Source organism: Choloepus didactylus, chromosome 9 (genome assembly GCF_015220235.1).
Source record: "Choloepus didactylus isolate mChoDid1 chromosome 9, mChoDid1.pri, whole genome shotgun sequence".
Taxonomy (NCBI): domain Eukaryota; kingdom Metazoa; phylum Chordata; class Mammalia; order Pilosa; family Megalonychidae; genus Choloepus; species Choloepus didactylus.
This window is the reverse complement of record NC_051315.1, coordinates 73,572,544-73,644,632: the sequence shown is the minus strand read 5'-3', so window position 1 is coordinate 73,644,632 and position 72,089 is coordinate 73,572,544. Positions and strand designations below refer to the sequence as shown.

Sequence of the window (72,089 nt, the reverse complement as noted above, 5' to 3'; positions counted from 1 at the left end):
AAGATGGCAGACTGGTGAGCTGTATATTTTAGTTACTCCTCCAGGAAAGTAGGTAGAAAGCCAGGAACTGCGTGGACTGGACACCACAGAGCAATCTGTCTTTGGGCATACTTCATACAACACTCATGAAAATGTCGAACTGCTGAGATCAGCGAAATCTGTAAGTTTTTGCGGCCAGGGGACCCGCGCCCCTCCCTGCCAAGCTCAGTCCCGTGGGAGGAGGGGCTGTCAGCTCCGGGAAGGAGAAGGGAGAACTGCAGTGGCAGCCCTTATCGGAAACTCATTCTACTGATCCAAACTCCAACCATAGATAGACTGAGACCAGACACCAGAGAATCTGAGAGCAGCCAGCCCAGCAGAGAGGAGACAGGCATAGAAAAAAAAAACAACAACACGAAAAACTCCAAAATAAAAGCAGAGGATTTTTGGAGTTCTGGTGAACACAGAAAGGGGAAGGGCGGAGCTCAGGCCTTGAGGCGCATATGCAAATCCTGAAGAAAAGCTGATCTCTCTGCCCTGTGGACCTTTCCTTAATGGCCCTGGTTGCTTTGTCTCTTAGCATTTCAATAACCCATTAGATCTCTGAGGAGGGCCCCTTTTTTTTTTTTAATCCTTTTTTCTTTTTCTAAAACAATTACTCTAAGAAGCCCAATACAGAAAGCTTCAAAGACTTTCAATTTGGGCACGTCAAGTCAAGAGCAGAACTAAGAGAGCTCTGAGACAAAAGGCAATAATCCAGTGGCTGAGAAAATTCACTAAACACCACAACTTCCCAAGAAAAGGGGGGTGTCCACTCACAGCCATCATCCTGGTGGACAGGAAACACTCCTGCCCATCGCCAGCCCCATAGCCCAGAGCTGTCCTAGACAACCCAGTGTGATGGAAGTGCTTCAAATAACAGGCACACACCACAAAACTGGGCGTGGACATTAGCCTTCCCTGCAACTTCAGCTGATTGTCCCAGAGTTGGGAAGGTAGAGCAGTGTGAATTAACAAAGCCCCATTCAGCCATCATTTCAGCAGACTGGGAGCCTCCCTACACAGCCCAGCAGCCCAGAACTGCCCTGGAGGGATGGCACTCACCTGTGACATAGCACAGTCATCCCTCAACAGAGGACCCGGGGTGCACAGCCTGGAAGAGGGGCCCACTTGCAAGTCTCAGGAGCCATACGCCAATACCAAGGACTTGTGGGTCAGTGGCAGAGACAAACTGTGGCAGGACTGAACTGAAGGATTAGACTATTGCAGCAGCTTTAAAACTCTAGGATCACCAGGGAGATTTGATTGTTAGGGCCACCCCCCCTCCCCGACTGCCCAGAAACACACCCCACATACAGGGCAGGCAACACCAACTACACACGCAAGCTTGGTACACCAATTGGACCCCACAAGACTCACTCCCCCACTCACCAAAAAGGCTAAGCAGGGGAGAACTGGCTTGTGGAGGACAGGTGGCTCGTGGATGCCACCTGCTGGTTAGTTAGAGAAAGTGTACGCCACGAAGCTGTAGATCTGATAAATTAGAGATAAGGACTTCAATAGGTCTACAAACCCTAAAAGAACCCTATCAAGTTCAGCAAATGCCACGAGGCCAAAAACAACAGAAAATTATAAAGCATATGAAAAAACCAGATGATATGGATAACCCAAGCCCAAGCACCCAAATCAAAATACCAGAAGAGACACAGCACCTAGAGCAGCTACTCAAAGAACTAAAGATGAACAATGAGACCATAGTACGGGATATAAAGGAAATCAAGAAGACTCTAGAAGAGCATAAAGAAGACATTGCAAGACTAAATAAAAAAATGGATGATCTTATGGAAATTAAAGAAACTGTTGACCAAATTAAAAAGATTCTGGACACTCATAGTACAAGACTACAGGAAGTTGAACAACGAATCAGTGACCTGGAAGAGGACAGAATGGAAAATGAAAGCATAAAAGAAATAATGGGGGAAAAAATTGAAAAAATCGAAATGGACTTCAGGGATATCATAGATAATATGAAACGTCCAAATATAAGACTCATTGGTGTCCCAGAAGGGGAAGAAAAGGGTAAAGGTCTAGGAAGAGTATTCAAAGAAATTGTTGGGGAAAACTTCCCAAATCTTCTAAACAACATAAATACACAAATCATAAATGCTCAGCGAACTCCAAATAGAATAAATCCAAATAAACCCACTCCGAGACATATACTGATCACACTGTCAAACACAGAAGAGAAGGAGCAAGTTCTGAAAGCAACAAGACAAAAGCAATTCACCACATACAAAGGAAACAGCATAAGACTAAGTAGTGACTACTCAGCAGCCACCATGGAGGCAAGAAGGCAGTGGCACGATATATTTAAAATTCTCAGTGAGAAAAATTTCCAGCCAAGAATACTTTATCCAGCAAAGCTCTCCTTCAAATTTGAGGGAGAGCTTAAATTTTTCACAGACAAACAAATGCTGAGAGAATTTGCTAACAAGAGACCTGCCCTACTGGAGATACTCAAGGGAGCCCTACAGACAGAGAAACAAAGACAGGACAGAGAGACTTGGAGAAAGGTTCAGTACTAAAGAGATTCGGTATGGGTACAATCAAGGATATTAATAGAGAGAGGGAAAAATATGGCAAACATAAACCAAAGGATAAGATGGCCGATTCAAGAAATGCCTTCACGGTTATAATGTTGAATGTAAATGGATTAAACTCCCCAATTAAAAGATATAGATTCGCAGAATGGATCAAAAAAAATGAACCATCAATATGTTGCATACAAGAGACTCATCTTAGACACAGGGACACAAAGAAACTGAAATTGAAAGGATGGAAAAAAATATTTCATGCAAGCTACAGCCAAAAGAAAGCAGGTGTAGCAATATTAATCTCAGATAAAATAGACTTCAAATGCAGGGATCTTTTGAGAGACAAAGAAGGCCACTACGTACTAATAAAAGGGGCAATTCAGCAAGAAGAAATAACAATCGTAAATGTCTATGCACCCAATCAAGGTGCCACAAAACACATGAGAGAAACACTGGCAAAACTAAAGGAAGCAATTGATGTTTCCACAATAATTGTGGGGGACTTCAACACATCACTCTCTCCTATAGATAGATCAACCAGACAGAAGACCAATAAGGAAATTGAAAACCTAAACAATCTGATAAATGAATTAGATTTAACAGACATATACAGGACATTACATCCCAAATCACCAGGATACACATACTTTTCTAGTGCTTACGGAACTTTCTCCAGAATAGATCATATGCTGGGACATAAAACAAGCCTCAATAAATTTAAAAAGATTGAAATTATTCAAAGCACATTCTCTGACCACAATGGAATACAATTAGAAGTCAATAACCATCAGAGACTTAGAAAATTCACAAATACCTGGAGGTTAAACAACACACTCCTAAACAATCAGTGGGTTAAAGAAGAAATAGCAAGAGAAATTGCTAAATATATAGAGACGAATGAAAATGAGAACACAACATACCAAAACCTATGGGATGCAGCAAAAGCAGTGCTGAGGGGGAAATTTATAGCACTAAACGCATATATTAAAAAGGAAGAAAGAGCCAAAATCAAAGAACTAATGGATCAACTGAAGAAGCTAGAAAATTAACAGCAAACCAATCCTAAACCAAGTAGAAGAAAAGAAATAACAAGGATTAAAGCAGAAATAAATGACATAGAGAAAAAAAAAACAATAGAGAGGATAAATATCACCAAAAGTTGGTTCTTTGAGAAGATCAACAAGATTGACAAGCCCCTAGCTAGACTGACAAAATCAAAAAGAGAGAAGACCCATAGAAACAAAATAATGAATGAAAAAGGTGACATAACTGCAGATCCTGAGGAAATTAAAAAAATTATAAGAGGATATTATGAACAACTGTATGGCAACAAACTGGACAATGTAGAAGAAATGGACAATTTCCTGGAAACATATGAACAACCTAGACTGACCAGAGAAGAAATAGAAGACCTCAACCAACCCATCACAAGCAAAGAGATCCAATCAGTCATCAAAAATCTTCCCACAAATAAATGCCCAGGGCCAGATGGCTTCACAGGGGAATTCTACCAAACTTTCCAGAAAGAACTGATACCAATCTTACTCAAACTCTTTCAAAACATTGAAGAAAATGGAACACTACCTAACTCATTTTATGAAGCTAACATCAATCTAATACCAAAACCAGGCAAAGATGTTACAAAAAAGGAAAAACTACCGGCCAATCTCCCTAATGAATATAGATGCAAAAATCCTCAACAAAATACTTGCAAATCGAATCCAAAGACACATTGAAAAAATCATACACCATGACCAAGTGGGGTTCATTCCAGGCATGCAAGGATGGTTCAACATAAGAAAAACAATCAATGTATTACAACACATTAAAAACTCGAAAGGGAAAAATCAATTGATCATCTCAATAGATGCTGAAAAAGCATTTGACAAAATCCAACATCCCTTTTTGATAAAAACACTTCAAAAGGTAGGAATTGAAGGAAACTTCCTCAACATGATAAAGAGCATATATGAAAAACCCACAGCCAGCATAGTACTCAATGGTGAGAGACTGAAAGCCTTCCCTCTAAGATCAGGAACAAGACAAGGATGCCCGCTGTCACCACTGTTATTCAACATTGTGCTGGAAGTGCTAGCCAGGGCAATCCGGCAAGACAAAGAAATAAAAGGCATCCAAATTGGAAAAGAAGAAGTAAAACTGTCATTGTTTGCAGATGATATGATCTTATATCTAGAAAACCCTGAGAAATCAACGATACACCTACTAGAGCTAATAAACAAATTTAGCAAAGTAGCGGGATACAAGATTAATGCACATAAGTCAGTAATGTTTCTATATGCTAGAAATGAACAAACTGAAGAGACACTCAAGAAAAAGATACCATTTTCAATAGCAACTAAAAAAATCAAGTACCTAGGAATCAACTTAACCAAAGATGTAAAAGACCTATACAAAGAAAACTACATAACTCTACTAAAAGAAATAGAAGGGGACCTTAAAAGATGGAAAAATATTCCATGTTCATGGATAGGAAGGCTAAATGTCATTAAGATGTCAATTCTACCCAAACTCATCTACAGATTCAATGCAATCCCAATCAAAATTCCAACAACCTAATTTGCAGACTTGGAAAAGCTAGTTATCAAATTTATTTGGAAAGGGAAGATGCCTCGAATTGCTAAAGACACTCTAAAAAAGAAAAACGAAGTGGGAGGACTTACACTCCCTGACTTTGAAGCTTATTATAAAGCCACAGTTGCCAAAACAGCATGGTACTGGCACAAAGATAGACATATAGATGAAGGGAATCGAATTGAGAATTCAGAGATAGACCCTCAGATCTATGGCCGACTGATCTTTGATAAGGCCCCCAAAGTCACTGAACTGAGCCATAATGGTCTTTTCAACAAATGGGGCTGGGAGAGTTGGATATCCATATCCAAAAGAATGAAAGAGGACCCCTACCTCACCCCCTACACAAAAATTAACTCAAAATGGACCAAAGATCTCAATATAAAAGAAAGTACCATAAAACTCCTAGAAGATAATGTAGGAAAACATCTTCAAGACCTTGTATTAGGCGGCCACTTCCTAGACTTTACACCCAAAGCACAAGCAACAAAAGAGAAAATAGATAAATGGGAACTCCTCAAGCTTACAAGTTTCTGCACCTCAAAGGAATTTCTCAAAAAGGTAAAGAGGCAGCCAACTCAATGGGAAAAAAATTTTTGGAAACCATGTATCTGACAAAAGACTGATATCTTGCATATATAAAGAAATCCTACAACTCAATGATAATAGTACAGACAGCCCAATTATAAAATGGGCAAAAGATATGAAAAGACAGTTCTCTGAACAGGAAATACAAATGGCCAAGAAACACATGAAAAAATGTTCAGCTTTACTAGCTATTAGAGAGATGCAAATTAAGACCACAATGAGATACCATCTAACACCGGTTAGAATGGCTGCCATTAAACAAACAGGAAACTGCAAATGCTGGAGGGGATGTGGAGAAATTGGAACTCTTATTCATTGTTGCTGGGACTGTATAATGGTTCAGCCACTCTGGAAGTCAGTCTGGCAGTTCCTTAGAAAACTAGATATAGAGCTACCATTAGATCCAGCGATTGCACTTCTCGGTATATACCCGGAAGATCGGAAAGCAGTGACACGAACAGATATCTGCACGCCAATGTTCACAGCAGCATTATTCACAATTGCCAAGAGATGGAAACAACCCAAATGTCCTTCAACCGATGAGTGGATAAATAAAATGTGGTATATACACACGATGGAATACTACGCAGCAGTAAGAAGGAACGATCTCGTGAAACATATGACAACATGGATGAACCTTGAAGACATAATGCTGAGCGAAATAAGCCAGGCACAAAAAGAGAAATATTATATGCTACCACTAATGTGAACTTTGAAAAATGTAAAACAAATGGTTTATAATGTAGAATGTAGGGGAACTAGCAGTAGAGAGCAATTAAGGAAGGGGGAACAATAATCCAAGAAGAACAGATAAGCTATTTAACGTTCTGGGGATGCCCAGGAATGACTATGGTCTGTTAATTTCTGATGGATATAGTAGGAACAAGTTCACAGAAATGTTGCTATATTATGTAACTTCCTTGGTGTAAAGTAGGAACATGTTGGAAGTTAAGCAGTTATCTTAGGTTAGTTGTCTTTTTCTTACTCCCTTGTTATGGTCTCTTTGAAATGTTCTTTTATTGTATGTTTGTTTTCTTTTTAACTTTTTTTTTCATACAGTTGATTTAAAAAAGAAGGGAAAGTTAAAAAAAAAAAAAAGAAAAGAAAGAAAAACAAGGAAAAAAAAAAAAAGATGTAGTGCCCCCTTGAGGAGCCTGTGGAGAATGCAGGGGTATTCGCCTACCCCACCTCCATGGTTGCTAACATGACCACAGACATAGGGGACTGGTGGTTTGATGGGTTGAGCCCTCTACCATAAGTTTTACCCTTGGGAAGATGGTTGCTGCAAAGGAGAGGCTAGGCCTCCCTATATTTGTGCCTAAGAGTCTCCTCCTGAATGCCTCTTTGTTGCTCAGATGTGGCCCTCTCTCTCTGGCTAAGCCAACTTGAAAGGTGAAATCACTGCCCTCCCCCCTACGTGGGATCAGACACCCAGGGGAGCGAATCTCCCTGGCAACGTGGAATATGACTCCCGGGGAGGAATGTAGACCCGGCATTGTGGGACGGAGAACATCTTCTTGACCAAAAGGGGGATGTGAAAGGAAATGAAATAAGCTTCAGTGGCAGAGAGATTCCAAAACGAGCCGAGAGGTCACTCTGGTGGGCACTCTTACGCACACTTTAGACAACCCTTTTTAGGTTCTAAAGAATTGGGGTAGCTGGTGGTGGATACCTGAAACTATCAAACTACAACCCAGAACCCATGAATCTCGAAGACAGTTGTATAAAAATGTAGCTTATGAGGGGTGACAATGGGATTGGGAAAGCCATAAGGACCACACTCCACTTTGTCTAGTTCATGGATGGATGTGTAGAAAAATAGGGGAAGGAAACAAACAGACAAAGGTACCCAGTGTTCTTTTTTACTTCAATTGCTCTTTTTCACTCTAATTATTATTCTTGTTATTTTTGTGTGTGTGCTAATGAAGGTGTCAGGGATTGATTTAGGTGATGAATGTACAACTATGTAATGGTACTGTAAACAATCGAAAGTACGATTTGTTTTGTATGACTGCATGGTATGTGAATATATCTCAATAAAATGATGATAAAAAAATAAAAAATATATATATAAATGGTATAAATACTACAATTAAAGGCAAAATATTGTCAAATAGGATAAAAAACAAAAGTGAGGTCCAATCTTATGCTGCTTATAAGAAGTACATTTTAAATATAAAGACAAATAGGTTAAGCATAAAGATGGGGAAAGATATAGCATCATAACACAAATCAAAGAAAGCTGGAGTAACTAGATTAATGTGAGACAAAGTAGATACCAGAGCAAAGAAGGCCACTTATCAATGATAAAAGGGTCAGCTCATAAATAGGACATAACAATCATATATGTCTATGCACCTAATAAGAGAGCATTTAATACATGAAGCAAAAACAAATAGAACTACAAGGAAAAATAGGCAAGAGTAATGTGGGATTCCAATATCCATCTCCCAATAATTGATAGAATAAGCAGACAGAAAAATCAGTAAGGAAAAAGATTTCAACAGGATTATCAACCAATTTCACCTAATTGACAGTTACAGAAAACTCCACCCAACAACAGCAGAATACACTTTCTTTTCAAGTACTTGAGAACAATTTCTGAGATAGACTATATTCTGGACCATGAAACAAATTTCAATTAATTTAAAAGGATTCAAGTAGTACAAAGTATGCACTCTGATCAAAATAGAATTAAATTAAAAATCAATAATAGAAAGACCTCTGGAAGATCTCCAAAATTTGGGGAACTAAATAATATACTTCTATATAACCCATATGTCAAAGAAGAAATGAAAAATAAATTAGAAAGTATTTTGACCTGCATGAAAATGAAAACATAGCATCTCATATTTTAGGAGAAAATTTGTGGAACTAAATATCTGTATTAGAAATGAACAAAGGTCTCAAATCAATTATTTCAGTTTCCAACTTAAATAACTAGATATAAAAGGGCAAATGAAATTCAAAGTTGAAGAAAATAATAAAAACCAGAATTAAAACAATAAAATGAAAAACAGAAAATGACAGAGAAAATTAATGAAATCAAAAATGGTTCTTTGAGAAGATCAGTGATACTGATAACCTATAGGCCAGATTAAGCAGGAAAAATAAGACAGAGGCCACAAATTACTAATATAAATAATAAGACCAGTGAAATCACTATATTTCACAGATATTAAAAGAATAATAAGGACCATAATATACAACTTTATGCCAATTAATTTAAAAATTTAGATGAAATGAACAAATTCCTTGAAAGGTACAAACTACCAAAATTTATTCAAGGAAAATCTGAATACCCTTTTGACTATTTGTAAAAATTGGATTTGTGATGAATGGATAAATAAAGCGTGGTATATACATCGCTGTAATGTTCTTCAACTGTAAAAAGTAATGAAGTCCTGATACATGCAACAACATGGATGAACCTTGAAGATACCATGTTTAGTGAAATAAACCAGGCAAAAAAGGTCAAATATTGTTGATCTCATTGATTTGAAACAATTAGAATAAGCAAATTCATAGAGTCAGAATCTAGAATATAGGTTACCAGTGTATAGGGTAAGGATAGGGAATAGGAAGTTAAGGCTCAAAATGTACATGTTTCCGATTTGAAATGACAGAAATATTTTGGTAAGGGATGGTGATAATGGTAGCACAACATGTGAATGCAATTAACAGCACTGAAATATATATCTGAATGTGATTTAAAAAGGGAAATATTAGATTGTATATATGGTAACAGAATGATTTTTTTAATCCAAAAGGAAAATAAAATTGGATTTGTAGTTAAAAACCTTCTCAAAAGGTAAACTCCAGGCCTTTATGACTTCACAGATGAATGCTATCAAATATTTAAGGAAGTAATAATATCAATTCTAGACAAACTCTTCAGAAAATTGAAGAATGGGAATTTCTCCCAACACATTCTATGAGATCAGCATTACTCTGATGTCGAAACTAGAAAAAACAAAGAAAATAAAACCACTGATCAAAATTCCACATGAATCTAAATGCAAAATTTCTAAAAATAGGATAACATGTCATAACCAAGTGGGGTTTATCCTAGAAAGGCAAAGTTGATTTAACATTTGAATATCAATCCATGTAATTCACCATATCAACTGACCAAGAAAAATTGCAACATCTATTCCTGATAGAAACTCTCAGCAGACTAGAAATAAGAGAACTTCCTCAACTTCATAAAGGTTATCCACAAAAAAATAATAATAAACAAAAAAAAACCTACAGCAAATATTGCACTTACTTGTGAAAGACTGAATGTTTTCTCCCCAAAGGTTAAGAACAAGATAAGGATGTCTACTCTCAGCACTTCTATTCAGTGCAATAGACAGGAAAACAAATAAAAGCCATCCATATTCAAAGGAAAAAAGCAAAACTATCTTTATTCACAGACAACATAATCATCTACAAAAAGAAGCTACTAGAATAAATAAAAGACTTTAGCAAATCTGGAGGGTATAAGATCAATATATACAATTCAATTGCATAACTATACACTAGCAATGAACAACTGAAAATTGAAATAAAAACAATCCCGCCTATAATCACATAAAAAATAGGAAATACTTTGGGATTAATCTGACAAAAATAGAAAACTGAAAATCATTGCTAAGAGAAATTAAAGAGAACCATAATAAATGGATAGGTGTACTAATACACCAATATCAGAAGACCAAATATTTGTCAGATGCCAATTCTCCCTACGTTTATCCAAAGTCTGAATGCAAATGAGAATAAAGTCACAGCAGGCTCTTTGGGAAATTTTCGAACTGATTCTAAAATTACATGGAAAGACAAAAGACCAAGAATAGCCAAAACTACTTAGAAAAAAGAATAAGTTTGGAGTATACACACTACCTAATTTCAAGACTTATTTAAAGCCAGAATAACTGAGACAGTGCAGTTTTAGCATAAATATAGACAAATAGATCAGTGGAATGGTCCAGAAATTGAACCTGACATATATAAGCAATTGATTTTCAACAAAGGTGTAAAGCAATTCCATGTAAAAAGGATAATCTTTTCAACAAATAGTGCTGGAAATATTGGGTATCTATAAGAAAAAAAAAGAACTTTGGTTCATACCTCACACAATTTACAAAAATTACCACCAATTATCCATGGACCTAAATGTAAAGCCCAAAATTATAAAATACATACAAGGAAATATAGGAGAAAACATGTGTAACTTGAGTTTGACATAGATTTATTACCTACAATATGAAAAGCACAGTTCATGTAAGAACAAATTGATAAATTCGACTTCATCAAAATGAATAACTCCTGCTCTTTGAAAGACAGTCAAGAAAATGAAAAACCAAGCCACAGACTTGGAGAAAACATTTGCACATCATACATCTGACAAAGAACTTAAGTCTAGAATATAGTTTTTAAAAACTCTCAAAACTCAATTAGAAAACAAACAATCCAATAAAAGTATAGGCAGAAGATTTGAATAGACTCCTCACCAAAAGAAAGATATACTTGGTAAATAAGCCCATAAAAAGATGCTCAACATCATTTGTCACTTGGGAAATGAAAAATAAACCATAATGTGATACTACTACATCCTATTGAGATGGTTACAATTTTAAAATTGTCAATTTTCAAATGACGAGACCAAGGGTCAATGAGGATGTGGGGGAACTAGAACTCTCACACTCTGATGATAGAAATGTATAATGTTACATTACAATTACTTTGGAAAAAGAGTTCAGCAGTTTTTAAAAACTTAAACAAACATCAACAATATGATCCATCCATTTCACTCGTAAGGATTTACCCAAGAGAAAAGAAAACATATCCTCATACAAAGACATGTAAACAAATGTTTATACCCAGTTCATATGTAGGAGCCACTCACATGTCCATCAACAGGTGAATGGATAAACTAACTTGTATATACAAATCCAATGGAATAAAAAGGACTAAATTTTTATATAAACTATAACATGGCTGGGCATCAAAATAATTATGCTGTGTGAAAAAGAAACCAGACAAAAGTGAATATAGACTGTATGATTCCATATAAAAAATTCAAGAAAATGCCAACTAATCTAAAGTGAAATAAAGCAGATCAGTGGTCAGTGATTGTCTTGGAGTGGGAATTTGGGGGAGAGTGAGAAGCAGCAGGAGGGGAGGGGTTATAAAGAGGCATTAGGAGGCTTTGGGGCCTGAGAAGACTTTGGGGCCTAACAGGTATGTTCAATATCTTGAGTGTGATAATGATTTTTGCAGATGTATACATAAATCCAAACAAATCAAATTAAATACTTTAAATATGTACATTTTATCATTGGTGGCTTTATCTCAATATCAGCAAAAATACTTGCTTTTGACCTCTCAATAGAAACAAGGAAAGCCAGAAAACAGTGCAAAAATAACAGCCAACCTAGAATTGTATGTCCAGTGAAAAATATCCATCACAATGTTAAGAGAAATAAAGATATTTTGAGACAGAAGCTAAAAACCCATTACCAGCAGACTTACACTAATATATACTATTAAAATCAAAAGGGAAATGAATTCAGAAATAAGCTGAGACATGAGAAGAAATGAAAAGAAATAAAAATTGTAAATATGTGGGTTAATTTAAATGAGTGGTAAATATAAAACGAAATAACATCTTACTGTTTAGAATATAGAGAGAACAAAGATAAAAAGGACATATGAGTCATGAAGGAGTAAAACTAAGTAAGAGTTCTAGGGGCTTTGCATTACACAGGGAGAAAGAAAAACTATTGATTAATATGTGACTTTGAAAAGTCAAAGATACATATTGGATGGTGACTAGCTTTGGATGTAGAAAAGGAACACAAAGGGATTTCTGAAGTGCTGGCAATATTTGTTTCCTGATCTGCATGAAAGTTATATAGGTGTTTGCTTTGTAATGAATCATTGAACCATACATTTTTGCTTTGCAAATTATTCTGCATATGTGTTACATTTCAAAATATACTTTTTAAAAATCTGGTGAATTTTAATGTCAATTCCAAATCTACAACACTTTTCAAGTCTCTGATCACATCACATCTGCTAACATCTCATTGGCCCAAACAAGTCACATGATGTGATGGTTAGTTTCATATGTCAACTTGGCTAGGTTATAGTGTCCAGCTGAATGGTTAAGCAAGCACTGGCCTTATTGTTACTGTGACAGTATTAAGTAGACAGATTTAAGTCATTAGTCAGTTGATTGTATCTATGGCTGATTGTATCTACAACATCTACAGTCAACAAAGGAGATTGTCTTCAGCAATGAAAGGACTCTCCTCGTCCAATGAGTTGGCGGCCTTAAAGCAAGAACTGATGATTTCTGCAGTCAGAAATAAGTTCTATCTGTTTAAGATAGCCAGCTTCTCCTGGGGAGTTCAATTTCACCTTCATCGAGCCTCCAACTTGCAGCCTGCCATATGGGATATGCCCAAAGCCCTGGGTGGGGAACTACACTTCACCTCTATAGGCAAGGAATCAACAAACTTCTTCCGTAAAGGGCCAGATAGAAAATGTTTTAGGTTTTTCAAGCCACTTACATCTCTTCTGTATGCCATTCTTTGTTTTTTTTTTTTAAACCCTTAAACAAAATGTAAAAACCATTTTTCATTGAAGATTTTACAAAAACAAGGCAGACTGAATTTGGCCCATAGACCATAGTTTGCCAATGACTGTATTAGGTTATGATAATACTACTATAGGGAAGTAAAAAGGTGGGACCAACAATTTAATCTGCCACAATTCACCTTTTCGGACTTAATTATTCATACTCCTACTATAAATAAAATACATTCACCCCTTCTCCCAAAACCCACAAAAGTTCACCCAAACACAGCTCAAGTTCATAGTCCTGATCTACATCAGGTCCAAATATGGCATTCTTGATCTGTACACTTATAAATAAAAAGACAACCTCCACAATGGTGGAAGAAGGGAAACAGGATAGCCACTATAAACACTCCCTTTCAAAACGGAGACGATTGATAAGCAAATAGAAATCACTGATCCCTTGCAATTTTGAAATTATACTGGACAAATGTTGTCAGGTTTTCTCCCCTGGAGTAAAGAAATGTTCCCTGAATAGATTCTGGTTCTACCGTCTGGAAGTAGCTCCAGGGAAGCGGGAAGTGGTTTTGTCATCTGGAAGATCTTTCTTTGCTTCCTTGTCCAAATTTGAAAAGGGAATTGAAGAATATGCCCTTTTAAACAACTAAGCAGTACTCTCAGCCTGCTTCCTACTTATGGAAGTTAGAGGCCCACAGGTCTTTCAAACAGTCTGTCTCTGATTCAAGCCTGTGGCCCTTTTGTCATTACATATTTCTCAAAACTTCATGGATTTCCTATGTATATGATTGTGGTCAGTTCCATGTGCGAAAAGCTCCATCCTCACCCTTTCTTAGACATGCCTCTGATTTAGGTTCTTTGAGATTGAAAATACCCCATGAATACTTTTTTAGGAGACATAATTTATAACTGTAAAAGATTTACTAGGTATCATCTTAATCCTTTCACTCTCAATTTAGTGTTTATTGATTTAGTGTTTAGTTATTACTGAGGCCATTTCTCACTGGACACACCATGGATTTGGTCTTTTTCCTCAGGCTTAGTCAAAATGGCCACATCTTTGATTTGGTCAGAAACAATCTCATTACTCGACACTACAGTAACTTGTATCCATACGTTCTCTCTAAATTCTGCTTGCAAACCAGTGAACTCTTTTCTGAATTCATGTCTTTGTTAGAGTACATTATCAAATATGGTTAATGTCAACCTACTCAACCTTTCAACATTCTGCCTCAAAACTCTCTTGCCCAAAGCTTTAAGATCATTATATACATCTTTCTCTCTTCCAAGATACCGCAGACAATAGTTTCATCAAATATTTTGCCACTAAATAACATGGGTTGCAGTTTTTAAAGCTCCCTATAATAGATTCTACTCCACTTGCAGCCCATTTCTAAAGCCAATGCCACTGAGTTTATTTTTTTTCCAGCAATACCTCACTTCTAAAATTACTTAGCTATTTATCAAAATAATGTGAGCAACAAAAGTTCCTCAAAGTCTCAATGGCTTGAACATTTATTTTTCTCACTAAAAGTCTACAGTTTGACTGGCAGAAAGAGAAGATCTTTCCCTCAGGCTGCACATCTGCTGGGCAGCTGGAACAACTCTCACATGTCTCATTTGGTGGCCAACATTGAAGGGCCAGCACCTTGCTTGGTAGTTGTCAGAAACTCCCAGAGGACAAGTCTAGTCATGGAAGCACATTTAATGTCTGCTAATATCCCATTGGTCAAAGAGAGTCACATGGCCAAATTCAATGTCAAGAGGCAGAGAGATACAGTACTATATACCACCATGAGACCATGAAAATATTGTTGATGTATAATACTGCTCAAAAGAGTGAAGCATAGGTCAATCATTTAATCTACCATAAGGAACCCACTTTATAATATAACAATATAGAATTAATTTTGACCTCTAGTGATGCCACTTTGAAGCTGCTGTCCAGTAATGAATGAGATTTCAAACCATGGGTTGCCTGAATAGAAATAGAAATTTTCATTTATAACAATGAATATTAAATTTTAACAGATATTTAAAGTCAATAAATAAAGATCCTTAAAATGATGTGATAATAGTTAAACTTTATTTATACAGAACAAATCTAATAGGTAAAATGGAAGAGTACTTAATGTCAAAAAATAATAAACCTATATGGAAGACTAATTTATGTGAAAATGCTTTTTAGTTGATTCACTGCTCATTATGAGCTGACAATGTAATGAGCTTTCCAAAACCCTAATGGAGTCAGGCTGCATTTAGAAAGTAGACTATCCAACACAGGGAATCTTGTCACTATTCTTTTAACTAATATTATGAAAGATATTCCTTTTTGAGAGTCACATTTTAGGAGAAACATTGATAAAAGAAACAAAAAATTGCAAACATTTTAGGGGAAGGTGACTGAGAGAATAAAGGATCTTGGAGTAATGCCAAATGATAAACAAAGAAATTTGGAAAGTTCACCTCCAAAAAGTAAAAGGCACAAAAGGGGAGGGAAACATGAAAGATGTCTTGAAATGTTTTAAGGCTATCATTTGGAAGAGGAAATAGATTTATTTTTTGTTGCTATAGATCATGGGTTGGCCAACTTTTCCTATAAAAGACCAGTCAGATAGTAAATATTTTAGACTTTGCAAGTCCTATGGTCTCTGCTGCAACTACTTGACTTTAGCAATGTAGCTAGAAAGCAGCCATAGACAATACATAAACTAATGGGCATGGAAGTATTCAATAAAACTTTATTTATGGACACTGACATTTGAATTTCATATAATTTTCATGTGTCAAATATTCTTTTTATTTTTTCAACAATTTTAGATTGTAAAAGCAATTCTTCACTCACAGACCATATAAAACAAGCAGCAGGCTGAATTTGGCCCACAGACCAAATTTACCAAATGTTGCAATAGATGACAAGCTAAATCTTTGGGTCCTAGTTATAAGAAAGCAAATATCAATTCAAAAATCATTGTTTTAACAATTGAAACATAAAATGTGATGCTATGCAGATGCTATCGATGGCCTGCCCCAAATCCCCTTGGCCTACCTCTGAGTTCAGTGGGCAGTTCCTCTGCAGAATGAGAGCTGTCCATTTTAAATACCTCTTCCTTGCTGCTCTCTACAAAGGCTTTCTCCAACATCACAAGAATAGCTCAGCCTGCCTGTAGGGCAGACTAGGAGTACAGGAATTAAATTCCACATTCAGTAATCTCAATCAATGAGGGGTATGAGACGGAATAACTATCCTAGCTTCCCCATTCATTGGTGGAACAATTCTATGTTCTATCCCCACTGTAACTGAGCCCCAGTTGTCTACAGTAGAACTTATTCATTAATGCAAACTATACTGGCTTTTCCTGTCTTATATCTCACTTTCTCAATTTTCTCTTTTGTATATCCAAGGATCCCCTCCCAAATAAACTACCTGCCCTTAAGTCCTTATTTCAGGTTCTGCTTTCTGAGATCTCAAAGTAAGTCAGATGTGTCATCTTGGAATTAATGAACATCCCTTAGAAACTGCTTTTCAAACTATGGTAAATCAACTGATTTTCCACCTGCTGGACATTTGGCCTGGAGATATTTTTGACTGTCACAACTCGGGGTGGGGGGCGGAGGGGCAACTAGCCTCTGGTGAGTAGAGGAAAGGGCTTCTGTTAAGCATTCTACAATACATGGTGCAGCACCCCACAACAAAGTATCTGGTCCAAATTCCACAGTGCCAAGGTTGAGAAACCCTGAATTAGACAGAAGATTTATCTAAATGGCCTCTAACATCCAATCTTACTCTTAAGATTCTGTGACTTTTTGAAATCACACTGAGGTTCTTAACCTGGATGAGCTTCACGGAGTCATAATACCATGCAAATTATGTGCAAAATTTTTTTGCCTATGTCTGTTTTTGCATTTTTGTGGAAAGCGTGTCCAAGAACTTCTCTAAAGAGTATGTGACCCGTAAAAGGTTGAGAAACAAGCTCTATAATAAATTATTCTTAATAATTTTACCATAGGTCTAAATCTTTAATCATCTTTGTTTCCCTTCCATAGTATTAAGGAATGTTTGACAGTGGTTCTTCCTGAAGCTGTATAATTCTGATAGGTATAAGAAGCATGTAAAGAAGAGACTGAATTTAGATAATTATGCTACATTAAGAGGACAAACTTCCTGGCAATCAATCTGGCATTTTTCTCAAGTACTAAGAAAACTATTTTTTTTAAATCCCTGATTAATAGCGCTCAGCAAATATCACTACATGTTGAGGAAGGAACTGAGAAAATGAAAATTGCATACAGAGAACAGTCCTTTATATACTCTTATCGCATATCTTTTTTGGACACAAAGCCACTGCCAACGAAGTGCCTAAGATAAAGAATTGGAATGAACCTTCCCTTCTGGAAATTTCTTAAACTGGGGCCATATAAATCAAACCAGATTACTTTATCTGCAGCTAAGAATTCTGTAGAGACATATTGAACCTCTAAGAGATGGCAGAACCTGGCCAAGTTCTGTCTTTTAGGTAATAAATTCTACTATTCTGACTTGCTTTCAGAGTTTTCTCTATTTTTATTGTAGGGCAAGATATGTGGATTTGCCTGCAATATGAGAAGGATTTTTGTTTTACAAGTATCCAAAGTTTGCTGCCTTAGATTAAGTATGACTGTTTTTGAGTTCTAGTATTGTGCGTATGTGAAAGAATGAGAAACATAGTAAGAAAAACTAAATCTGTGTGTTATAAAATTTAATGTAAAACACAAGTCATACTAAACCACTCCTAAATAATGTGATATGCAATTTTCTAATGATGGTCACCATTTGTGAGAAATTACTAAGTGTTAGGAATGATAGATTCAGCTCAATATAAATTAGATAGAGACAGAAAGAAGAGAGAGATACATAGGTCAATAGATAGATATATTTAAACCTCACAATGATTATCTGTGGCAGGAACAATTTTTAATTGCCATTTTACAGATTAAGGCTTGGAGGTTTCAGATAATTTACTGAGGACCAAATGACTAAGAAGTACTAGAGCCACGTCTCTCTGACTCTGAAACTTATCCTTATCCCCACCATACCATATCACCTTACACGGTACAAAACTGAAATTAGGAAATGTTGGGGAAAATTGAATCTCTGAACTGGGAATATCTGAGTCACCAAAGAGAATGTAGGAAAGGAGGTAGAGTTCATAATCTGACCTTGAAAAGTTTTAAGCTTCAAAGAATCGTGGGGCATCACAGGTCTCGCTGCTTTGCAGATGATCTGAGAGTTGGAAGTATTCACCAGAAAAGAGGCCAGAGCTTTATGGGAGGCAATAAGAAACAATTTAGCTTTGAATAAGAGAGTAAAGTCCACACTAACTGTCAAGAGTATCTGAGAGCAATAAACCATCCACCACTCAAAGGTTAAGGAAATTGAAATGAGAACCTGGCCTAAAAAAAGAAGTGAAGATCCTAATTTACTACTGGCTCTGACAATAAACTATACAATCAATTTATATTAACTGAATAATTCAGAAATACATGAGTCAAGGGTGAAAATAAGACTTCCTTTGGAGTCCTAGAGCCATACACAGTGACGATGGTAATTGAATGACAGCCCACATTCTACAGTGATATTTACTGTGAAGAGGGTAGGAGCAGCAGGTAAGAAAATGCTTCTGTACCTGTATTAGTAAGGACATTTTCAATTTTAAATCAAAATGCTGAGCACAGTCTAGTTTAGGAATAAAAAACATGCTATATAATGAAAACTCCAAGAAAAAAATCTAGCATCAATTATGGCTAGATCTAGGTGATCAGAGGTTCTAGTTAGAGAACTTTCTCCCCCTCTCAATTCTGCTTGCCACTGTGTAGGCTTCATCCTCGGGGCAGCCTGTCCCTGTTATAGCAAGGTGAACACCAGAATCTGTAGGCTTTGAGGTCCTGAAAGATTATAATCCCAAAGAAAAGGAGATAGTTTCATGATAGACAAAAGTCGAGGTCTGGCCTCTCTTGGACCTGTGACTACCCTGAACCAATCACTGTGACCTGATGGAAGAGGCTGCCCTGCCTCCACTGCATGCTCCCCATTGGCCCAGGTTTTGGGTGGTGATGAAATCAAGCCCACCCAAACCACAGGGACAGAGCATATGTGAGAGGGGTAGTTCCCTAAAGGAAGGGATGCTGGGCGGGGAAAAAATATATATTGCAACTAAGACTGAAACAGTACTTGCAAGCAAGAACAGGTGAAAATGCAGTGCAGCCTGGAACCAGAAGTAAACATCTGGGCATGGCAGGGAGTGGGAAATCACACTTCCAGCTGTTAAGCATTTGTCAAATAGACCTACTACCATGTTTCACTGATTCTACGATGTACACTTTTTACATTTTAGCAACTCAAAAATCAGAATGTTCCTTACAGTAAATGGCATTTTACAATCACTGTTGGCCAGGAGACAGTTTTGATGTAGTTTTCAAAGTCCACATATATGGGAGCTCAGTCATAGTTCTTCCTATTTCATCTCTTCAATTGAGTTAAGTGCAATGTTAATACTATATTTGTAGAGTTTAATTGCTGTTCTAAAAATATCTTCAAAAACATTAAACTCTGATCCAGAATTGAAATGAAATGCTATTATATATGCAGGGAAGGAATCCTAGTGACAGGGCATAAATTTAATATTAATGAAGCACATATTCATTGTCGGAAAAATGATTGCAATTCCATATTTTCTTGCAAAGTAACACCAAGCACTTTGTGACACCTAAGAAAAGATGAAACCCACAAGTAGATGAAGCTTATTATGTTTTTTTACTGAGATATATGAAAAGTATTGCCTTTCACATGCCAAGAATTGCCACTGCAGACATTTATGTCTAAATAGTCCAAAATACCTCTTTCAATAAATATCAAATACAAACCAAAGTCATAATAAATCACTTAAATAAGTGGTAGAAAAAATAATGTACATAAAACAATGTTTCATCTTAAAATCAATAAGAAAAGATTTCAAGAAGTTATGACAGGCATTGTGGTAGGTATCAAAAGTGCAGGGAAATAATTCATGGTTCCTGTCTTTGGAGTGCTTGTTGTCTAGTGGAGTGCTGCAGGAGCCTCCTTCAGGTCTTCCTGCTTCTATTCCTACTCACTCTCCACCCCCACCACCTCTTGCTCTATCCTCAACACAAAGCCAGAGTGATCTTTTCAAGCATAATTTAGATCATGACACCATTGTGCCCCAAACCCTGAAAAGGCCTCCCATTTCACTCAGAGTAACAGCCAAAGTCGCTGCAACGGCCTGCAAGGCCCTAAGTGACCCACCCCTGTTACTTCTCTGATCTCCTCCACAACTGCTCTCCCTTTCACTTACTTCACTCCAACCTCCTGGCCTACTTGCTGTTCCTTGAATATGCCAGTCTGCTCCTGCTTCCACCTTTGCTCTTGCTCTCCCCTCTGCTAAATGTTCTTCTGCAAAAATCACTACTTGGCCAACTCTCTACCCTCCCTTCAGCCTTTGCTCAAATCTCCCCTTCTCAATGAGGTCTCTCTTGATCACCTTACTTACCACTGCAGCTATCTGCTTTCCTCTCCACTCCCATTTTCCCTTGCCCTGATCTAAATTTTCCTTTTTTTACAGCATTTATTTTCTTCTAACATACTATACAATTTACTTAGTTATTATGTCTATTGTTTGTTGTCTGACTCCCCACTTGCTCCCCTCCCATGAATCTAAGCTCCATGAGGGCTTTATCTGTTTTTATCACTGTTGTATTATAGCACCTAAACTGTGTTGGACACGTAAGTAGAAGTTCCAGAAACATTTGTGGAATGAATAAATAGATGAATTTTATCAATCCAAATATGCGTATGATTATAAATTTATGTCTGTAAATCCACTTAAGATGAGCAGAGAGGACATATGCTTAAAAAAATCTGAAATTAAAAAACATGTTATGTCCTGAGACAGAGGCCAAAGGAAATTATCTCTAGTGCTTATAGTAGTAAGACTCCAGAGAAGGCAGAAGGGAGTGAAGATAGTGAAACTAGAATCTCTAGCTTGGAGAAAAAAGGTCACATTTTTTAACCCAGAAAAATTCAATTGACTCTTTTTTTTGTTTCAAGAAAATTGGGAAAGTGAGTAGACTCAGTTTGCCTCTGTGGCCGATACCCCACAAGAGGGTGGAAAGAGTAATGTAGGACAGTTGTAAATACCTAAGACTGCCAGGAATGTGTATACCTCAATACAAGGGAGGAAATGTTGAGGAATAAAGGAGTCAAGTTAGTAGGTAACCCTATAATTTTTGTCCACACCAGTCACTTTTGAAAGTGAAAGGGGCACTATTAAGAATTTTACCAGGTAGCAGGCATTAACCAGGACTCTTCCAAGCAAACCAGAACCCATGACAACACTACAAATAAATCAGTGAACCTGAAGTCTCAGGGCACAACAAGAGAAAGACCGTTGTAATTCTCAAGCAGAGCTAGGTGGCTTGGAACAAATTCCCTGACAAACTGCCTACTGAAAGAGCTATTCAATATTCCACCACCTCTAGAACATTCAGCAGGAAAAGTGAAAGTGCTGAGAATGTTATGTTGATCAACCCAATCACCATGGAATCAGAAGACTGGGAACCACTAGAAGCCTTTGCCATCCATCAAAATCCACTTCCCACTGCTGTCACCAACCATTAGGATCAGCAAATATCCTGCCAGACTGAAAAGATCTTATTACCCAGAAGCATCGATCTTCTCTGCCATCTTGGCAGGGGTAACAACTAAGGGAGAAGGGAGTAAGGCCCCATTATCTACTACAACCAAACCAAGATCAAGTCATAGAGATATAAAATGTTGTCACTGGCAAAGGACCTTAGAGATCATGTAATCCAGGTCCCCAATTTATAAATGAGGTAACACAGCTCAGCAAGATTAAATGAAATATTTTATCTTAGAAGGAGAGAAAAAGATTAAATTTAATTCATTCATTCCTTCATTCAACAAACATTTATTGACTGCTCCCAATGTGCCAGACACTAGGAATAGACACTGGGGGATGAGAATAAATAAGGCATAGTTTTGCCCATAAGGATCTCTATATTTATGGTTTAAATGGGCTAATTATGATGTTTCAAAAACTGGTTGTTTAGTATACCATGAGACTATTATGTTAATGCCACTTGAGAATTTTAGCCAAATGGCAAGAGGAAAAGGATTCTCAATAAGGAGAATGTTGGTAAACACTGCCACTATATGGTAACTTTGCTAAGAGTTCTTGCAGTTTAAAAATTCAATAATATACCTTCTTCCATTTGTCTTCTTTTTCTACACCTTCTTAACTCACATTTATGCATCAGCACATGCAAAGTGATAGGAATCAAACTGAAGCTGACAATTTTCTTGCATATATGCTATAAATATTGAAGTTCCAAATATACATTTCCAGATTTCCTAGAATCTTGAAGAAAACAAATCTAACTTAATCACACTCAGTCTGCAGAACAAATGAGCCTGTAAAACCACACTAATGATTCCTTACTCTTTTATTCACAAAGTGTCATCATATAGAAAGATGATTATATGAAATTAATTTTATAAGAAGTTCCTCTAAACTCATTCATTCTTTATAGAGTTCATTATAACAATCATGGGGAATGCTAAATTTTTGTAAGAAAGGAAGATTTCTGCTTAAATGAAACCAATATCTAGAAGAAATGATTTCAACATACCCAAACAAAACATTACTTAAACCCACAAATATGGGTTACATGTTTTCAGAGAAGACCATTTAGATTATTGAATAGAAAGATTTACCACATCCATAAAGCATCAGAATCAAACATGATGAAGTCTTGATGCTAAGAACCATGTCTACAGTATGATAATTTCCTAGGTTTCCTCTTTTAAGTTCATTTACAAATAGTCCTAAAATGAAATTTTAAACAACTCTTTCATTAGAGTTCCATATTCAAAAAAAATATGATTTCAGTAATCATAAAAATAAATGTCTTTTTTACATATATATTAACAGCTCAAAATATAATAAGTGTCATGAATGAGATTGGGAAAAAATATGAACTTCTCCAATACTGTATTTTAGCATTCAATTACAAATTGACACAGGTTTCCACCTTAAGCTTAATGGTTTGCATTATGAGAATGCTAAATTAAATGAGGATGAATTGAGTAAAAATACATTCAGAAACTCTCACACTGTTCCTGGTTAGGGTGGTTTCTTTGTATTTCAAAGGGATATATTCAAATATAGTCCAATGCTGAAAATATCTGGGTTTCCTCTAGTTCATAAGAATAGCAAAGTTTAAAAAAGAAAAAAGTCATTAAATGAAATATAACTACCAAGTCTATATAGTATGAATAAGCACAAATGAAAATGCCAATAATTTTTGTTGGCAAGTTCAAAAAAGTCCAGGGCTTCACAGACAGCAAATAGGGAGAAAAATTCTAAATCATTAAAGAAAGTAAGTTTTTTGTTTCAGTTAGCTATCATACATTTAAAAGATGACCAGCCTAGATTGACTCTAAATTATGTTTAGCCTGATTTAACACTAGTCTTCATGCAAAACCATGGAACCCTGTCATAAAATCAAGGTTTGCTGCATATTTTGCTCATTCATTCATTGGTGGCTCAATGACTGCAAATGTGGGCTTTTATGTTACACAGTGTGGACAAATGCTAGCCTTGTGATTTTGCAGAAGTTAGTCCAAGTTTGTAAACCCATTTCCTCACTTCATAGAGTTGCTGAGAGATATGAAATACAGTATGTTAACTGTGTATACTTATTATTTATTAACAGATTATTCATACAACTTCATTTGTGGTCAGCAGAATAATGGTCCCCCAAAGAGGTCCATACCCCACTCCTCAGAACCTGTGAGGAGTGAATATGTAACCTTGTATGGCCAAGTATGAATAAGATTGCAGACAGAATTAAGTATGCCAATAAACTTTAGACTATAAAATAGGGATATTACCCTTGATTATCCAGGTGGGCTCAATGGAATCACACACATCCTTAAAAATGGAAGATGGAGGCAGAAACGCAGAGTCAGAGAAAGATGTATTTAGGGAAGAAGGGTTATAGAGATACAAGGCTGCTGCCTCGAAGATGAGGGAGGAGGCCAGGAGCCAAGGTATACAGGCAGCCTCCAGAAGATGGAAAAGGCAAGGAAACAGATTCTGCCTTAGACCATCCAGAAAGGAACACAGCCCTTCTAACACCTTAATGTTCGCCTAGTGAGACCCATGTCTCTGGCTTTTGACTGTAAGATAATAAATGTGTGTTGTTTAAGTCACTAAATTTGTGGTAATTTGTCACAGAGCAATAGAAAACTAATGCCACTATATATATGTCAAGAGCTCTGCTAGGTGCTCAAGTTAATATGAGTAAGATACTCTCAGGATACCTTTCCTCTCCACAGGTCCCATTTTCTGACCCTAGATAACTTATTGATGTTATAACATGGATATTAGCTTTTTAAAACACCTCTCTACTTATAACCTAGACAAATAAGAAAATTTATAAAAACTCAAATCTCTGGTATTTTAGAGATCCATATCTTTTTCTTCTTCTACATAATTAAATATCTTAAAGCAGAAATATCTTAAAGCAGAAAGTTTGGAAAAGATGGCTAGTGGTCTGCCCAAATTTCTGTCTCCTCTTCTTCCCTACCCATGGGATAGCAATGTCTCTAGCAAGGAAACTAAATTTCCTAGCGGCCTTGCTGATATGGGTGCCCAATCTAAAGGTACTGGAGGGCTCTAGGGAAATTGTTTTTAAGATGATTACTCATCTGGCAGACACACTCATTCCCTTCCTCCTTCTTCCTGCCTGGAATGAAGTAGCAATTTTGTGGCCAAGGCAAGAGAAACCAATAAAGATAGAAGCTGAGAATGGAAATCAAGAAAGAAACCAAGGCTAGAACCATGCATTAAGGAGAGAAGAGCACAAAGAACAAAGGAGCCTGGGTCAACGTGGTATTACATACCGTGCTGCTGACCTCTGGAATCCTTTTATATGAGAGAAAAGTAAAGTCTTAACTTGGTAAGCCAACCAAAAGCAATTCCTGATACTTGACCTGATGCTCATTTCTCTAATTTTGTAAGTGAAGTTTCTTTAAAATCTGTCAGTATATAGCACTAAAAAGAGGCCACTACCTCTCTCTAAGGCAACTCGGCAGGTAAACTCACTGCCCACCCCCTACATGGGACATGACTCCCAGGAGTGTAAATCTCCCTGTCAACGTGGGACATGACTCCCCGGGATGAGCCTGGACCCGGCAAAGTGGGATTGAGAACATCTTCTTGACCAGAAGGGGAAAGCGAAATGAAACCAAATTAAGTTTCGGGGGCTGAGAGATTTCAAATGGAGTCAAGAGGCTATTCTGGAGGTTATTCTTATGCATTATATAGATATCCCTTTTTAGTTTTTAGTGTATTGGAATAGCTAGAAGGAAATACCTGAAACTGTTGAACTGCAACCCAGTAGCCTTGATTTTTGAAGACGATTATACAACTATGTAGCTTACATGGTGTGACTGTGTGATTGTGAAAACCTTGTGGTTCCCACTCCCCTTTTTCCAGTTTATGGACAGATGAGTAGAAAAATGGGAACAAAAAGTGAATGAATACTAGGGGAGATGGGGGATGGGATGTTTTGGGTGTTCTTTACTTGTACTTTTATTCTTGTTTTTATTTTATGTTTTTATTTTTTGGAGTAATAAAAATGTTCAAAGTTGATTTTGATGATGAATTCACAACTATATGATGGCACTGTGAACTATTGATTGTACATTGTGCATGTTTGTAGGGTATGCGACTATATCTCAACAAAACTGAATTAAAAATAAAAATAGAATAAAAATAAAAGAGGCCACTAGCTCCTGTGAAGCTCCTGGGAGCTGAACATAAACTGCCCTCTTCTTAACCCAGTTTCCTACATCTCCAGAATGCTTACTTTCAATAAATAAGCAACATTCTATTCACAAACGCAACTATTTTAAAGTGTCCTTCCTATGTTTACAGGTCTAAACAAAGCAGCAAAAATAAAGAATATGTGCTAATTCCTTGGAAGTTGCTATCATGAACTACTAAACAGATTTAATAACATTGTGCTGCTTATAAGAAAGTTTAGAAAGTGTCGAGGGTTTTCTGTTTCTATAGAAATTCTAAGCCCTTGTATACTGTGTAGATGCCCATTTTCTAGGGATCCAGATTTCTTCCAATAATAGTGCTCTAGTGTGAAGGCCCAAATAGCTTCCACCATGCCAATTTAACACTTGCTTTTTAAAAAAAATCATTAGAATCAGTTCAAACTAAGATATTGAAGGATAGCCAGAGGCCAGGAAAATGCATGGGCCTCAAAAATAGATTTAAGGGAATTTAATTATAAAGTAGAATTTTGTAATTTTTTCCCCTAGATTTTTGCCTTGTTAGTCCAATTTCTATTATAAAAAGCAGCAGTCTCTCACCCAATTCCTGCCTTCCAACAGATGCACTATCCAAGATATCCTGTCACTGTTTCTGTTTCTAGGATTATTTTGTAGTTGTCTCCATAAGGCTAAATAATAAGTTTGTTCCTTTTTATTATCTTGACCTATTAACGTTAGGTTACATCTATTGACTGTAATCATTATGAAATGTGAAGATTAAGTTCTTTTTCCCTGCTGCTCCCTCCTCCCCTTCTCCTCTTCCCAGTGTTGGATATTTATATAATTATTTTAGATCTTTGTTGGTTAACCATTAACTGTATTTCTCATCATATTGGCTTTCAACAGGAGCTCTTGAACATACTTTGTAACGTAAGCATATTAACACCCAAACATATTTTGTGTATTTCTCATTAGATTGATTCTGAAGTTGAAAATCAATAAACACAATCATAATGACCATGTAAATATGTTCTAATGTTGTGCTAGAAATATATTACCCTCTCCACAGCTCCCATTACATGACCCTGAACAACTTATCAATTACATGTATAAGTGTGTGTGTGTGTGTGATTGTATAAAATATACAGGTTTCACCTAAAAAACTCAATTCAACAAACATTTATTTAGCACCTACCACATGCAAGTCAGCACCAAGTCTGACAAGTAAAGACACCAACAAGGAATACATATGTTCCTATACAAAAAATAATTTATGATGCAGGCAGAAGGCTACAAGGAGATCTGGAAAGTATCCAGGAAGCTGTGAATTCTGACCCATACACCTTTTAAAGTAACTGGCATTTTAATTATAAGGATGCATTTAGTCATGCAACAAATGTTTAATTGTCTATTATTTATGTATCATATACTTTATAAACACTGGAGAAAATTGGTGAGTCAAAATAAACATGGTGCTATGAAGATTATAAAGAAATGTACATTGTAAGAACATAATAGAGGTAGACATAATTTAGTCGTAGGGAATCAAGATAGACTTGAGGAAGTGATGATTTTGATGAGATTTAAAGGAAGTAAAAATTAAACCATGTAGAGAGAGAAGCAAAAGAGTGGAGGGTGAGGGTAGATACCATACAGAGCAGAGTGAACAACGTGCTCAAAACCCTCGAGAATGACTGTACATTCCTCATTCAACAGCAAGAAAGCCAGGTAGCTGGAACAGAAAACACAAGGGAAAAATTAGGTGTGTGTTTGTGTATACACGTAATCTTATAAACATAACTTCAAATATATATTACTTTAAAAGAATATGTTATCATACAAATAAATTTTTATATTAATTCATATTTAGATACACAAAATAAAATTTTAAGTTAATTTTCCCAGGTCCTCTGGATCGCTAAAATTATAAATCCTTTCTCTACCAAAATAATTGTATAAGCAGCTCTGAGAATCTATAATATCCTCCCTGCTTAAGGTTTAAGTTGCTCCTTTCAAAAGTTTTTCAGACACATTTTTATTGTGGCTGGAAAGACAAATTTGATTTATGGAATGTCTGCACTAGTAAAATTATTCTCTGCTCTGCAGTTCTTACTGCTGGTTTCACCACATCCCTTTGTTTTTCAAACAATTGAGTGCTTTTGTAAATTTTTTGTTTCCATATGGTCCATTGCCTAAAACAGTTTTTTCAACGGTAGTTTGAACTGATTACTGATATCAATTAAGTAATAGAAGAGAATAGAACAAAACCAAAAAATGCCAGAGTTTGTTATACACAGTAAGGGAGAGTATTTTTTCTGAAGCCTTTGTTTTAATTATACACACAAACACACACATATAATGGGTCAATACAGAAAATGAATGTTTCACGTACTGTCATAGTCAAAAAAAAAGTATGAGAAATACTGTTAGAAATGTCTATAATAAGAAAGTCGACAAAATTGCCAAGGGATTGTTTTCTTCAAATTATGTCTGATTGACTCTGAAATATTTTCATCCTTTTAATAATAAAGCAATAACATTAAATAAGATTTAGTAAATAACTATGTAACTTACAAAATCCAGACATAATTCAGCCTTGTTTGGAAAGAATGCCAGAAAGGGTATTATTTCCTTGATTGTACATTCCACAAACATCCAAATCTTGACTAGAACAGTGAGGTAGGGTTTGCCAGATGTACAAATCAATAACTGCACTGATCTATAACAATATTATTTATTGAACAACTACTGCATTAATCAAAGGAAGGGTCTTTTGTGGACAAATGCAAGTGTGCCATAAGCCAAGCAGTATGGTTAACTCAAGTCTTTGCATCTCAAGTTAAAAAATAAAAAGCAAAAATATTGCACCCTAGCTCAATAGGTTAGAAATTGGTGAAAATTAGTAAAGAAGGAAAATGTTTCAGGAGTGTGGAAAACTGATTATAGAGAAATCATCCTAGTGATGAGAAGAAGGAAGAATATACAATCTTTCCAGAGTAATAAAGTTTTTCCTAAAGTTTAAATCAGCAAATATGTAATTTGTCCTATTTCTAGAATTGCTTTTTATTTCATTTCTGTGCTTACAATAATCTAAAATTGGTAGTCTTTCTGTAACAACAGCAGTTATTTAAATATACCAGAATCTAAATCAGAAGACTATAAGAAGAAAAATTACCACTTAAGAAGCTGGGTGAGTGAGTTTTGAAAACTCATAGACATCACGTCAGGAAGGAGAAGGGTAATTTAACTAGAAAGGATGCTGGTTGAAAGGGAGATCAATATGTAATTTTAGCTAGAGTGCTTTCCTATTGTCCCTTGGGCCCCTGCCAAAGGAACTCTGCCTAGATTGGGACAATGGGTCAAACCAGAAACACTGCTTTGCACCCAAAAGAGAAAATGAAGCTGGTATGGACAGTCTGAGATTCCATTAGAGAGTCAGTCATGAATAAGGTGAGATGCAATTTCTGTGGCTGTGAGACAGTTTCACCATCACCAAGTCTCACTGGGCAACTTCACTGATGCATTTACGATGAAACGTCTCATTTTCTGTTATGTTTTCTCTCCTGGACCTTAAAGCAAATTCATTTTAACAGTTCTACACTTCATTGAATGTCATGACTTGGAAGAGATAATAAAATACTGGCCGGTGCTGTCCCCAGAGAGGACACTACCCTTCATTCCAGGAGACTGTACTTATGGGAATTGATGTACCTGCAAAGACCACTGTTTATAAAGAAAAGAATCATCTTGGAGTAAAGCAGGGAAAGAAAATTAAGAACTGTTTTCTAAATGTCGATGCTGACCTGAAAGAGCGAGAGGTAGGACAAGGAAAGTTCTCAAACACAAATAAGAAAGTATGAGGATTGTGGGAAGATGGCAGAGGAGGAAGCTCCAGGAATCAGTCTACCCACCAGAACTATTAAACAGGCAGGAATTGCCTGAATCAACTATTTTGAAATTCTGGAGTCCAGAAAAACACTGTACAGCATCCAGAGAAGAGTTGGAGGAAGAGTCTGGTAAATTGCAGTAAATACAGGCAAATTACTGTCTCTGCATGTTGGTTATTGTTGCACTCTTCCAGCAGGCAGCAGTGAAGTCCAGCCTGTGGCATAACTTAATGGTACCAAAAAGGGACATAAGAATTTACTTCCCCTAATGTAAGTCATGGACTTTAGTTAATAATAATGTATTAATATTGGATCAATTGTAGCAAATGCACTAGACTAGTGCAAGATATTAATAATATGGGAAATGGGGTGGGGCATCTGTGGTAAAGAAAAGGGAAAATGAGATCTCTGTACTTCATATACAGTTTTTCTGTAAAAATAAAGCTGCAATAAAAATAAAGCTTATTAACAACAGCAACCAAAAAAAAAAAAAAAAAAAAAAAAAAAACAATTAATGATAAAGCACTAAAAAAAAAATATCATTTCCCCAAGATCCAGGGTGGGCATGGGGCTATCACTGATCACAGCAATAAAGAAACAGAAATGTTTAAAAGGAGCCAAGCAGAACTACTGGATTTGAAGAATGCAATAGCTGAAGTGAAAATTTCCCAACAGGGTTTCAACAGGAGATTGGAGCTGGCAGAAGAAAGAATCAGTGACAAAACAATTGAAAGACAAATCAATTGAAAGACAAAACAGTTGACATGAGTGAGGCTGCAGAGCAGGAAAACATAATTATTAAAATCAAAAGTAGCCTGAGATCTCTGGGAAACCATCAAATGTATCAATATATGCAAAATGGAGGTCCCAGAAGAAGAGAAAGGGAGGAAGGAAAATTCAAAGAAATAACAACAGAAATCTTCCCAAACTCAGCAAAAGATGTGAATATGCACATCCAAGAAGTCCAGAAAACACCAAACAGGATAAATCTGAAGAAATATATACTCCATCACATATCAATCAAACATATGAATGCAAAGGACTAGGAGAAAGTTCTGAAAGCTGCAAGTGAAAAATAATGTGTTACTATAAGGGATTTCCAATTTCTCATTAGATACCAGGGAAGCAATAATGCACTGAGTTGAAATACTCCAAATGCTGAAAGAAAACAATTGACAACCAAACATTTATAACCAGTGAGATTTTCTCTCAAAAATAAGGGGGAGACTTCATGTGAGACATGACTCCCAGGGGTGTAAATATCCCTGGCAATGTGAGATATGACTCCCAGAGATGAGCCTGAACCCAGCACCATGGGATTGAGAAAGCCATCCTGACAAAAAGGGGAAGAGAAATGAAACAAAATCAAGTTTCAGTGGCTGAGAGATCTCAAATGGAATCAAGACATCACTCAGGAGGTTATCCTTATGCATTATATAGATATCCCTTTTTAGTTTTTAGTGTTCTAGAATAGTCAGAAGGAAATACCTGAAACTGTTGAACTGCAATCCAGTATCCTTGACTCTTGAAGACTATCATTTAACTATATAGCTTATATGGTTTGATTGTGTAATTGTGAAAACCTTGTGGCTCACACTCTCTTTATCCAGTGTTTGGATAAAGGGGAGACAAAAATAAATGAATAATAGATGGGAAAAAGAGTATGAGATGTTTTGGGTGTTCTTTTTTGCTTTTATTTTTATTTTTACTCTTATTCTTATTTTTTGGAGTAATGAAAATGTTCAAAAAATTGTGGTGATGAATGCACAACCATGTGATGATACAGTGAATGAGTGGTTGTACACTTTGGATGATTGTATGGTATATGAATATATCTCAATAAAATTGCATGAAAAAAAATGAGGGGGGATAAGATAGTCACAGATAAACAAATACTGAGGAAATCCATCACCACTAGACCAGCACCACAAGCAACTAAAGAGAGTTCTTCACACTGAAAGGAAAGGACACTAGAGAGGGTTTCAAAGCAGCCAAAAGAAATAAAAACCTACAGCAAATGTAGCCATTTGGATAATTATAAATGCCAGTTGTGCTGGTTTGAATGTATTATGTCCCCCAGAAAAAGCCATATTCTTTGATGTAATCTTGTGGGGCAGACGTTTTAGTGCTGATTAGATTGGAATCCTTTGAGTGTTTCCATGGAGATATGACCCACCCAACTGTAGGTGATAACTCTGATGAGATAATTTCCATGGAAGTATGGCCCACCCATTCAGTGTGGCCCTTGATTACTGGAGTAGTATATAAGCTCAGACAGAAGGAGCAAGCTTGCTACAGCCAAGAGGGACACTCTGAGGAATGCACAGAAGCTGAGAGAGGAGCTGAAGCTTACAGAGACATTTTGGAGATGGCCTTTGACAGCAGACTCTTGCTCTGGAGAAGCTAAGAGAGGACAAATGCCCCAAGAGCAACTGAGAGTGACATTTTGAAGAGAAGCTGCAGCCTAGAGAGGAATGTCTTGGGAAATCAGAACTTGGAGCAGAGGCCAGCCACATGCCTTCCCAGCTAACAGAGGTCTTCCAGATGCCATTGGCCATCCTCCAGTGAAGGTACCCCCTTACCTTGTACACTTTATGGCCTTAAGACTGTAACTGTGTAACCAAATAAACCCCCTTTATAAAAGCCAGTCCATTTTTGGTATTTTGCATTCCGGCAGCATTAGCAAACTAGAACACCAGTACTATTGTATGATACTTTTGGTATGTAAATCCACTTTCTACTTCCTACAGGTGATAAATGCAAATACCTAAAGTGTAATGACATATCTCTGGTTTTTGATGTACCATGAACAAAGATATAATTTGTAACAAGTACTAAAATAGGTGAGGGACAGAGAGGTGTAAGAACAGTGTATGTGTATGCTATTGAAGTCAAGTTGGCATCAAATCAAATATGAGTGTCATGTATTTGAGATATTAAATTTTAACACCATGGTAATCACAAGGAAAATATATTTTAAAATATATTCAGATAGAAATGGAAAAAGATTCAATATTGATACAATAAAAATAATGAAATAAATATGAACATAGGCATTAATAGAAGACTTGAGGGACAAAAAATATATAAATCTGAATAGCAAAATGGCAGAAGAAGGTCCTGCATTGTCAGTAGTTACTTTAAATGTAAATGGATTAAAGTCTCTAGTTAAAAGGCAGAAATTAGCAGAATGATTTTTAAAAAAGGAAAAACAAAAAAGCATAACCACACTGTATGCTGTCTATAAGAGACTCACTCTAAATTCAAAGGCATAAGTAGGTTGAAAGTGAAAAGATAGAAAAAAAAAATGCAAGTAGTAACCAAAAAAAGATGGCTACATTAATAGCAGATAAAATAGACTTTAAATAAAAAACAGTTATGAGACTAAGATGATCATTATATACTGATAAAGGGGTGACTTCAACAAGAAGATGTAACAATTATAAATACATATGCATCTAACAGTAAAGCCCCAAAATATACAAAGCAAATCCTAACAGCTTTTAGTGGAGAAATTGACAGTTCTACATTAATAGTAGGAGACTTTAATACCCCACTTCTAATAATGAATAGAAGTCTAGAAAGATCAATAAGGAAATAGAAGACTTGAATGAACCTCTAAAGCAACTGGACCTAACAGACAGAATGCTTTACCCAACAACAACAGAATACCCCTTTTCTCAAGGGCACATGGATCATTATCGAAGACAGACCATATATTAGGTCACAAAACAAGCGTCAGTAAGTTTAAAAGTATTGAAATCATACAATTTATCTTCTCTGACCACAACGGAATGAAGCTAGAAATCAATAACAGAAGGAGAAATAGAAAATTCACAAATACATGGAAATTGTACAATATACCCTTAAACAACCAATGAGTTTAAGAGGAAATCACAAGAGAAATTAGGAAAGATCTTGAGGTGAATGAAAATGAAAATGCAACATACCAAGACTTATGGGATGCAGCAAAGACAGTGCTGAGAGGAAAATTTATAGCTCTAAATGTTTACACTGAAAAATAAGAAAGATTTCAAGCAAGAGATCTAACCTCAAAACTGGAAAAAAAAAAAAAAAAAACAGAAAAACAAGAGCAAATTAAACCCAAAGCAAGCAGAATTAAGGAAATAACAAAGATAAGAGCAGAGATAAATGATTGGGGAATTAAAAACCAACAGAGAGAACAACAACAAAAAAAAATGATTCTTTGACAAGATCAATAATATCAACAAAAATTTAACTAGACTGACAAAGAAAAACATAAGGAGGACACAAATGACTAAAATCAGAAATGAAGAGAGGGACATTACCACTGACCCCACTGAAATAAAATGGACTGAAAGGGGATACTATGAATAACTGTGTGCCAACAAATTTGATAACCTAGATGAAATGGAAAAATTCCTAGAAACACACACTGAATCAAGAAGAAGTAGAAGATCTCAACAAACCAATAACTAGTAAAGAGATTGAATCAGTAATCAAAAACTTTCCAACAAAGGAAAAACAAGGAGCAGATGGCTTCCCAGGTGAATTCTACCAATCATCATAAGAAGAATTAACATGAATCCTGCTCCAACTCTTCCAAAAAACTAAAGAGGGAACACTCCCTAATTCTTTCTATGAGACCAACATCACCCTCATACTAAAGTCACATAAAGTCACCACAAGAAAAGAAAATTACAGACCAATATCGCTTATGAATATAGATGCAAATATCCTCAACAAAATATTAGCAAATCAAATCCAACAGAACTTTAAAAGAATTATACACTATTACCAAGTGGGATTTATCTCAGTATACAAGGGTGGTTCAACATAAGAAAATCAATTAGTGTAATATACCACATCAACAGAATGAAGGAAAATTGACACATAAAAGGCATTTGGCAAAATCTAGCACCCCTTCTTGATAAAAACGTTTATAAAAGTAGGAATAGAAGGAAGCCTCCTCAACATAAGAAAAGCCATGTATGGAAACCCACATCTAACATCATACTTAATGGTGAAAGACTGAAAGCTTTCCCTCTAAGATCAGGTACAAAACAAGGATGCCAATTGTCATCACTGTTATTCAGCAGGGTACTGGAAGTTCTAGCTCAACATCATTAGCCATTAGGGAAATGCAAATCAAAACCATAATAAGATACCATTTCACACCCACTATGATGGCCACTATTTCTTAAAAATTGGAAAATTACAAGTGTTGGAGCAGATGTTGAGAAATAGGAACACTCATTCATTGCTGGTGGGAATGTAATGGTACAGCCACTATGGAAGACAGTTGGGCAGTTCCTCAGAAAGTTAAGTGTAGAATTTACCATATAACCCATTTTTAAGTATATACCAAAAAGAACTGAAAGCAGGGACTTGAACAGATATTTGCACACCAATGTCCATAGTAGCATTATTCCCAACAGCCAAAAAACTGAAGCATCCCAAGTGTCCATCAACCAACAAACAGACAAACAAAATGTATATACAATGGAATATTATTCAGCCATAAAATGGAATGAAGTTCTGATACAAACGATGATATGGATGAACCCTGAAGACATCCTATTAAGTGAAATAAGACAGACACAAAAGGACAAATATTGTATGATCTCACTGATAGGGAATAATTAGAATAAGCAAATTATAGTCAGAATCTAGAATATAAATTAGCAGGGGATGGGGCAGGGGTAGGAAATTGGAAGTTAACTCCTAAAATGTACATAATTTCTATTTGGGTTGATGGGACAGTTTTGGTAATAAATGGTGGTGATGGTGGCACAACATTGTGAACCTAATTAACAGCACTGAGTTATATATTTGTGGTTAACGGGGAATTTTAGGTTGTATATACAGAATTAGAATAAATTTTTTAAAAAGAATCAATAATTATTACTACCAATTCATTTTTACTTTAAAATATTTTTAAATGTTCATTTTGCCCTCCATTTCTGGGCAATAGCATTCAAACTAATTTTAAATCCCATGGTTCTCTGGAGAGAAAAATATTATTTAAAAATAAGTCTCCCCAGGTTACAGTTTATATTACCTGTGATTGTGTGTATGTGTATGTTTGTGTGTACAGAAGGATCAGGCACTTCGTTAGCTAAGATCTTGGCCACAAAAGTAACGGCACCATTTACTTACGTCTTTAAATCCAAAACTGTTAGCCCTACCACTGCTCTTATTACCATCTTGTTCAAATTTGTTTCCTTGATTTCTTCAAAACTGAGAAAAGTTTTCCAAATCAACATGCTTTGATTGACAGTCAATGATTTTTACTTCTTTCTAGATAAATATTAGGATTGAGAAGATAGTGGCAAGTAGGAAAAGATTTGGGCAAAATGGCCCAAGTTAAATTGAAAATGTTTATCTCCTATCAGACTATCCATTGTGTGAAATTTTCATGAAGTCAGTTATCTCCAGAAGATTCCACAAAGAAAATAGTTATGGGATCCCTTTCTGATTTATTTCTACTTAACATTAAAATCTGTCAAATATCATAACTTGTCTCTGAATGCAAATCCAAAAGAAACTTTCTTAACTAAATAAATGAAACCAGGATGCCAAATTCCTAAATAATAAAAAGAATTAATTTTCCTTAGGTATAGAGGACATTGTTGGTTCTGTTTTCCCTTTTCTAATTTCTATATCTATTCAGGTATCCACCTCTAGCCACCCAGCTTATTAACTTCATGGGAAATTGATCATACTCAATTTGGGGGGTGGAGGAGTCTAATTGGCCTAATGTAATCCAATTCCCTTGCCATGACTGGTTCAAGAGACCAGGCTCAAGTCAATCAGTCCATCACATTCTTTGCATGTTACTGATTAAATGATTGGGCCAGTGCGATGTGAGGGGAAGTCTACCAGAGAAAAATGGAAAGAAAACAATCCCTGTCTTAAGAGAAAGCCAGAAGAGACAGCCCCAGTGGGCAGTTGTGTATGGATGTGAGGCTTATACTGCAACAGCCATCTTGTGACAAGACTGAGATGACACCAACACAAAAAAGACGAAAACGCCAAAAATATCTCAGACAATCACAGATAAGTTCTAGTTGAACCAGATTTGATTATTACCTCACCTGTGGATTTTTTCTGTTTCTTAAGGACCAGTTTGAGTTGGTTTTTCCATTACTTATGACTAAAAATATTCTGAGACATACATTTGATAGGGTTTTCTTTCATAATTAAGGCTACTGTATAACTAATCATGTTTCATTTTTTTGCTTGTGCTGCCAGGAATTTAGAGTCAAATTTCAAGTTCAGTCCCAGAAAGTATATAAGACTCTGTGACTTGCATGTTTATTCTCATTTTACCAAGGTTCAGTTTTCCCACTTATCTTTCCATTTTTTTGAGATATGGTTATTTATATTAACTTGTACCAAGTTTTTCTTTTAAATTTTTACTGTAAAAAACCACAGTTTATTTGCAGAATGAGTTGGAGTATAAATAAATTAATGAAGTAAAATAAAATGAAATAATACAAAAATGAGGGAGTCTTTCTTAGAAGGTCCACAGCACAAAGTAAAGCAACAAAAAGTGAAGAAATGATCAAGGGTATTTTTCAAATTAGAAACCTTTTATAGAACAAAGTAATGTTCTGTTTATTTATCCAGATAAATGAATCTCATTGTTATATTTTTCTGCAATCAACCAGGAGAAATGGGAATTGATTTCATATGATTTTTGATGATCTAAATATAATTCAAATTGCAAAGGAACTGAATTTATAGCCTACTGCAATGTGCTTCATGCTATGCAGCTCATTTTACTTTTTCTGTTTCAGGTCATTTCACTTCACTAATCTAATTAATTTTTACTAAAATATGTCACCCCTGTTGCATTACATTTTATATTAAAATTGTTTGCTTGCCAAAGAATGTTTTTCTCCAGAAATGTTGTTTACAGAATAAATGCATAGTGCATATACACCATTTTGATAGGCATTTGCTTTCTTTTTACAAGTATCCATAGTATGGAAATCATTGCACATTTCACACCTGAAAATACATGTTAAACATTTGATGGAAGTATTACAAACAAAATTTGTTTTTAACTCTGAATTTAATGTAAGAAAATCAATCAACCCTGTTTGGGTTCATCTCTACCTTTTTATGATATAAACCCAAATTGTATTTCCATAGGGCCTAAACCATAAAAAGCAAAACAGACTGTCAACCAGACAAGCAGGAAATGTTTAATTTTATGTTAATGTTATTCTATGGTAATATTAATGTTAATCGTTGAAAGTAAAGGCAGTAACTATGGTTTATTTTTTAAAAATTAATTGAGGAAAAATGTGATGCCTGTTTGGAATAATAATGGCTTACAAATCACAGCCCCATTCAATTGATTTCAGGAATGACAGGAAAGCACATGAAAGAAGCGGAGGGTGAAGGGGAAGACCTCCCTACCTTCTCAGGGTACAAAAGCCCACCGTTAGAGCTCCTTCTTCAATGCATATTGTTTTCATCCCTAAAACACCAATGATAAACTTTGCCTATTTCCTCATTTAGTCCAGGCCAGCCGAGAGCTTTGCAAACAAGGGTCAGTGCTGGCTACTGCAGCCAGTCTATCCAGGTTATCCACCCATGCCCAAGACTTAACAACCAGGTGGACTACGGAGCTTCTGCAAACACCTACTGACTGGTTCTGATACATGGCAGCTCTATTTGTAAAGCTCATTTGTTATGCAGCTGTATATAATCGTTTGCAAATCAGAATCCATGAAAATTTCCTCATAATAATTTGGAAAGCTATGCCAATTTTAAGTACAAATTAATCATAAACACCCTTGAAATCTGCAACCCTTGTCGAAATGTATCAAGAAAAAGTTTTCATTTAATAAACTACCATATATTTGCATGTGAACTTTGTCACTTGGCAACTCGCCTTAGCATAAATTGGCATATATTGGATAGAATTACAAAAGTAGCTCAGAGATTTGTTGCTGCTTATCAATTCATTAAACATGTATTAACCACTTATGCTGTTCTGGACAATTCTGACCTACGTGGGTATCCCCATCCCATTTTCTGTCACCAGGACACTCTTCAGTAGCTTCATATATAAGGAAGGCTTATGGGTTTCATGTGTAATGATGTTGCTGGGAGGGGCTGGAGTCTGGATATGAGTGAATCACAACATACACCCATGTAAAGCCTTCTGTGCAGCCAGAAAAGCAAAGCTCTCATTGAACAGGTTATTTTTAAAGGTGACTTGAAAAAAGCAACTAATGCAAGACTCAAAGAACAGGACAATGTTCAGAGTCTGAGATACATCAGACCTGAAGCCTCAAATCAGGTTTCTTATGGAATTAACAAGAACATAAGAGAAACTACTTCCCATAGCCATTATGCCTCAAGCAGAAGTTTCTCACTCCCAATTCCTCAAGCATCTACAGAACTCTTTGACTTCAGAATAGTTATTCTGAATTTGTGGTTTGAAGATTGTGGATAACTTTTTAATTATTACGGTACCTGTATATAGCACTCATTCAACCGTTATCTTGTTCCTGTTTTACTGTGTTGGATTATTTATAACACATATCCATTATATAATAAAATGCATAAGAAGATTCCAAACTGATAAGAAACTTCAAATTTCAGCAGAGCACAGAGGGTGCTTTAGTGATGGGCTGTGAATTTGTGTTTATGGATATTCCTAAGAACTAGTAATTTCAATTGTTCTCTTTAGTATATATGCTCCTATGGAAGGATACATGCTCCTATGGAAGGATACATGCTGACAAAAATTTATTATGTAAGAACAATCAGACATAACGGTTAATATGAACTACATTCTGTTCTCGCAATTCCTTCCAATCTGGCCCTAAATCCCTAACAATGACTTTAAAAGCTTTCAAGAAAAATACAAGAATATTAACAACCTTTTGAAATGCTGTCCCCAGAATCTATGCCATTGGTTGTTTATTCGCCAGTCCTATGCAACTATAATCACAGACTGCCAAAGAAGACATAACTGGCTTCTGACAGCTCTGGATTAATATTCCAGCACAATATTCTTACTGTGCTACCTATCCACTTCACTGCAGCAACCTCATCTATGAAATGGAGATAATAAAAGTACCTACTTCATAGCACTGATAGAAGCTTTAATGGGATAATGCATGTGCAGCAGCAGTGTCTGGCACAGTGAGTGCTCAGTAAATGCTACTTCCTGCCTCCTTCCCCCCTCTTTCATGCTTGAATTACTGCTGATAAGGGAAAGACTACATGTTAGCAGATACAACCTTATATGTAGATGGAGGCAATAATTTGTAATTTTTGCTATAGTTTCAGTAAGAAAAGTGCCTGGCTAAATTCTGGGCCCTTGGATGCCTGCCACCTTATAACCTTAACCTAATCCATATATCACCTTTGGGCTCTCTGCTTCTGTTTCTTGTGAACATGCTTTTCAGATGAAAATGAAACACTGTTTCCTAAGACTGATACTCATCTTACATTTTTCTAATCATTTTCTAAAGTGAGAGAGAAATGTAGCCTTTTTTCCTACATCCTTAAACTCAAAACTTAGAGTAATGTTGCTATCAAGAACCTCCTATCTTTCTGATGTAAGGAAAATGTTCAGAGATAGATTATGGTGATGAACACATAACTATGTTATCATACTGTGGACTGTTGATTGTATACAATGGATGACTGTATGGTGTGTGAATGTATTTCAATAAAACTGAATTTAATAAAAAAAAAAAAAAAAAGAACCTCCTATCTTAAATGGATGGTAGTGATGATAGCACATTATTGTGAGTTTAATTAAGAGCACTGAATTATATACGTGAATGTGGTTAAAATGGGAAATTTTAGGTTATATGTGTTACTAGAATAAAAATTAAAAGATAAAGCATAGGACTGTATAACATAGTCAACCGTATTGTAGATGTTGGGAAATAGTTAATAGTACAAGAATATTCTTTCATGAATTATAAAAATGTACAAAACTAATACAAGGTATTAACAATAGTGTGGTATATGGGAAAAATATACCTAATATAAACCATGGACTATAGTTAATAGTACAATTTTAATATTCTTTCATCAATTGTAACAAAGTTACCACACTAATGCAAAATGTCAACAATAGGGGAGTATATGGGGGCACTGTATCTTTCTACATGATTTTTCTGTAAACCTACAATTTCTTTAATTAAAATTTTCTTAAAAAAATAATAATGGGACATATTTCACAGACCTGTGAATTGGGTATTTTAAATGAGGTAATCCATGTAAATTGCTTCATACAGTGCCTAAAACTTAGAATCTCTCAATAAATGCTGACTACTCTGTTAAAAAAATTATAAAAAAAGTGCTTTCATCAGTTGTAACAAATGTTCCACACTCATGCAAGGTGTTGCTGGTACAGTGGTATATGGGAATCCTATATTTTATGCATGGTTGTTCTGTAAATCAACAACTTCTCTAATAAAATTTTTTTAAAAAAAGAACCTCCTATCTTGCACACCAATTGGGTTCCATGGTTACCAGGGAAAATAACATTTCACCAGAAACAGCATAATCTTAGCAACAACACTTAGCAACATTTGCTAAGAAAAAAATACACTATCGAAATCTTAGGCTACATTTATGGAAGGACAAGCTATCTCCAACTTAAATTTATTATGTTCCAAAAAGCCATGTGTAAGCCAGTTATTTGGAACACAAAATGCATTTTACTATAAAATTTTAGACATTGGGTTTAGTGCTTCAGATAAGCACACATAAACCTCTGGAAGCTCTGGAAGCCCTAGAATATCTGAAGTATATTATCAAATATACTGATTTACACAATTAGCCTCTATTTATGTAACTCAAGTTTTCATTAGCTTCATCAGCCTGGAAGTCTACATTCATTTAACAAATATGTATTGTGTGTTGCTATATGCCAAGCATTATTCTAGGTACTTTGAGTATAGTGATAAAACAAAGTTCTTAACCTCCTCCTATTTACAGACTACTGGGGCAAAGAGGCGAAATTAGTACACACTTTATAACCTCAGGTATGAAGAGGTGCTATGAAATATTAAAAGCCAGAAAAGGGGGCAGAGAATGATGGGGTACACTTTTAGAGAGGGCCTTTTTGGGGAAGTGGCATTTGAGCAGAGACCTAAATCAAGTAAAGGAGCAAGCAAAGTGAACACCTGCAGGAGAAACTTTCCAATCAGAGGATGCAGCAGTGCAAAGGCCCTCAGGCTGGACTGGGCATAGTAGGGTTGAGGAAATGCAAGAAGAGAGCTCTCAGGAAGAGGCTGAGGATAGGAAATGAGGTCACTAGAGATGACAGTGGAACTGACAAGGATGGGAGTGGACGAGGGGATGAGAAGTGATTAGATGAATGAAGACTGCATCAAAAGGATACGGAGACTGCCTCCTCCAGCACGCATTCCCTCGCAGTCATCCCTCAGTCCTCAAACAAAAACACCACTCCCAAGTCTGTTCCCCAAGTGTGCTAGACATGCCCAAGAGTGTCTTAATCCCATTTTGATTTAAGCTGAGGCCGAACCAGTTACAGTTATTAACAATTTCAATAGGAACACTAATCCTGCCTCCAACTGGGCATGTGAGCAGCACACGTCAGCCTCTCACAAGTGCAAAGGAACAAGGGTCCCTGCTGCCTACGAACATCTTAACTTTGTCTGCATATGAGAATGCAATTGTCTACATCTCTTCTTCCTGGATTTGTGTTCTGGGAGACCTCTGGCCAAATTCCCCTATAAGGTCCTGAAGACTTCTGATATCACCATATAATTAATATTTTTCTTCCTTGCCAGGAAAAAGGTAGAAGTAATAAATTATGGCTGTTAACTATTCTACTCAAGTTAGTCTCACCAAAAGATCCATGCAAAATTTTCAGAAAGAAATATTTACTTTATTGCAAAAACTGCAATATTCAATTATTACAATGTTTGTATGGGAAACCTTTGGCCAATATTTTGCCAGTTTGCTGCTTATTGCTATTACTCCTCCTCTGATGAAGTAATGGAGCTCTAATTTGATGACAGGGCATGAATGCTATCTGTTCAAGGAAAGGTTACTAAAGAACATTCTTTGAAGCAGACACCACCTAGTCGAAGCTGACACACCAAAAGCACTATGTCTGCCTCCCAAAAAGCTAGGTCATCCAGAGTAGCTCAGACATGAAATTTTTAAAGTTTTTACAAGGAGAGATTCATAAGCCTCTTGCCCTTTGGGTCCTGAAATTTCTGCCTTACTTGTTCTTTGTTTGTTTGTTTTCTTTTGTTTTGTTTTTTTAGGTATTAGAAACTAAAGGGCTAATCTAGACAAAGGAGTTAGCCCTGATTTTGGCAAGGGCCAAAAGGAGTCAGTTTATAGAACTTTTGAATGTGGGAACAACATTGCCTCCTAAGAAACTAAGGGTTCTAAATTCAGGCTTCCCCATTGTTGATATGAGATTTCTGTCATATAATTCAATTATTTATAAATCAGGAACTGCCTACATAATGTACAGATTAAGAGAGTTCTTCGTTATGTGTCAGTTTTCAAAAGATATGGACATTTATATAATATTCATGAATTAACACAATTATAGAGATGGAGACTAGATTAGTGGCTGCCTGGGGCTACAGCTGGGAGGAGAGTGTAGCTGTGGCTGAAAAGAGGTAGTGTCAACAGTAGCACTAAGTATCTCATGATGGTGGTGGTGGTGACACAAAGCTCTTCATGGTAAAATTGCATAAAGCTACACATACACACATATGCATGTAAAATTGGTGAAATCTAAATAACCACTGATATTGTATTAATATCAGTTTCTTGGGTTTCATATGGCACTATAATTATGGGGGAGGATGGGAAAAGGGTACAGAGAACCTTCCTGGGCATTTCTTTGTGACTCGAAAGTCGTCACTCCTTGTGACTCTACAGTCGTTGCAAAATAAAAAATTAAGAAAAAGGATATGGACAAACTGAAGTGCCTCCAGAAGGTAATCAGAATAGAAGGAAGTCGAAACACATAGTCTGAAAAAGAAAACAGGAAGAGGGAGAGCTAAAGGCCTTGCAATTGTTGAAGGGCTGTCAGGTAGATGTGAGAATTAATTTATTCTGGGGAGCTCCAAATTACGGAACTAAAAACAGAGTATAGAAGTTCAAGAGAGGCAAATTTCAGCTCAGTGTAAGAGAAGATTTTCTGACAATTAGAGCTTTCTAAAATGAAAATGCAGCCTTGTAACATAATGAACTTCCTATCACTGAATATAGCCGATAAAACCTGGATGACTATTTTTCAAGAATGCTGCAAAAATAATCTCAGAATAGCAAAGGAAGGTAGTCTAAAGTGTGTTTACTCCCCCCCACTCAAATCCCCAGATAACTTCTCCCCTGGATGTAAGCATTAGTATGTACAGGCTCTACCCACCTAACACTTGCAGCCTACAATCTAGTTGTAAAAATATTGTAGTAACCACAATGAAGCAAATGTCATTTTTCTGCATTATCCAGAGAGTTCCAGAAGGTGACACATTCACATTAAAGTGGATAGAAAATATTTAGCAAAATATTTCCCAAAATAGAGCTGTTCACTCAAAACAGGAAACATGATGAAATTTAGAAAAGAAACAACACTGAAGGGCTGCAGTGTATAACTTCTAACATGTACAGATTTGAATCAGGTTTTCAAACTCTTTCTACATGTAGTGAAAAAAATTAATCAAAGTGTGGGACAACTATTTTCTTGTTCAAAATATATTGTGTCCAAGTTTTTTTAAGATTGCTGAAAATTGCAGATTCATGGTGTCAAATGTATAGTGGAATCATAGAATGTTTAAGATAGGATGGATCTTCTGGACTATCTGGTTGAAATGAAGGACAAGTTATTTAACTCCAGCCAGAATTTCCAGACCAGTGCTCTTTCTACTATACCTTGCTCAATCTAAATTAAATACTCCTTAAAGTAGCTATGCTGCAAAGAGCATAGAGAAAGATAAACCATACTTCTGGCAGTAGACAGAACAGCTAGAAATATGAAGTCAGACAAAGAACATGGCCTAGTGCCATGATCAACCATCCCTGAATATTGTCTCTGAGGGAACAAAGATTGAAAAATTGTTCATCTTTTTAGTTCATTTGGGTTTTTATTTTAGTTTAAAAGAAGATATAGAGAAAAAAAATGAGGAAAATTTTCCAGTTCATGCTCTGGTGTGAGAGTTACCCTTGAAGAGGAAAAGCCCACATGTAATTATTTGAGTGAAGAAAGAGCCACCTAATCCAGAAGACAATGCTGCAGTGGGGAATAGACAAATGAGGTGAGCAGTATGCCACTTGGGCTGAGAGACAAGGACAAAACTTAGAGGAGTCACAAGTTCCAAATGAGTTCTGAGTAAGTGAGCCCCTAATCTGAGGGTGAACTAGCAATAACACTAAGCTTTATATCATCAATGAAAACTGTGATTAAAAGTAAAATGAATAGGTATAAGTACTGATTTCTTTAAATCTTCCTTAGAAATATATACTTAGCTTGATATGACATTCATATAAATCATATTCTAATGACTGTTTAGTTCACCCAAATTTCAATCTAATGTCCACACTGTGGGTCACTCGAATGCATCCATCCTTTCATTCATTTATTAAGCAAATATTTACAGCATGCTTATTATATGCCTAATACTTCCCTAGACACTAGATATATATATGAATAAGAAAATGTTTCAACCCTCCAACCACTGTAGGATTCTTTCCTACAATGTTCCAGAAAGCTGGACTTTGCTTAACTAGAGTCATTGACAGAAAATGATAATTTCCCAAGCATCCAATTCCATTTTTGGACAGATATAATTGTTTGAAAATACCTTTTGAGGTAGGTATGAACTGTTTCAAAATATTTAGGGCACAAACAATGTCATATTTCTGAAATCAAGAAAATCAAATTAAAACAAGATAACAAGGATTGGCAGGAAAGTCAACATCAGTCATTCCACTAGCAGACAGATGAAGCACACTCACATGTATGTACACAGAATTTATTTTAAGGTGAAAATCATATATGATCTCTCAACCATGATGCCACATCCCCTCCACCATCTGCCTGGTACAATGGCTCTATGTGAAGTGGGTCCATGTACTTATGATTCTTTTGAGGACTGGCAGCTCGGCTGGCCATGGAAGATTGTCCCTAAGACCCAGATTCTTAGCACCAACTCCTTCATTTGTTCTTAGCAGCCACAACTTCTGAGGTCCTGCCATCTCAGAGCTGAAGAATTTATGGAGGCTCCAGACCCCCAGCTCACCAGAAAATACACAACTGTCTCTTTATCCAGTAGTCCAGGATTCAATGTCTTGAGGTCAATATTGTAAGTCTAAGCACACAGCTTCCATCCTTTCCTCACTTGGGCAATTGACTCCATTTGCTTCCCAGAGTCCTGACTTATTTACTTTTCCTTGAGGGCAAGAGAAACTTGGATTTCAAAGGCAGACTATCCTGGCTACTTATTTGAGAAGGGGAAGAGAAAATACTTTTAATTTTTGTTACAGGTGAACATCGAATTCATGAAACAAGACACAGTTAATATCTCCATAGGCAGTTCTGCCTAATTAAATTTTTAATAACTCATCTGCTACATTTGTAAAGAGATGAAATCTCTCATTCTTTAAATTCTTCCAAACTGTCTTAATCATGCCTATTGCCAAGCCTTTCTGTCAAAGGAGAGAGGCCATGATACTTTAAGGCAGTTCTCAGGTCTATCCAAGTCTTCTGCAGGCCTAATATGCTCAGTGTCTCCAACTGCACCCAACATCACTCCACCATGTTCCACCCTGAAAACCTCTAAGGTAGCCAATAATTTTTTAATAGAATAATGATGTACCAGACTAGTGGCTGATTTTAAAACACTTGATTTTGCATCTCAGGGATCAAATCTAATGATGGATGACTTAAGATTTGGCCTGCATTTAAGCCAAAACTTCTCAGCTTCTTGATTTCTCTTTTCTTATCTCTCCCCTCTTCTCCTCAGCTGATAAAATTGTCTCATTGTTAAGTCTATCCCAGAGGTAGTTTTATCCATCAGGCTTTCATAGCTTAATGTCTCTAGTCATTAAATGACCCAACAAGCTCTCTTCTTTTTATTACTCTTTGTGCATTAATAAATCACCATGATGTGTATAAAGAAAAGGAAAAGTGTTAACAAAACTAAACAAAAGTATATTCAATGGTGAGACAAAGGAGGAGGAGTCAATTTAGTCAGGAAAAGTTGACAAGATAACTAGTTAATAAAAGCTCCAAAGAAGGGGAAAAACTTGAAATTTAGCTTTGTTAGTTATTGAGGAGTATATGAGAGAAGGGCTTTCTAGACAGGGTGAATTTCAATCAGGTACTGGCTCAGGAGGAATATAAGGAACTTGAGCTTCAGGAACTCACTGACTCAAGTGACTCTGTCTATTCCTAGATCATCTGTGGGATTTTGCCTTTTTCCTCTGGCTTAAGCCCTTGTCATTTTTCAAAGGCACAAGTCCTTGACTTACTTTCCAATGCTTCTGTTCCTCAAGCCTTCGGTTTCTGCCTTCCCTTTCAAGCATCCTAGGAGACAAAATCCTGCTTCTAGATCCAGGTCTTAACCCTAGGTCCCTCCCATCTGCTGCCAAAGTCAGTCTTCCCAGACTTCCCTCTAGTGTCTTCTGCTAACCTTCTAAATTCTTTGCCCTATCAAAATGCTAAGATTCTCCTTTCCACCTTCATTCTTTTGGAGATTTGTTTACCTTTTATGAAGACTGTCCCCACTAGAAGGTCTATCTGGTTTCCGGATTCCAATCTTTCCAGATTGGCAGTCAGAGCCAAGTCCTAGATCTAATTCAAGTCATAAAATGTTACTTTGCTTGTAAAGAGCAAAACTGACTGACTGGCTTGTGATCTATTTCACTTACATCAAGAAATACACGCTTTGAAAGATTTTTACAAAATTTAAATGAAAAGACTTCCAATTCTAGATAAAATAGAGTAGTCTGTGACAGACTAAAGTCCCCACAAAAAAAAACAACTTGAAAAACCATACAAAACACTTTTTACAATCATCGGAGATCTGAGAAAGCAAATAGGACTATGGAAGTAAAGATTCCAAAACAGAGAGAAACTCAGAAAGGTGAGACACTGATCTGAAGCTGCTTTTTCCCTGGGGGCTTCTGTTGACTCTGGGTTCAGGCTGAGAATTTCCGTGCGTGAGTCAGGCAGAGTGTCATAGGTGAAGATGACAAAATTGAGACTCCTCCTCACTAACAGAGCTACATTTCAAGGTTTCCCTCTTCTTTCAAGCTTTTATTGACTAGTTTCTTGTCAACTTTTCCTGAAAAGAAGGACATTTTCCAAGTCTTTTCTCCAAAGTCTTTCGGAGTTTTGAATACTAGAGACTAGCATTAAGGACCCACCAGAGGGAAGGGCGGCAGTAACAACACCAGGTTTATAGTTTAAAGTCCTATAGAAGTACACCCTAAGAACAGAAGCAAATAAAAGACTACAGCCTTAAAAACAAACAAACAAAAAAAAAAAAAGAAAGCTGCAATTCAGACTCAGCTCAGTTCCTAGTTGGATCAACGTGTTCCGCCTCCATCCTGTCTACCTAGCAAAAACAAAACTGCAAATACTCTCTGGTGGAGGACATTATCATCTGGAGACAACATTTTTTACAACAATGTCTCTTCTTCAACCAAAATCAGCAGAGATGGCAAGAGACACTACCACAAGAATGAAAACTAAGAGAAAAACAGAAAGTGAAAACAAATCCACAGGTAGTCCAAATATTGCTTAAGCTGACAAGGTCTTTAGAAGAGTTGATGAGTAATATGTTCAAGAAAAGAGAGGAAAACATTAAGAAAATATATTAAAATGGAGAATTTCACCACATAATTGGAATCAACAAAATAAACAGAAATTCTGGAATAACAAAACACAAGATCTGATATTAAGGACTCAATTGATGGGTTAACCACAGGTTACAAACAGTAGAAAATATGAGCTGTAAGTCTGACCAGCTTCTGAATGGAAACACACTGAGAAAAAAGAATGAAAAATCCAGAAAAAATTGTTAGAGACATGTGAGACACATGGAAAAGTTCTTATGCTAGGTGCAACTAGAACTCAGAAGAAGAGAATAGAAACAATGAGAGAGAAGAACATTTGAAAAGATAATGGTGAAGAAATTTCCACTGATGGAAGACATTCAATTCAGATTTAAGAAATTAATTTAATCCCAAGAAAGATAAATCTAAATAAAACTATATTTGGCACATAATAGTAAAACAGCAGATAAAAAGACAGTTTGTAATGTGTCTGACTGCTTTTAAGATTTTTTTCTCAGATAAGCCATAATAACTTTTTGGTGAACAATTTTCAACAAAATAGCTCTGGAAAATTTACACCACGTTTCAGAATTTTTTTTGTTTTTGGTATAGCAACTTTTCCCTCAAAAATACACTAAACAATCACATTATGATAAGTAATATTTCAACATGATTTCAGGCAAAGACCAAAGACACACTCACCCATTTATACAATACAACAGTTTCTAGTCAGAAAACATCATATGGAACAAATAGGAATTGCACATCATGTTTGAATAATGACAAAATAAATTGTTTTATATATGCACATCAAATGAAAAGGATGGAGAAGTAGCATCTTCAACAATTCTTCAGAAGCAGTATCTTCTATAATTCTTCAATCTGCTGTATGTATGGGCTATTTTCATGTGTTTTGTAGCTCTCTCATGTTTAGCCTTTATTTTCCCTTAAAGGTATTTCTGCAGCTACAAATTTCTTATTAATTGCAGTTTGAAGGTTAGTCAGCCAAGAGCTCCAAAAAGGTTGAAAATCTGAAGATGAAAATGGTGCAGAAATAATGTATCTTCTAAGTATGACTCCCTTGCTCCCCTCCTTCACCAACCACTCCTATGAAGTTTTCTCTTCCTCCTTTGGTAAGGACAATAAAACACCATATATTACCCTTATTTGTAGACTTTATTTACTTTCAATTTTGGGTTTACTACTTTATAAATCTGTTTTCTTTGTTCAATTAAAATTGTTTATGTATCATGGGTCAGAATGTATCATATCATAATGTCTCCAAATAAAATCAATAGGAGAAACTCAGAGTCTGTGGGAGCTGGAGAAGGGAGAGGACGTCACTGGGCAATGCAGAAGCTAAGCCACCCAGAATGCCGAACACCAGGGAGAAAGCCAGCCTACCAACCCTGAAACCAGAATTTACCTGTCTGTCCTCCTACCTGCCTGCCTGGAACAGTGGACTGTCCCAGGCATGAGCTCAACACGCACCTGTTACATAGCAAGACCTTGGCATTAATGTCGGTGAAAAATCCCACTTTCTGTGCAACACAGCCAGTTTTCAGGGCCTTGGAACCTCCTTTTCCTTGCAGCTAATAACAAAGAGAAGATGGACATAAATGGACCATTCAGGAATTATATCCGTAATATTGAATTTAATGACACAGATGGCATGGTCGTCTTCAAATATTATTTCATAGTTAATGGAAAATGCATAGGAAAAACTGCAACTGGAAAAAAAAAGGAAATTCTTATGAAATTGAATATGCAGGTAAAACTTTATTCCAAGTTATTTATGCAATAAAAGATGCTATGATAGTGTACACTACCAATGAGGATGAGAAGGGCTTGGTCACCAAGACAACTGGAATCTTTGGCAGAGGAGAGTACGTTGATGAAGAACTCACTGAGAAGTTCAAAGAGATGACAAAGAAAGAAGGAATTCCAGAAGAAAATATCATAAATCTCAGTGATACAGACCCTTGTCCTAACAGCTCTGAATTTAGGGAACTGGAAACACTGGCTTCAAGTTTTCCTATATAATGAGAAAACTGAGACATGCACTTCTGCATGGCATCAGAATCAACAAGAAGAAAGTATTCCTTGCTTCTACGTAGCCTTGAGTTACTCTCCTGAGAGATGCACCCTATTCCCCATTTCATTTCTACTGGCTGCTTCCTGATGTCATCATCAGATTTCTAAATGTTTAAATAAATTTCTTGAATAAAAAAAAATTAATAGATTTTTTTTATTTAATGCTCTTTATCCAATGTGAATAGTTTCAAGAATAATTAAAGTCATTAAGCAAGGGATAGAACTTTGCTTCAAAGGAACAACAATAAGGCTGAAAGAAAATTTCTCAGTAGAAATAATGGAAGTCAACAAAAACGAAAAGACTTCTCTAAAGTGCTAGAAGAAGATAACCGCCAAACTCTAATTCTGTATGTAAACATCCTTCAAAAATGAAGATGAAATAAAGGCATTATTCAGATAAATAAAAACAGAGAATTTATAGCCATAGGATCTGCACTAAAGGAAATTCTAAAAAGATATCTTCAGGCAGAAGGAAAACTATCTCCAAAATGCTAGAAGAAATGAAGAGAGATATGTAAATGAATGGATAAATATTTGGTGTAAAATAATAAATATTAATTGGCCAACATAAGAGTAATGACTTCTTGGATTAAAAATACATGCACAGCAACAATAACACAAAAGAAGGGAGGAGGTGAATGCAGCATCATAAGATCCCAGTATTATCAGGGAAGGAGTAAACTTAATCATTGGTATTAAATATAGTATAAAGTCAAGGATGCATGTCATAATCTCTAAATGTCATGGCCATTAAAATTATAGTGAAATAATGTATAACTAGCCAGTTATCAAGAGGAAAAAAATAAATAAATAATAAATGTGCAGTTGCTGCACATAAGTAGTCTTTGTTATTAAAAATCGATAATAATTTCAATCACCGTCTATGCCATCTAATAAGACAATAATTACATAGATAAAATGACCTTGAACTATAGTCACAAGCCTCAGGAAAGGCACTCCATTTCTCAGAGGTGTGACTAACAAACATGATGCTATTTATAAATCTCAAAGTGTACTAGATTTTGTTTTTCTCATGAGCTATCCAGTCGAGTCAAACTAATGAAAATTCTTAAGAAGCTTTAATAGAAAATGCCCATTTCTCCCAAGAGAGTGTGAGGCAGAGCACAGGGTTGAGAAACGGAGACTTGTAAGTTTCCTTGGAAGTTCCACCAACTAAATGTGAGGTCCATGGCTACTGAAAACACATAAATTTCTTAGATTGTCTCACTGTCACTCTCAATCACAAACTCTACAGATGGTTATTTGGTAGACTAAGATCACCAACAACTGTGAAATAAAGGTGCTATGCCAGAACTTCCTTGTGAAATAACTCTGTTGAGTTGGCTGCGACTCTGTTATATTGGCTGTATTTAACAACTAAATGATAAAATGACTTTCAAATAACTGTTGAATTATGAAATACTGTAGTATAGCCACAAGCATAGAAAGTAATTAATGTTTAGACAACAGACACATCTTCTTGGGAAACAATAGCAGCAGGGAGCCCAGCAAAGTGAGCGGCTATCAAGAAAGGATTACTCTTTTGGAGCGTAAGTCAGGAGCCAAACTCTAGTAAAGAGCCATGAACAACTGATCCTTCAAATAATTAATTTCTTTATTTGGTGTACAAAGTATTTGGGGATCTACACTTCATCGGGAAGGAAAATTTCTCTCTTCCATTCTTATACCAGACCTTCTTCTGCCACTTCCTTGATAGTAACACCCCCCTCCAAGGGTGACGAAGTCACTAATCTAGTAGATCAAAGCCTTGTACATTTATTGAGCCACGGTTTGCTAATGGTTGAGGTTTGCGGGCCTTAAAATCAGTGTTCTGAGTGTAACAAACCCTTCACTGTTGTCATTGTCGCAAACCAATTTTGTCTCTCACCTCCTTTGTATCTCCAATGTATAGTCAGTTTAGGGTCATCTTTGAATAGACAGGCTTTCAAAAGTTTTTCCCCACAGACATCTTAGTGTCCCACATTTAGACTTGTAGAGAGCATGCCTCTAGTCATGTGCTCCACCTCAGTTTACCAGAGAGCCTTGCATTGGAAGCCCTTGGAATTTCTTGATGTAGACAACAATAAAGTTGCCTTTTGATTGCCATGGTTTTTTTTTAATCTTATGCATAGCTCCCACTTTTTAAAAACTTGAGGGGAGGATGGTTGATCAGAAGGGCATATTTTAAACACAATAGAGTTTCTAGCCATAAAACCATCATAATAATACCAAAGCCCAATCTTTGTCACAATAGTCTTTTCACCTACAGTCAAGAGATTATTCTAGTCATAACTACAGACCATTTTAAATACCACAAACTTTTATTTATAAAATCAATCTAAATATATTAAATAGAAGTCCCAATTTCGCATACACAAATACGTCATGTGTGTACAGAAATATTTTATCACCTCCAGAGATAGGAGTATGACATTAAGAATGTCTAGATGTCTAGGATCTCTATGAGTTTGCACTATTAATCAAAGTTTAAATGAGTTCTTTAGCAACCTTTCACAGAATTAGGGAGCTACAGACACTTTATTAATCAGGTCTCTTTTGATTGTAAGCGACAGGAAGCCACCTCAAGCTGGCTTAAATTAAAAGGAATTTATTGACACAGATGAAAAGTACAAGGGTCGGACTGACTCAAGGGTTTGACTGGATCCATTTACTCAAAGATCTATCTTCATCTCTCAATTTCTATTTATTCTGAGTTGCTTATTTATCAGACAAATTCTTCCCATAAGATTGCCATAGAAAATGAAATTTAGGAACCATGGTGGACTGATATGGCCCCTTTCTGAATTGTCACTGCAAAAGCCCTATGGCTCCTTTTCATAGGTTCAAATTAAGTCATATACTATCTCTAAAACAATATCTGTGATTCTTATTATTTGGACCTTTATATGTACCCAGCCCTGAATCACAGGGACTGAGGTTATGAGTAAGTCGTTCCCTTTGGAAAGTCAGGGTACAGTTAGCATGAAGAGAAATGGGGATGAACAAGAAAAAATAAATAAATGTCCGCTATAAATACTTTTCTCTGAAAAATTGTCTATAAGAGAGAAATTTTGTTTCATAGAATCTCTGGACCTGATAACGAAGCACCAGCATAAACTCACATTTCAACTTTTTTTCTGAACTATAAGAAATCCAATTTGACAACATTTGAAATTACTGAGCATAATTATCATATTCGCTTGTGTGCTCAACCATGCAGTGATTCTTTCCCCTCCTCCCCAACTTCTTACTATCATTTAAACTGTCTCTTTTGATGGCTTTACCTTGATGGAGCCATGTATTTATCATAAATTCTACTTTGAGATTGGCATGAAGAGAGAAATATATTCCGCTTGTTCTATATAATTTATTCATGATTATAAATGTTAGGAGTTTAAAATTAGAAATTGCCTAATGCATTACTACTTTCTATGTTGTAGGCAGAATGTTAAATGCTGCCTTGGAATAGATCATTACTTTGAAAAATATTCATACATCTAAATTCTTCGTAGGTCCTCCAATAAGGCCATATAAATGATAAAGAAAGTAGTAGTTCCATTATTTCATTCCAGTTGCTAACTTATTGACTCACACTGGGTGTTATCCAATGGACTGAATAAAAGTTATAGTTGGCTTTACCAAGCTTCAGTTTGGACATGGCATAAAATTGAAGAACAAAGTCATTGTAAATCATATGTCTACCTTCATTATAATGAATAATAGGACATTTAAAATACCTTTACCAAGTCAGTAAATGTTAAACATTCCTATTCCTCTCTCCCTTGCCCATGGCAGACATCACTAATTGATCACTGCACTCCTCACACCCTTAAGATAGCACTCTAAGCGGCCATTATAAAACAATCAAAAGAAGCACTGCAAATAGATTTACCAATTTTGTCCTTAAAAACCAACAAAAATCAAAAAACTCTCTTACATTTTTATCAGTGGCACTATATGGATTTTTCTTCCAATCCTGGATCATTTGATTTTACTTTCTGTTATCTATCTACATCTTTAGTCATAAGCAGAGTTATTGGAACATTATTGGAAGGTTCCACGAATCCCTTCCTAATCTCATCCAGAGAGCAATTTGAAGCAGCAAGGGAGAGCACACAGAAACATTCTGGACTCTTACTTCCCACATGACCATCAGAATAACTAAAGCATCCCTATCAGAGTGGATTCCTAGGAATCTCTAAGGAAGCCACAGAGTATGAGAATAGTCCCATATCCTGCAGAAATTCAGACATAGGCTCCAAAGATTTCCATATTTTCCAGGATTCACTCAGTGAAAAGCCTTCTTCCAGTCAGTTCCCCAGATGAAAATTTCTTCTTTAAACAACCATTCATTTAACTGACTTAGTTAAATGTTTCAAAAATAAGTGAAAAACCTGCTTCCTTGAGATTTCAATCCATTTGCTTCTGTTTTTAATGCTCCCTTTTGGTTGCCTTGATAAAGGAACATGGCACTGCATAAATTAATAAAGAATTAAAGCAATATGATTGTTCTGATACAAATATGCTTACCCATGGGATGACAATGCGGCTTTGGCATCATGTACTGTACATCTGGGCAGAAGTCTGCTTGGAAAGTTAGCTTGAATTCCTACCCTCGCTAATTCAAGGAAAGAAAATTCACAGAAATGAGTTATTCAGTCTCAAGGGGCAGGAAAGCATTCCGACAATGATATAAGCATTAGTTTCAGCATTGTTTCTAGGAGAACCAAGGGATCACTCTGTAAAATGAATGGTTATTAAACTTACAAAACGTAATAAGAAATATATCTCATCAAGCAATGTGGTATCCCTCACTTTATGTAACAGCTATGTTTGGCCAACGAATTTAAAAAGACAAAGTAAATAATATGTTGTTAACATCTGTTACAAAATTCATATGTGTGTTTCCACAGGGAAGAGTCCACCAAATGATGGAATTGAGTTTTATGGGAAAGCAGTTACATTATACATCTGTCCCATGGCATGCACTATGCCTACTCCCAGGGATAGAACTGCCAACAGTTCATTTTTCCTTTGCAGCACTTTTGTTGTTCCAGATCTTCTTTCCACAGCCAGACACAATATTATTCCTACTCCCTCAAAATCTTATGAATTCTGGGCAAACCTGGAGATTCACCGCCTTCAATTGACCCCCTTAGATGCTTTATGTCAATGCATTTATAGTATCTAATAGCTTAAGGTTGTCAAATTAAGTGAAATTGGAAAGGTGGAAAGGGCACACTTGAAAAGGGGTTTTGAATCACCAATCTATCAGCAAGTACTTTTAGCCTGAAAAATTATTAGCCCCTTAAGTTTGGAGATGTGTATATACATAGCTATATTTCATCTAGAGAGTCCAATGTGGTCCTCTGCTTTGACATTAAATTACAGACATTCTTCTGGCTTACTGAATTTTTTACATACCTGAAAGGTACTAGCACATTGTCTTAGTACACAAAGAAACTAAGTGACTTGCCCACAATTTAGTCATTTTCTAAGAATCTCTGCCTTTTTAAAAAATAATTTTACAAAATTATTTATGCAGATTAAAATGAACCCAATTTTATAGTTAACGTGTGATTATATTACATTAGATTAAATTATAGGTCCCCCTATAAATATAAGCAATATTACCAATTAACTAGCCAGGTCATTCCCTTATTCCTTCAGCTGTGTGCAAGGTACTATGCTAGCTGCTAGGAGGAATAAAGCAATGTGTAGGTTGTTCTCAAGCAGGTAAAATATAAACACCAAACTACAACATAGCATGAAAACTAAGTGTCACAAGACAGGCACAAAGAAAGTTCCATGGGAGTTCAAAGGAGAGAGATTATTTCTAGTTAAAGGAATTAGGAAAAAAGCAACAGAATTGGTCTTGAAAGATGTGTAGGATTGTAACAAGAAGACATAGGAGAGATCATTCCGGGGGAGGGGGGGGCGGGGAACAGTAATACAGAAGCAGTAAAGCATTGAATGATTGGCATGAAGACTAGTTTGTCTGCAAAACAGAGTGCAAGAAAAAGTTAATAAACTCAGCTGGTTGGGCCAGGTTATAGCACAACAAACTAAGGGATGTGGAAATTAGTCGGTAACGATAAGGAACTGTTTAAGGTATTGCACAAGAAGGTAAGAAAATAAGTGTTAAGTTTTTAAGATTAATTGGATAAGATGGTGTGGAGAGACAATGGATACCAAGATGAGCAGGGAGACCATTGCAATAGTTCAGATAAGAGGAAATGCTGATTTAGATTAGTGCCAAGAGAAATGATACAAGAATGGAGTTTCTCCCCACAAAAAGCCAAGCTCCATGGTGACATAAGGCATTTTTGTTTTTGTTTGTGGCGAATCATACACACTATTAGTTTAATGAATGAGATGGTGCTGAGAGATACTGCAGAAATAATGCTGGGAAACCTATGAAACTGTTTAAACAATGGAAGGAAAAAGAGGAGGTGATTAAGATTTTGTGACTCTTAGGAGCAATTTCATAATAAGCAATTCAGGAGCATGTTTGGGGATGCTGCATTCAGTTATTAACTCATTCAATAAGTGTTTGTCAGCATGTATTATGTGCAGGTTCACATAGAATTTTGAAAACACTGAGTCTGAGGTGCTAAAACAGAGATATTCAAAAGGATATAAAGAGCAAGCTCTTTAAAATATGGTACTATGTTTAGTAAAGAAATTTCAGTGTCATTTGATCTACCTATATTTCACATCAAAAATTCTTCTTAGTTTCCAAGTTGCAACTTTGGATTTTTTAAAAATAATTTATGTCTTACATGTTAAAGAGAATTTGCTTGGGAAACATATTTGGTCTTTCCTTCTCTTTTTTTATATAATACATTTTTTATTGTGAAATTTAACATATATACATAATAGTGATAACTTTCAAAGCATACTTCAACAAGTAGTTAGAAAGCAAATTCCAAAGAATGTCATGTGTCACAGCTCCACAACCTCAGCTATTTCCTTATTGTGAAATATAACATATATACAGCAAGGTGATAACTTTCAAAGTACAATTTAATGAGCAGCTATACAGCAAATTTCAAAGAATGTTATGGATTACAGTTCCACCATTTCAGTTATTTCCTTCTAGCTATTCTAATACCCTATCATCTAAAGAATATATATTTATATGAAGATTCACTACTCATAATCCTTTGTTAAATCATATCTTGTCTGTTGCTACCCTTTCCTCTCGTTTAATCATGTTCTCGATCTTCAGGGATGTCTAGGCAGTGACCACCCTAAGTTGTTCAGATTCTGTCACCTCTTTTTGCATCATTTCCCACAGCTTCCCCAACGGGCCGCAGATACCCACTGTAGTAGCTGACATCACCACACACGCAAACTTTATTAAGTCTTTAATAGTTTACACACGTTTATCCAAATAGAGCTTTTGCTGGATTTTTCTTACCATTATTAAAAGTTTTAGAAAAGTAAAGAAAAATATGCTATTACAATTTTTGTCTCATTCTTTTTTGTATTTGTATCTGAGCGCATACATACATGCATCTCATGACCCCACTCTCCTACAGGTGTTACCTGCACTTCCCGAGAAAACTACTTGCACCTGAGTTTTGGCACAGGGTCTACTTCTGGGAGGCCCCCAGCCGAGAGACCCCATGAAACCGGCCAGCTCGAAGAGGCAGACAGCCGGAAAGCAAGCGTCTGAGGACCCACCCGTGGGCCGGCAGGTCCGATGCTGCAGTGAAGTGTGGGTCGCTCCTGCTGCTGGCGGCAGAAAAGGGGCCCAGCCTAGTTGGAGTTGTAAGAGCAAACACGGAAGGAAACCTTGAGCCCTGCGGTAGAGTTACTGCCACGAGGCCCCACGAGGCCGGTTCCCTCAGACAACAGGGCTTCCAGGATGGCAGAGCCCAGGGACAGCAAATCCAGCCTCAACTGGGACCTGCGCAGCTTCATGCAGAGACCAACAAGGTCATTCCTCACGCCACCCCCTCCTTCCGCAAAAATGAGCAGTGAGGCACGTCAGGACTTACGGAGGGCACAGAGGTTCAAAAGGAGTCAAGCCAGAGGAGTGAGGATTGATTCGTTTTTCCTTAAGAGATGAGAAAAAGACCTTACAGTGGAATTTTCTGAAATATGTTCCACAGAAAACTAGCTGCTGGAGGCAGTAATAGGTGTTAAGGAGAGAAGGTCACACCCAGGAAACACCAAGTTAAGGGAAGGTGCATGGATGCCTTTAGCTCTGGCCTTCTTGGGTCTGCACTAATGTGTGCTGTGGACTCCCCTGGGGAAGATATACAAGGCCACAGTTCCCACAGCAGCTCACAGGACTCGTGTTCCAAGGAATTCCAGCTTGGAAAACTGAGCTTAGTATAATAAATACATATAGACTTTATTCCTTACCAACTAGAAATGGCATTAATTCAAATGTCAAAAGAAAGTGACTGAAACTGATGATGTTCTGGACCACAAAGAAAGCCTCAGAGATACTAAATAGCAATCGTTTTCCAGGCCACATTATCTGTCCACAATAGTGTTAAAAATGGAAATTAAAAAAAGACAATAAATGAAAAAAATCAAGTTATTTGGAAATTTATTCATAAATAGCTCAAATCAAAGACGGGAACAAAATTCCAATTACTATACAGGCCATTCAGAACATAATGAAAACCGGAACTCCACATCGCAAAACTTACAGAATGTAACCAAAGCACTCCTCATAGCTCTAAATGTTTTTGTTATTAAACAAGGAAGACTGGAAATAAATGAAACATCCAACTCAAGAAGCTAGAAAATGAGCAATAAGATAAACCAGGGGAGAGAATTAAAAGTAAAGGTGAAAATTAGTGAAATAGAAAATATGAAAATCAGTAGAAGTGATAAATCTAAGACTCAGATGCTCATAAATACCTGTAAAACACCTAGACTTGCAGCAAGCCAAATGAGGGGAGGGGGCAAGAAGCAAGTGAGCAAAAGAGGACACAAAAACACATTAGAAAAATGAGATTTAACCAAAGTTACAGAGGAGAGTTTTCCAAGTAAAAGAGAATACTAAATAGATATGGTACACTAACTAATGTGGTGAGTTCAATGAAATGGATGCTTTTCTAGAAAAATGGGAATTGCTAAGAGAAGTAGAAAACCATGGTATCTGTTCTTGTTTTTTGGGTTCTTTTATCTTCATTTCTGATTTATTTCACTCAACATACCATCCTCAACATCCGTGCACTAGTTGCAGACCTCACAACTTCATTCCTTCTTGTAGCAGCTCAATGTTCCACTGTATGTAAACATCACAGTTCACCATTCTGTTCATCAGTCGATGTACCCTTAGGCCACCTCCATCCACTGCAAATCATGAATACTGCCACCATAAACCCCACTGTGCAAAGATCCTTCTGTGCCCCTCTTTTCAGTTCTTCCAAGTATATATCCAGTAACAGGGTTGCAGGACCATAAGGCAACCCCATGCTTAGCTTCCTGTGGAACCACCACACAGCCCTCCAGATGGGCTACACCATTCTACTTCCCCACAAACAGTGATTAGGTACAGTGAAAATGTCTCCACACTTTCTCCAGCACATGTATCCCTCTGTTTATTTTTGAGACAGTTTTATTCACACACCATACATTCCCTCCTGGGTAAACAATCAATTGTTCCCTGTATAATCACATAGTTACATATTCAACGCCACTATCTATATGAGAACATTTCCATTTCTTCCACAAAGAAAGAGGCAAAAAAAAAAGAGAGAGAGAGAGAAAGAGAGAAAATGATGAGTAAAACAAACAAAATAAAAAATAAAATTAAAATAAAATGGTCAGACAACAACACCAATGCTAGAATCCCATACCCCTCCCTTATATCCCTCCTCTTATAGACATTTAGCTTTGGTATATTGCCTTTGTTAAAATTAATGGAAGCATATTACATGTTACTGTTCACTATAGACTTTAGTTTGCATTGATTGTATTTTTCCCCAATACCATCCCATTTTCAACACCTTGCAAAGGTGACATTCATTTGTTCTCCCTCATGTAGAAACGTCCTTATATTTGTATATTTAATCACAATCATTGACCACACTAGGTTTCCCTAAATTATACTGTCCCAGTATTTATCTTCTATCTTTTCTTCTGGTGTCCTACATGCTCCTAACCTTCCTCTTTCAACCATACTCACAGTCATCTTTGTTCAGTGTACTTACAATATTGTGCTACCATCACCCAATAATGTGCTATCCATTTCTGGATCTATACAATAAATCCTGTTGAACATTCTGTACTCCTTCAGCATCACATGTTAAATCTTTACCCGCTTTCTATCTCTGCTATCTTCATTTCTATACTTTTCTCCAAACGTCTCTTCCAGTCTTTTCCTATCTGTCTGTAGCACTCCCCTTAATATTTCTTGTGGAGGAGGTCTGTTCACAAATTCTCTCAGTGTCTGTTTTTCTGTAAGTATTTTAAACTCTCCCTCATTTTTGAAGGAAAGTTTTGCTGGATATATGATTCTTGATTGGCAGTTTTTCTCCTTCAGTATCTTGGATATACCATACTACTGCCTTCTCACCTCCGTAGTTTCTACTGAGAAAACTGCACTTAGTCTTACTGAGTTTCCCTTATATGTGATGGCGTGCCGCTTTGAACGTATTATGTCCCCCAGAAAAAAGCCATATTCTTTGATGCAGTCTTGTGGGGCAGATGTTTTGGTGCTGATTAGATTTTGGAATCCTTTGGGTGTTTCCATGGAGTTGTGCCCCACCCAACTGTGGGTGATGACTCTGATTGGATAATTTCCATGGAGGTGTTATCCCACCCATTCAGGGTGGGTCTAAATTAAATCAATGGAGCCATATAAATGAGCTGACAAACAGAAGGAACTCAGTGCAGCTGGGAGTGACATTTTGAAGAGGAGCTAAAGCCAAGAGGGACACTTTGAAGAACTTCCAGGAGCTCAGAGAGGAGCTGCAGATGCCGTTGAAAGCAGACTTTTGCTCCAGAGAAGCTAAGACAGGAAAAATGCCCCAAGAGCAACTAAGAGTGACATTTTTGTGGAACTGTAGCCTAGAGAGGAACATCCTGAGAGAAAGCCATTTGAACCCAGAACTTTGGAGCAGAGGCCAGCCACATGCCTTCCCAGCTAACAGAGGTTTTCCAGGCACCATTGGCTATCCTCCAGTGAAGATACCCAATTGTTGATGCATTACCTTGGACACTCTATGGCCTTAAGACTGTAACTGTGTAACCAAATAAATCTCCTTTATAAAAGCCAATCCATTTCTGGTGTTTTGCATTCCGGCAGCATTAGCAAACTAGAACAGATGGATTGCTTTTCTCTTGCTGCTTTTAGAATCCTCTCTTTGTCTTTGAAATTTGACAGTCTGATTAGTAAGTGTCTTGGGGTAGGTCTTTTTGGATCAGTTCTGTTTGGGGTATGCTGTAATTCTTGGACCTGTAATTTTATGTCTTTCATAAAAGTTGGGAAATTTTCATTGATTTTTTCCTCTATTATTCTTTCTGCCCCTTTTTCCTCCTCTTCTCCTTCTGGGGCACCTAAAACATGCGTATTTGTGTGCCTCATTTTGTCATTCAGTTCCCTGGGCCCCTACTCATATTTTTCCATTCTATTCCCTATCTGTTCTTTTGTGTGTAGAATTTCAGATGTCATGTCCTCTAGTTCAGTAATCCTTTCTTCTGCCTCTCCAAATCTGCTGCTATATATATCTATTATGTTTTTCATTTCTTGTATTGTGTCCTTCATTCCCATAAGTTCTGCCATTTGTTTTTTCAAGCTTACAAATTCTTCCTTATGGTCACCTAGTGTCTCCTTTATGTCCTTCATCTCTTTTGTCACAGTTTCTTTCAACTTGTTGATTAGATTTAGAAGATTTGTTTAACATCTTCAATTAGTTGTTTCAACTCTTGACTCTCAGTTGAGGTGTTAGTTTGTCCTTTGACTGGGCCATATCTTCATGTTTCCTGGTGTGGCTCATGATTTTTTTGCCATCTAGGCATCTGATTTTCTTGATTAGTTTATTTGGATGTTGTTTTCTCTCTTTTGCCTTGGGTTTTCTTGTTGGTTTTCTTTAATCTCTATATTTCTTTGTTTCTCTCTCTGGACAGTTGTCAGATTGGCTCTGCCCCCAGTCTGCCACAGGGATGGGAGGTAGGCACTGGGCACCCCAGCAAGTTCTCCATGTGTGGTAATATAGATCTTCTGGCTTCCAGTGGTGCTCTATTTTCCACCAGCCAGCAAGACCTGGGTTTGTTTTAGAGCACTGTTTACCAGTTGGGTTGTCTTTATTTCTCAGCCAAGACAGGGCATGTAGACCAGTTCCTGTGGTCCTAATAAAGGGTCTGGAGCATCTTTATAAAGGTATTTCAATTCCCTTCCTCCTTCTGGTCTGTCTAGCAGATGGCACTGTTTGGTAACTTAATCATCCTCAGAGGCTCTTTTGTTTCTGAGCACAGGCTGCATCTACACAGGTGAGCTGAAACTGTGGGATTCCTATGCCTTTATTTTGCCAGCCAAAATATGCCTTGATGTGGGGCTATACCTGTGGCAGAGGACTCCCTCCACTGACCTAGTACTCCAGCCATCTGAAAAGCAAGGAAATGGCCACCGGCTGCTGCTTCTATCAAGGTGTGTGGGGGGAGGGGGGGAGGTTCAGACCCAGGGCTAGAAATGCAATCTCTGTCCGCATTTTCTCAGTCTCTTTGTCCCTCACTGACCTGGGCCCTGAAATGTCCTCCCATCCCCCAGGTCTTCAAACAGTGGGGGTGTATGTCTCACTGCTGTGAAAGGTTTTAAAATCTGTGTCCCTGGTGGGAGGGGTCCCGTCTCCCATTTCCATGCCTTTCCCACTTGGAGACCAACTGAGGGGGAGTGAAGAGGACTGGCTTGTTTGGGATGGAAGATTCCTACCTGCTATTTCTTCTCTTCCTTCAATTTGGCAACTGCAAGGTCCTTCTCCAGTCTATATCCTCCTCCAGAGTTTCAAACAATTCAGAATTATCCTTTTTGTTGCTGAATCTCTGGAGAGGAGTTTTCAATAGCTTTTTATGTCACCATGATGATGATGTCACTCCCTTTCCTTCTCTTTTCAGGATGAAAATATAATGCATTAATCCCTACATAGAATAGATATTGTTCATAAGAACAAAATGGTTTAATCAAATATGATAATCCTATCCTAATAGCCACATTATAAATATCACCAAATTTTAATTTTCACTAAGTAACTATAACTAATATTGATGATGGAGATTGATGGAAATAAAAGATATCATAAATCTCAAAAAAATTTAATTGTTTCAGGAAATGAGATTTAGAAATTATAATAATTTTGGATATGCTTTCTCAATAAACTAAATCTTTAGGAATATTTTTGAATTTATCCTATTTTTCTTATGAAATATTTGCCATTCTTTCTTTCTATTTACATAAAAGGAAAAGAGAGGTCAAAGGATTGGTACACAGTTACTCACCAAAACAAGGTAGCTGGAGAATATTCAGAGTAATTTTTCTGAAAGTTCTATTTGTAAGATACATGCACCTAATGTTGGGGATGACTCCATTTATTTGGATGGGGAAAAAATTTTAAATACAAATAAACAGACTGAAATTTATGTAATCTACAAATGGCACATATGATTCTTTGACTCTATTGTCTCTTTCACTTACCTCCTTGGCATCTATATATATTCAATCTCAAGCACATTATGGGATGTGTTGAGTTTGTGTGTGTGTAATTTGTCTGCTTTCTTTCTAAATTTGTCAGTATCTTGATGGCAAAGACCACAATCTTTATATCCATTCTTATTCCTACCACAACTAATTAACATCTATTCCTAGTGGTGACTAAATTAATCATGGTGACTGACTGAATTCTGATTATTCTGTTTATCTTTTTGATTAGGGTTGTGGGAGGAACACTCAGTCTTTATCTATAATATAAAACAAGTCATTTCACCTAAAGAGCCTTTGGAGAGCTTCTAAATGTGGGTTCTTTGTGTAATAACAGCATTTTTGCCTTCTAAGACGTGTTTCCCTACTGGTTCATTCCTCAAGATAAATAGCTGTTTCCATATTTTATTGGAAACAGAACATGCATAATTGGACCCAATGAGCAACGTCTATCCTTAAAATGTACCCAAGCTGTATAGCATATGCAGAGTTTAACAAGAAGAGTTGGAAGTCTCAGTTTGTATTAAAGCATAGGAAAGTAAAATAATCATGTTCTGCATCTCAGTAGAGAGCTTTGAGGGAAAACATTTTAATCTCAAGTGATTTAAAGAGAACATAAAAAGTTTAAAATATACAAATCAAGATGGGAATAATTCCTTAATTATATCTAGTATGGATGACACAAAGAAGAATATATTTTGAGGGACCAACTATGAAAGAAAATAAAAAGAAAATGTTACATAAATAGGCCACAAGGGTGTAAACAGTTTAGCAGCCTATCCTATTAGGTACTTGAAAGTTCTTAACTAAGTGGAAAGATAAAGTATTTCTTTAGCAAGTAAGTTATATTTTACGAAAGTATTTGAATTATGCCTTGGGTGAAATTGAGACACTATCCCTGGAGGACTTAAAATAAAATGTCTTGGGGACTTCCATTATAAACCAGCACTAGCACAAGACCTCCACACCCTAGCCTTCAACTCCATCATAGTGATAATAAAGAGACCCCATAAAACTGTCTCTGCACAATTACAAGTTTTTCTAAGATAGTGTGTGCATTTAAGCTGACTGTCTAGAACAGAATGCTTAATAAGTTTTGGAGTTATTGGCCATTCCAAGGATACTCACAGACTACACTGGAACTTTTCATTTCTGCAGCAAAAATTGATGCAAGAATAGCTTCATGTGGTGACTCTGTATTCTTATAAACTTTCTTGGAAAAATGACACAACAAAATGTTTTCACCTCATTTATTCTCCCTTTCTGGCTAATGTGATGTTGCATTAAATATTTCCTAGGGCCTGGAGTCTGACTGTGGTAGACTTTGATTTTCTAGTTATAAATTTGAAAGAAAAAGTAGAAGCAAAAAAATAAAAGAAAAACAAAATAGAGCATTAAGATTAGTAAACAGGCTCTAGATCATTTTCCCTTATAATTTATCCTTCTTTCTACAGGTATTTATTGAGTCCCTACTATGTGCCAAGTACTGTTTTCATTACTGGGAATATAGGAATGAACAATTCAGAAAAACTACCTGCTCTAATGAAACTTATATTATATTAGAAGATAAAATAAAAACTAATAAACAAATACATTAAAAAATAATGGCCGTTAGCCTATTAGTGCTTTGTGCTATGAAGAACCTAAAAGGGGTACTGTGGAAGAGAGTGACAAGTCAGAGGAGCACTGCTTCAGATTAGGCAGTTATTTATAAATGCAATGGGAACATGGAAGAAACATGATCCAACTTATAGTTTTAAAAGATCACTTTGGCTGTTGTGGGGATATTGAATCATGGCAGGGCAAAAGCTGGAGCAGCATGACCAGTTACAAATTTATTGTAGTATCTCAAGAAAGGGATGATGGCACCCCGATGTAGTGTAGGATTGGGATGAAAATCATCAGAAACAGTCAGATTCAGGATATATTTTGGCGGTAGAGCACACAGAACTTGCTAAGGGAGTGTGCATGTGGAGGTGAAGGAAATAAAGGAGTCAAGAAATCCTCTTAGTTTATTAATGTGAGTGGCTGAATAGATGAAGTGCCATTTACTGACATGGAAAAGCCTGGAGAAAATCAAGTTTGGGGAGTGGGGTGGGGATCAAGGGTTCTCCTTATGGTCATTGTATTAGGATAGGATTCATTATGCTATGCTACTAATGACCACAAAATCTCAGTCAATGTAAAAGAGGTTATTTCTCACTCTTCCTACTTGTGCAACATGGGTCACCTGGGGCTTATTCCACACAGTCCCTCAGGGACCTAAGATGATAGAGGTTCCACCATCTTGTAGGTACATCAAATGGATTACATAGCTTCCTTGATTGCCATAGAAAAAAAGAGGGACCAGAGAATCACTTATGGGCTTTTCACTGCAAAAGACTTGGGTTTGCACTTCATTGTCCAGAACTAGTCACATGGCCCCAGCCTAATGTCAAGAGGGCTAAAAAATGTAGAGAAGCAAATGGAATATTTGTTGAGATTTCTGTCTTTCCTACAGACCTTTGAGTTCTAAAATGCCTATTAGTCATTCTTGTTTATGATTTTCCTTTGGATGACATTTAAGTTATTGATATTTTATTCAATCACCAAGAACTAACAAGCTAAAACAATCATGATGCATCAGCCAACATATTTCTTTGTATATAGAGGTTCTAGAATAGTAAGCAACCTTTTACCCTCAAGCTCTCAACAAGAACTAGTATACTCAATTTGGATAATTCAAGGATTTATTCACAAAGGGCCCTTTTTTTTTTTTTACAAAGATGTGGATGAGTCTAGGGGAACACAGGGACATAGTGCAAGAACCTGGGTTAGTAGATGAGGGAAAGAAGCAATTATCAGAACCCAGAAGGAGTCATACAGAAGAGCCAGCCTTGAGAGGAGCAGAAATCTTCTCTCAAAGGAAACTTCACAAAGAGAAACCAACAGAATAAATACCCTAACATCACACTCCCTGCCTCCAATCTCCTGATAGGGGTCCCAGTAGTAAAATTCAATTGGAAAGTAGCAAGCAGGGGAACCCAGAGTCTATGCAGGTTGCCTCCCAGGGATGGAGATGGGTGGAGAACATAACTGAAACAGTACACAGAAGATATCTGACCCATAGAAATCTTTACCTATTTTTTGGATTATTCTACATTATGCATTGAATTCTGACTTTACCCAAAGATTATCTAAAGATGATATACTCCATTCAAAAAATATTTTAAAATGTAGTCTCCCATTCAAAGAAAACCTTTAAGATTTTCAAGTTCCATTAAATGACAATTTTTAAAGAAAGGGTGTTGTTAATAACAATAACATCTTAATTTCTAAATCTCATCCTTCCTATATAGTAAAATAATGGACTGAATATGGGAGATTACATGTAAAGCACCATTTTAAGAAACAGTGTATACTGAAATAGATTATAAGTATATATCTAAGTACCATGTTAAATTCAACCATATTTTTCTTGTACTTTAAAATTACAGTTTCAACCACTTAGGGGTCTGTTCAGGATCCAAAAATAAAATGTTTATTTGATTTAATAACAAATATGCCAACATTTATTACAAGTTCATATATATCCCAAATTCATATATGTATGTGGTATGTATGTATATATATACTGAAGGTACATGGACCAAATATTTAATGTAAGCAATGATTGCTATGAGTAAAATGCACATACAACATTTCAGTATTCCCCAGTATACCAAGAAGAGTATTGGTATGTAGTCAACTCTCAGACAAATATCATTGCAACAAAGGCCACACTGGAAACAGGTAGGACAAATAGAAACTCAATGAATACAAGCAACAACTGAACCAAGCTAATGACAATGGGAGTTATAGAGCCTAAGGTGGCAAATGGTGACGGTGCATTCAAAACATATTAAGAAAACATTTAAAAGGATTGGTGTATTGGTTAATATTGGATATTGAGGAATATGTGGGCAAGAGGAATCTAAGATGATACACAATGTTTCATTATTCAATGAAAAAGTCATTTGGGAAGACAGCATGACTGTGAAATACCTGTGAAGCATATAAGAGGAAATACCAAAATGGCAGTTGTTTTACTTCAAGACCAGGCAGTTAAAACATTAGGTCCAAATATTAATATATGACCACCTCCTTACCCATTCAAACCACTCTGATAGTTTTCTTAAAGTTAAATACTTTAAGCCTGATATTTATAGCTATTATAACATAAGGATACTTGTTATAACCTTCAATACCATGTGTTGGCAGAAAGGCATTCCCACGTATGGTAGATTCAGACGTTATTCAAACTTACTTGACTTTTACTGCTTCAAACCAAGAATTCAAGGAGAGAGTGCAGAGGCTGGTGGTCAAATGTTGGGCGGACATACAGTCTATAGGTCCTGACCTCGTTGTCTCCCAGTTTCTTTGTTTGGGTCGAGTCAGAGGTCAGCAAAATTGTCACCAAATTTTGCTGTCACCAAAATACCCCTGGCCATTTATTCAGTCCAAATAGGCAATAAATATCATCCTTCCTTCAACTGCCAGCCACCAAGTAGGGTGTGTTGAAGTGAGCTGGGGCTAGACTCCAGGAGTAGAGAGAGACTGGGATGCACAGCTGCTCTTGCATCAAAATAGACATCAAAACAGGAATTGGCTGCAAGGATTTAGCCTTATCAGGAACAGACACTTTGGGGGAATAATAGATCCCTTTTCTTTCTCTGACTTTCTCTCTCGCTCACTCGCTCGCTCTCTGCAACATTTCTCAATATCTCTTTGGATATTTGAGATATTTCTCTGAGTACAAATCCAGTTCAATGTGCTACTCAGAATGGCAGATGCTGTTTGTGACATGTGCACATACACATATATACATTAGCATTTGAAAAAAGCCTTGCAAATGACCCCAGTTGAATACTAGATATAGAGCTATATATTATGGGTAAATGCTGTCACCTGGGGAGCATGTATAGAGCAAATGGCTGAGAATGGATCTCAGGGAACACTGCATTTAATACGTATTTTAACTGGAAATACTCATTATATAAGCCAGATGGTATTCAGAGCCCACACTAATATCTTTGAAGTACTCTGACACCAAAAAAATTATTAATGGGATTAATTGAAACAAACACAAAAAATACATTGTATCAATATTTGGTATAAATAGCTTACTCCCCATGATCTGGCCTTGCTTGAGATAGCTGAAGATAACAGGGAATTCCTTTACAAGTATGTTTTTTGTTTGTTTGTTTGTTTTGTTGTTTTTGTTTTTGTTTTTTGCCACTACTGCTGCCTCACAGGTCTGGGGTTTCTATCAGTTAAATCTCAGTACCCTTCAGGGAATCACACACAGAGTCCCCTCTAGTGGGAAGGGTGGGAGGAAAAGAGGGCGAATCTTACCTTCTTCCTTTTCCAGGTGCCATCTTCATTCGCTCGCTGTATTTTTCAGTTCAAAGAGTCACTTCCAGTCTCTTTTTACCTATTTTCTTTATCCTAGCTTCTTGACCAGTTCCCTAAACAGTTTATTCCCAGCCAGTCTTCTATTTGCATCATAAGTATCTCAGTTTGCCTGGCAGCTATGGCATAACCACACAATGGGTTAGCTTAAACGACAGGAATTTATTGACTTTACAGTTTTAAAGCTAGGAGAAGTCCAAAATTAAAGCATCAACAGGAAGATGCTTCCCCACACCCCAAATCTGTAACATCCTAGTGCCGGCTGCCAGCAATTCTTGGAGTTCCTTGGCTTGTGTCACTGCCTTGCCTCACACAGCCATGTCTTTTTTCTCTTCCGGGTTCCGCTCACTTCCAGTTTCTGGCTCCTCCCTGTTGCCTTCTCTCACTCTGGCTTCCAGTATTTTTTCCCTTTATAAGGTCTCCGGTAATCTGGTTTAAGACCCGCCTGCATTCAGTTGGGTTACACCTTAACTAAAAACAGTCATCTTCAAGAGATCCTATTTACAATGGGTTCATACCCACAGGAACGTGGGTTAATATTAAGAACATGTCTACATTGGGGTACACTGATATGAAATATTTGTACACTGTAATTTCAGGTGCTGAGAAAAGAAAATTCTGTCCTGTTCTTCAATTTGAGGTCAAGGAAAAGTAAGACTATTGCCATAAAACATCTCTGTTTTTCTTTGCGCCATCTCCTGCCACTGCAGACAGAGCTGGTGTTGAGCTCAGAGGCAAGAAGTCAAGGCTCATGGAGCAAGGGAAGAGATATCTGAAATACTGCTGAATAATGAAGAAGCAGAGAAGTAGGAAACTGACAATTCGTAACAAGTATATGAATTTTTGACTTCTCAAACATAATCTTGACCATCTAGCTCAATAAATAAATACTGTATGTTGAAGTAAGATTTCTGGCCTACAATCTACTAATGTCATCATTACCAGCTTCTATAAGCTCCTTAAGTTTAAAAGGTGCTTATCAGCTGACTCCTGTTTTGAATATATCCAACTGAGATTTGGTTCCCTCTTTGACCATCTTTTTCATAATTCTCCTCTGACTTTCAGCTCCTGTTAACTGATCCCAGCTGCCCTTTTCTCCTAAAGGCAGAGGAGAGGAAAGCAGTAGGAGCCTAAGACTCTGCACAGTCATCTGTTACTTGCTGAAGATTTGGCAGATACAGAAAGGGAAATCAGGCTGCAGGGTCTTTATCTGACCTTCACTGTTTCTGTCTATTTTAGTTGGAAAAGGCTTTAGAAGTTAGGGCTCTTTCATACAGCATGCCATAAATCCTGAGAGGCTTATGCAAAATCACAAAGGTAGACTTCTGAAACAATGGGGTTCCAGTAGTATCCTGTGACTCCTCTCTGCTTCCCCTAATTGTTTAAAGTGTCATGAACAATGTTAATTCTCAACGTCCGTAATCTGTAAAAATAACCTATTTTTATGGTGATGACAAATTTCATGGAATCATGAATCTCAGATTGGAGCATACTCAGAAGTAATCTATCTGATTTAGATAACTTTGGATAAGAAGATATAAAAATAAAGCAATAAATGGAATAAGCTTGTACATGTACTCTGCTGTAATCTTTTTTAATTACTACATTTAGCAAATAAAAAAACACTTCCAAACAAAGCAAAGCAAAGCAATGGGAAAAACAAATATCCTGAAATAACTTCATTCCTTCCAATATACTTCTACCATACCAAAAGAAAATTAACAAACCATAGTCACACCTGAGCATTCCTATATCATTAAGATAAGCTGTAATCTTTACTAGTAATTTTTACCAAGAACAAATGATCAGGAGTTCTGATTTGGCTAGAACAGACCCAGTTTTAATGATTTCTATGGTGCCCAGGTGGAAAACTAACTTGCTTAACAAAAGAGCAACCAAAATCACCAAAGATAATTAAAACTATCTCCATAAAATTAGCTTAATTGTTTTTGGATGAGAATGGCCTCAAATGAATTCACAGTGTATGTGCATTCTTTCTCTTGACCCCCACAATC

General features: G+C 36.5%; 1 pseudogene; it reads left to right on the top strand.

Annotated features, from left to right (window-relative positions):
• The first annotated feature begins 43,655 nt into the window (after nt 1-43,655).
• Nucleotides 43,656-58,970, top strand: LOC119543769 (annotated as a pseudogene).
• The last annotated feature ends 13,119 nt before the right edge of the window (nt 58,971-72,089 follow it).